The 64327-nt window shown below is 39.1% G+C and overlaps 1 protein-coding gene and 1 long non-coding RNA gene across 6 annotated transcripts; one reads left to right on the forward strand and one right to left on the reverse strand.

Moving 5' to 3' along the window:
* The first annotated feature begins 15393 nt into the window (after positions 1–15393).
* SPRY2 (sprouty RTK signaling antagonist 2) lies at positions 15394–22045 on the forward strand. 5 transcript variants are annotated; one of them, XM_083803453.1, is made up of 3 exons: positions 15744–16511; positions 18340–18526; positions 20270–22045. In XM_083803453.1, the coding sequence occupies exon 3, from the start codon at positions 20321–20323 to the stop codon at positions 21260–21262; it is 942 nt and encodes a 313-aa protein (XP_083659579.1). In that variant the 5' UTR covers positions 15744–16511; positions 18340–18526; positions 20270–20320; the 3' UTR covers positions 21263–22045. The 5 variants fall into 5 exon arrangements, with proteins under 5 accessions (XP_083659577.1, XP_083659579.1, XP_083659578.1 ...); XM_083803452.1 differs by having other exon boundaries at positions 18340–18520; XM_083803451.1 differs by lacking the exon at positions 18340–18526 and having other exon boundaries at positions 15394–16511.
* On the reverse strand, positions 20267–49059 carry LOC310883352. Its single transcript, XR_014573485.1, has 3 exons — positions 48313–49059; positions 34435–34472; positions 20267–22269 (listed from the first exon to the last, which is right to left on the reverse strand). It is a non-coding gene; the product is annotated as an uncharacterized lncRNA (long non-coding RNA).
* Positions 49060–64327: the final 15268 nt, after the last annotated feature.

The following is a 64327-nucleotide window of genomic DNA, read 5'->3' on the forward strand; positions in this document are numbered from 1 at the left end:
TGATGAGTTGCTGTAAGGTTTATTTAAAACCAAGGACCCAGGGAGGTGGAAGGTGGGGGCAAGAATATGAATTAAAAACCACTTAGTTGATACAGTCATATTGTTAAAGCTAGACAGGAATGGGGAGGTACACTTTTTCCTATCAGAAAATCTTTTGTGGTATTGTAGCTTTTCTGATCAAATTGCTGTTGAGGAATTCTCTCAGGTCTAAACAAAAAATACTCACATTTAAATGAGAGAAATAAACATAATTTACATCATCTCCAAAGAGGCCAACAGACTCCCGATTAGAACAGTATATAGGAAAGTCAAGCACAAATACCCACTTACTTAACTTGAACCATTATCATGAACAGTTATCTATCATATCCAAACTCAGAATACCAGCAGCCAAACTACAGTCTGTTCTGAGACTGCATAAGAGGGTTTACCAACAGAGCATTCTTACACAGTTTTTCCTTTTGCTTTTTGTATTCAGAACATGGCCCTCTAACAAGATTCCTTTAAAACTGTAATTATTAGAGGAAATCATGTGTTTTGGTCTTTTACCAAGGTTAAATTCAGAGACCCTTCTATTCCACTCACTTCAGGATTCCCCATGAGCCTGCCTCCTCCAAAACAAAAAGAAGCTCACGCTACAAGGCTTTGCTTTAGGTTACACATCTACCAGCTACAAGCTGAGCTGCAATTCCACTTTTCTTCATTTTACTATTCATTGCCTAACTACTTAACTTAAACCAGGGCTTTCACCCACATCCTCTTCCCTCAGCTTCCTCTTCTTAACTGATGTGTACTTCTTTCCTTCAGTCCTTCAAGGTCCTAACTCAACTCCTGAGAGAGGCCAAAGGGGAATCTGCCAAGGTAGTGCTAGGGCTTACTCAGCACTAGTTACTGGAGCAGCTTTTTAAGATTTCCAGCAGTATACAATTGCCTATGGAAAATATTCCACTTGGTATAAATAATGACATATTCTTTTAAGCATGAAATTGCATTTGTATCAGATACCTGATCATTTGTTTTTATTTATTCAGAAATAGTCTTTGGAGAGGGAGGTTATTTTTGTGTGTATTGTGTGTTTAATTTTAAAAGTCTTGTCCCACTGTGGAACAGGAAAAACATTTCCCATCCTGCTGTAGTTACTTGTCAGAAGCTGTCTAGGGAAACGTGCTCAGAAAAAAGAGAGAGAGAAGTGCATGGAGAGAGCTGAAGATTGTTAGGCCCTCCCAGATCTAGGGAGAGATAAGCCTCAGGGAAAAGCTAGATATGCATACATTTCTTTAATTGGTTTCAAATCTGTTTTCTTTGAAGTGCCTCTGTACTAAATAAAGATTCTGTTTTAAGAAGTCTGTTTGGTCATGGCATCCACCTCTGTCATTGATTTTGGAGTGAAGGGAATGCATGGCTTAGGAAAAAATCACACCTTCAAAATTAATCATAGTTTTCTGGGATTGTAGCCAGTGATGTTGTCTGAAGGTGGGAGTGTCACCTGATTTGTCCAAGAGTTAGGTGATCTGTATCATATGAAGATGCTGATATTTCAACCTTGGTCAAACTTAAGGCTGACTTCAGCTAGACCTATCTGCCTAAGATGTGCTTTCCACATCTGCGCTACTCTGAACCCCTGTAGCAGAACAAAGTAGTCCCTACTGGACTTCTTTCTGAACTGAAGCTGCTAAAGATCTGACCTTTGACAATCCAGCTTTCCTTTCAGGCACGTCCTCCTTTACAGGCAGCAAAGAGAAAAAAATGGATAAAGAAAGGGCAGAAGACAGGAACAATGAGCTGCAGTTCGTAGGTAACAAGTGTAAGGAAAAAAGGGAAAAAGTATGACAGTGTCTATCTGCTCTCTCTTCATCACTTCCCTCCAGCAAGGACAATGTGGGAGAGTCAGGATGCAGCTAATGTCTGCACCCCATGCACGGCCATCTCTGCCACTTCTGTTCCATTCCTCAGAGGGAGGCACTCCTGGATATATACATTATCAGTGACAATTTAGTCATTCAGCCCAAGGTTTTGCACTGTCTCTTAGCTAAAGCTGGAAAATCTATAGTGGAAGGAAGAGAAAGGAAAAAAGAAAAAAAAAAAAAACCTCATTCTACAAGACCTTCTTGTTCCCTCTCATCAGATCTTCCACTGCAAACAAAAGCATATCCAGATAAGAGAAGTATAAAATAAAATAATATGGTGCCATTATTTTTTCTTCAGCATCAAAAAGTGCTACATAACAAAATGAATTGAGAAATAATTCTTCAATTCAACAGTTATAAGTAGGTAGATATATTTCCAGAAATAAGAGACATTAAAAGTCAGGGTAGTTAAAAGAAATAAATTGCATTGTATAAATTACAGCTCATTAAGCAACTCACAGCCTAGTGCAAATGACCATTTACTAAAGGATAACATTACCATTTATTATTATTTGTTAAATGAGAAGCAAATAAAAGGTATTATTTAATACTTCTGAAATCATATAAATAAATAAGTTACTTTTACTAATAACCTAAGAGCCTCCAAAACACCTAGAATGAAGAGCAGAAGCCAGAACAGCAGCATTCAAACTAGATTTGGTTCTCAAGCAAAATAAATAAATAAAATAAAATTAGAAAGTAAGAATAAAATGCTATTGTTCTATTCACTGTGAGTGACACCTTGCATGTCTTTTCCCCTTTTGAGCATAGGTTGTGTTACGAGAAGCAGTACACTCAGGCTAGAGTTGTAAGGAGAAATGCAGGATCATGTAGCTTAGCCACACTTTCTTTCTCAACCCCTTCTGGAAAACAGAATGAGTTGACAAGTTTCTTAAGTGGCTTATTATATAGTTTATACTCCACCTTAAAAACAAACAAACAAACAAACAAACAAAACTGTTGCATTAAATGTATGAGTTTTTCATTTTAATGCTGAAAAAGTATAAATGTCTTATTGTATTAGTCCATCTTTGAGAGGAAGTCTTGGTGGCTAACTGCTGCTTTTGAGCCAGCAGAGGGAGTATAAAGCATTGTTTTTTTGTGGACTTCAAACCTGAAAGTGGATGTTTCTTTTCTCTTCTAATTTTCCATCCACTATTTTTTATTATTATTTTTTTAGAACATTATGATTGCACCTTCAGTGCTAAAAGCACCTTTCTATGTCTCATGAGTACAGCTGTAAATTAACACAGTCATATTGCTGTATGGTAAATAACTTTTAGTACCTGGAACACCAAGGCAGACACATGCAGGGAATTTCACTGAGACAAGACGTAAGATATCTCAGGGCATCGTGGCTAGACTGTATCCCCAAAACATACCTTCATATTATCCTTACTCAGTGGAATAACATACAATTATGAACAGCAGCCACTAGGAAAAAAAAAAAAAAAGTGCTGTTTTCCAAAGGGCATGTTTGTACACATACACGGATCCAACACACCTGTGCCCAAATGTCTACAAAAGGGGTGTGATCTGGATGTTGTGCGAATTAATTAGCTAATGAGCCTGATATTCCTGTCATTACCTAGGTAAAACTTCCATGTGTCTCAAGTCTAATAACTGCAAAACTTTTTGAAGACGAAGCATATGACATTTGTGCTACGTAACAGCTGACAACAGTAGGGACTGCTTTCCCCCAACTTCCAGCTTTTTCCTTGTATGAAAGAGACGAAAACTGGGTGTTAAGCTCTTCCACGCACTAAAAGGTCCATACAAAGGACTCCAGAAAACTTTAAGACAGAGTCAATAAAGGCCTTTTCTTTTCCTCATGATTCTCATTATCAGATTCTCACAGAATTGAATCCTACTTTACCATGCCTTCAAAGAGACTCTTGTTAAAGGGAATAGCAGCAATCAGCATTTTACAGGTTATATTCCTAAAAAAAGCACTCATTGCAAAATCTAGCAGACAGACATGTCCCTCACTTCCCTGATTCTCCGTAAAAGAGTCTGGAACCATAAAGCTTCCGGGATCAGATTTTCATACGCTGAGGCCTGTAGGTTGTAGAGGATCTTCTCATGCACAGTTACTGCAATTGAATATGTATAGCTGGCTTTTGTACATACAAATGGAGCCTGTACGCCTGTGCATAGCTCAAAGCAGAAATCTAAACAGCTATACCAAAAATACACATGGATCTCAGTTTTGATTTTATGATGTGAATGAAGTGAAGGGGAAACAAGTAGGTGATGGGAAAAAGATGAAATTCAGACCTCATCAAAGTCAAGGGTAGTTTTCCTATAGACTTCAAAAGAGTCAGAACTTCATCTGTTACATTTATGTGCTTCAGAACCTGAAGATATGTTCAGAAACATGTTTCACCCTCAATTCATTTGGCAGCCCAACTTCTTCCTGGTTGAATACTGGAAGCACTGACAAGAATCTCTAAGGAAAATTCTGCTGTGATCTAAATTAATAGTCCCCAATCTTTCTGACTGTCTGGGCAACATAGTTCCTTCTAAGAGCCAGTGAGAGCTTTATACTCCTGCCCTTACCACTTGTATAGCCCGAGGTAGAACATAAGTATAGGTCCACTGGACTGACATGCAAAGTAGCACAGTGTTTCCCAGAAACCATGAATATGTTATGCAGTTTGTTCCCAAGCAGCCCCTGGAAAAGGGGACGGCTGAGAGCAGGCTATGAGCTGGATAAATTGAACTTTCAGGCTGTGTTTGACCTATGCCTTGTAGAATATGTGTTTTTCCTGTAAGTTCTCACTGTTCATACAGATCTGACTAACGACTATTAACTCTCCTTCAAGAGTCTCTTACATCTTTCTTTTGGGAAGAGGGAATTTGCAATTTTGGGAAATGTGAGAAATGTTCCTTTTTCCTGTGCCCAAATTTAGTTTTGGTCTATGCAAGTACAACATCACTGATAATGCTGGAGTTCTGTACTGAGTAAATTCCTGGCCACCCTAAACTCAATGGCAAAATCTCTGTTGACTTTGACAGAGTCTAGGTTTCACAACACAATGTTAAAGGAGTACGGCTGCAAGACTGAGGCAAAGGCAAAGTAAAAGCAAGAATGCCTTCTCCACTGCAATTCAGAGATAAGACACTGTTCTCTGTGGCTTTAAAGCAATAAATAAATAAACACATAAATAAATAAAATGGACCCTCCTGTTGAGACAGCTACTAGTACTTGGGCCTTTCTTTTACCATCTTCTCATATAAAGACACCCATCCAGTTGCCCTTTCTGCACACTTGACTGTCCAGTTAAGCTTCTCTGTCAGCCTTGCTGTCACTACTCTTTCAGCACACTATGTCAACCCTCCTGACATCTTTCTGTCACTTTTCAGAAGGCAGGATTCACAGCCTTAGCTCACAGGCCTGTTTGTAAATCGAAAGACAAATATTTGTCATACTTGCTTCTTGTCCCCCATTAAAAATGAGCTTTGCTAAGAAGGAATAGCCTGTAAGGAAAGTACTGACGCTGGCTTTCTCTGCCAATGATGTTCACAAACTTTTTTTTTTTTCTCCTGCCTCTCCAAAAAGCTGAAAAGATTTAAGATTCAGCTCTTCTGTGGAATTAATATACATATTCTGTAACGGCTTTTCAAGTGCCTTCCTACATGTGGGTCAGTGAAGAGCAGAGTTTCTTTGTTGCTTGTTTTGTTTTGTTTCAGAGGTCTAATAGTGTCCAAGCAGACACTGCACTGCTGGGCAAAGGCAATAGCAAACTTGCTACCCATGCATTTTTGTTCCGCTCCCCAGCACAAAAGACACACCCAAAAACTCCCAGTTGGCAGAATTATAAAATTATTTTTAATTTTAACAGCAAAATGCTGCCATACGCACTGCATGAGCAGACCTTGGCTGGTATAATGTGACAAACAAGCATGTGCAATTGTTGATTACAGAAAACAAGTAAAACAGGTCATACAGTGAAATCTTGCCATCATGGATTCCCAATTTGTGAAGCTTTCGCAGAATATGGATAACCCCTGACTTCCATGTGGAGCTGGATTCCCAGAGGATGGAAGTTAGCAATGGTAAATCACCCCAGCTGAGTATCTCCTCCTCAGTGTAATATACTGTTTATTTATCCTGCTGCAAATGTGTTCTAGGAAATTGCCAAACAGGAAGGAGATCCTTGCCTGAAGTAATTCGCAACCTAAAGACTGGATCCTATGAAAGCATCTGTTCTGAGGTTTTGAACAGCTTTTACTCCCATAGGATTTCAAAAGGTATTCAGGAAGACCATGTCTTACAGCATGCTGTAAGGTTTGGCTAAAATTGCCTGCAAACTACTCTGAGGCACTTAGCAAGTCTGTGTTAACCTAGTCTTTAAAATATGGAAGAAATGTGCTGTGAATAGGTGAGCTGGAACTAGATGCACAAGGATATGTAATTCTATTAACAGCTGCATCCCTTATTGCAAATGTAGGATAGACAATGACAGTATTCCAAAAATAAAAAAGAGACACAAATCATCCTTCCCGTGGCCTGACCCATGAACACAGAGCTGCCAGAGTGGATGTGTTAGTGCAATGGAGTAAACTGTGCTGCATATAGATCACAGACTTAAACCTTCTGCCATACACCTCACTTCTCATGACAATTTATTTCACTTAAATACCTCCTGGTCATCCTTAGGCAAACAGAAAGGTTCTTTATATCTTCTTAATAGATGGTGTGGTGAAGAAATAAGAACATACACCCAGTGCTATGTTAATAAGGAAAATGTAATGCTGCTGGGGATCAACTAGCTCTTTTTCTCCTTAATTTATGTTTCATATAGCCCAGACTTCCAGGGAAGAGAAAAAATAAAAAAATAAAAAAAGTTTTCCTTACCTCTGTTTCTGGTTTTAGTGTCAGTCTTTTGAACAGTTACATTTCTGGCTGGTTTACAACATTTCAGTCATAGTGCATGGTCATTGCAGAATATTGCAAAGCATATTTAACCTCTGCCTTTTATTTCCTAAGCATACCATCAGTGCCATGCACTGAATATATAAGCAGAATTGGGCATTGCTAAATGACAACACTAAGTAGTCTAATTCTAATACGTATGGATTTTAGCTAGTTAGCATATGCTAGCTACCTTAAGTGATGGCAGGAAAGGAAAGCTCCAAGGCTGAAATCAGGTCCAGGCAGGTGGGTTCCCACAGGGGCTCAATACAAACATAAAATCTGACCCATGTGGATCCAACTGAAGGAACAGAGGGTATAGTTGCAAAGGCCTCCGGGTGAAAAAGAAAAAAAGGGGGTTGGGGGGTGGGGAGAAGCTCCATTTAAAAGTTAATGCATCCTATGTATCATTAAGCACACACTGCATATGATGATGTGTCATATGTGATGATATATCAACACTGCCTCTATCAGATAGGTAAAGGCAATGAGTGCTGCCTGTATAAAACACTGAGTATGGCACAGACGTCCAGATTTGCCTATGGCAAGACATTTCGGTAATTCTCAGGTGCAGGATTTTCGTCCCTAAATAAACAAATCGACTAAGCCCAAGACATCTTTTTGAATTCCAGGATACAGCATTCCTGTGAGAGATGAGGATTAGAGCAAACTTCTCCCTGCAATCTATGCAGATTGCACTCCTTGCTGTGCGGACAGCAAGAGATGAGTTATCACAGCCATCAGAGCAAATGCAGAAACCAGTGGGAATGAGAAGATAAAAAGTCAAAGCACAAAGATTGGCCAATACAGAAAGAAGTGTTGTAACTGCTAAATCACCCAAACTGCTTTGCCAAGCTTTGACATGCTTGGTTTCCTGTGCTTAAATAATTTTTAGGCTTAAAAAGAAAAAAAAAAAAAAAAAGGAGGGGTGTGGGGGGAGGAAAAACAACCAGCTGTTCCTTGTATAGTCCAGGAAACACGTCTGATTTATTGCTTTAAGGTTATTTTCGAAGGGGCTGCCTCTGGCAGCCAGAGTGCCGGAGAAGTCACTGAGGCCTGTCCACTTGAAGGGCTCAAACTGTTTCCTGAACAGCCCTTCTTCACTCGTCACCTCCGACAGCTCTTATTGACAACGTGTGACTGGGGCCTGGGAGTGTTTTAAAGCCGCGGGGGGCCGGGGCAGACAATGGGGCTGTCAATTACCTTTTCCCCCGCCGTGAAAAGGGGGCCGGGGGACAATGCGCCGCGGCGGCGGGGGGTTGTGCGGCTCGGGGCCGGCCACACCCCTACCCCCCTGGCCCCCCAAGCCCCCTACATCCCCCAGCCTCCCCGGCATTCAGAGGCGGCCCGCGGCGGTGCCTCGGCCCGGCTGAGAAGCGGACAAGGTGTAAGGAGCCCCCGCGGCGAGCTCCGAGGGGGCGGCGGCGGCTCCGCGCCCCGTCGGGGCCGCCCCCTCCCCGGCGGAGCGGGTCCGGGGGGGTGGGGGGATCGGCCGTGCTGCCCGTACCTATATTGTGCCCTAAAAACTTCCTGCGAGCCTCGACGGCTTGCTGGGAGGACTGCCCATCATACAGGCGCTTTGTCTGGCAGTCACTTCCATTTGAATTTGACTGACTGAGGAAGCCCGCGTTATTTGTAAAGAACAACAAGGCTTTTCATTCATAATTTCAGTAGGGGGACAGGGTGCTAATGACTGAGCTTGAATAACCAGGGAATGCGGTATTCAAGGCAGGAAGAAGCCCAACTGGCTGCCAAATGAGAGGAAGGGAGGGAAGGAGGGGGGGAGATGTAGGTGAAAGTGCCCGTGTGAAAAGGCAAACAATGAAATCGGGATCACACACATGTATACAAATACAAATCAGGCTCTCAAAAGGTGAGACAGGCAAAGACAGGAGCAGGAAGGGGAGCTGAGGAAATTCCAGTTTGGATTTCATTCACTTGCCTTCGGAATCCGCTTCTGCAATTCTAAAACCGAGAAGGTCTCTGCGAAAGGAAGCATTCTTCCTCCCGCCGCCCCCTTCACCACAGAGAAAATGCTTTAGCTTTCCTATTCCTTTTTGCTACCATTAAAAAAAAAAAAAATCGGTTTTGAAGTTGGGCTGAATGAAGATTTTGCCTTTGGTACTTAAGCTCTAGCTTCGACAAAACATGAAAGCACTAAAGCTAGCCCGGGCTGTGGCCCAACACGTACGATCGCTATATATTTTTTCACTCGTTGACTGTCTAAATACATCTATTCTCTGACTCTGTGAAGATTTTTTTCTCAAATGTCAAGCTGTACCTGATGCAAAACCCTTCGAACTCACTGATCTTTATTTCAATTGTCTTCAGTAGGATTTTGAAGAAGGCATTCACAGAAATTTCCTCGGCTATGACAGATTTTATAGAACCAAAAGTTGGGGCCCTGTGGAGAAAACAAATCTACAGAGCTAAGAGAGAAAATAAAAATTGAACAGCACGTACTTTGGAAAACATAATTGCTTTGACACATATAATCAGAAGTTGATATACTTTATGTTAATTTGAATTGTGTTGCAAGCAAGTAACAATAAGAAAACTTAGAATTCGTTATACAGCTTAAACACGTAACCTCAAGAACGAAGGAAGTTTTCCAGGGGGGTTATTTTGCAAGCTCATACTGTCAGATGCGGTAGATTTACTGTGCATGTTTGCACTGCCATTTTCTATGTTTCTTTTAGCTTCTCTTAATTAGGATGCCATCCTGGGAGCTGCTTTGGGCAGCTGGATCCCTTCCGCGACCTGGAGCACCAGACTTTCACTTGAGCTTCAGAAGGCGTCAGGGGCCTGCTTAGGAGAAACAGCTCAGAGATTTGGCTTCTCAGTTAACTTCTGCCTTTCCCTCTGTGGGGTTTTTGAAAGTAATAGGGCTGCTTAAAATACAGGAAAAGATGATTACAAAACCACAAATAAGATAGGAGTAACTACACCAGATGTAGAGACGGAAGTTCAGAGGAACTCTTTAATCAAGTAGTGGGAGTGGATGCTCCTGCAGAGATAACCTTGTTTAGATAATCAAACATTTTGTCCTCTTCCTTCTCTTAGTAAGATAAGTATAATTATCTAACTGTTCTGATTCTCTTTTAAGGTGTTTTGATTCTATTAGAGACAAATCTTGAAATTTTAATTGTGCAAAAGATCCTGGAGCCCCCAGGGAACACAACTCTATGGGTCTTCATGTGAAGCAGCATTTGCAGAGTGGACAGATTGGACTGGGATCTGGGACTCCTACGTCTCACTTTTCAGATAAGTTATTTCTTTCTTTTACTCCTTGTTTTTCTCATCTATAAAACAGACATAGTGACATCTCTTGTAAATTATATTGAGATCTGCATGGAAAATTGTGATAGAACACCCAGCATTTCAATTATAGTTCTTGATATTGCCATTAGAATCAGGAGAGTGAAGACAGTCCTATGCAGATCTGACATCAGGATATTGTGATTTTTTTTTTTTTGATGCAACAATACAAACTGTTTTTTATTATTTTCTGGTTTTCAGGCAGATAATGTGGAAATACCACTCTTGATTTCCTTTTGATGCAATATCATTCATCTCTTGCAAATGATTCTATACTGCGTATGTCACCTCCACTTACAGGATGTTCTTGTGTGCCACTGTGATGAACACAAACATTTCACAACTGAGGAAAACAAAAATATCAGGACATGGGAGACTGATGATACAATTTTTAACAATTGCTCAATTCACTTGTTTTGGTTTGCAGCAAACCTGTAAGTCTTACTTGTACATATTCCTTGGCTGGCTTGCAAATTATATACTACCAATTGCTAATCTCTGACAGTTACTTGTTTGAAATCCAGCCTCCAGTGAAGAAAGGTAGCTTACATTCTGGGAGCTGCGTAGCTGTCACAGCATGAAGACCCATGAGATCTACCTTGCCCTTCCAAGAAGAGCAGACGCCCTGCACTCTTCCAGCTACATTGCTTGAAGTACACAAGAAATTCATTTACCTTTTCACTACATTGCAGTTTAGAGCTAGTTTGTGTATCTCTACATCAGTGGTTTTCTAACTGTGATCTGTGGATTCTTACAGACTACTTCTAAATGGGAGGTCTTATAATTTATAATTTTCTTTAAAAAAAAAAAAAGTCTGCACTTCGCTTATGATATTTTTCCTCTTCCAAATCATAGAAAAAGACTGTAAGTTGCAGAGGTTTAAAAACAACTGCTGCAAATTGTACCATAGTAGAAATACAATGTCTTTTCATAAAATCTTACTCCCAAGTTTCCCTTAACTGCTAACATTGACCTCTTCCATTTCTTCTGAGTCACTTGAATCCCAGGTCAACACACAAATGTCTGCATCCTGCTGAAAATTATTTTGGGAATTTCCAAGCTAGCACACTTACTTATTAATATTTTAATAGGCAATTAGTTGTTTTTGCATAAAATTCTAGTATAGTCAAGCCCAGTGTTATCTAGCCTCTAATTTAAATGAAGCTAGAAAGTGCAGCATTTAAAATACTGACAGACGTGGCTTGTCTGTTCTGTCATTCTCATGATTTCAACCAAAGCAGTTGAAAATTTTAGCAGGAAAATCATAGGACAAACAAATACAAAATAAAAAGCATGCCATAAAACCAGTCTCCCAAATAAATTATACCTAGTCTTGCCCATGCCAAATTGTTCTACTTTGGAACATTTGGTCTCAAGGTCCTAAAGAAGGGAACTAATCACAAAATCAATTGTATAAACTGGAAAGTTTTATAAAGTTGAATTCCAAAAAAACAATGCTGATTTTATGAAGGATACAAATATAACCAAATGATATTGAATGGCACATCAAAGAACATACTAGCTTTATTAGAACTATTTATATGCAAAAACTCTGCATTATATTATAAATACTAAATGTACATATTCTTTAGTGCAATTTCAGAAGAATCAGGAAAGGGATTTGTTTATTTTTTTTTTAAAGTTTACATAAATAAGTTTAGTGTGTTCAACAAGAAAAATATTCTCCTGGCAACTGTCTTTCCATGTACCAGAGCAATTATTGGATGGGGTAAAGTTTCACAGTATCTGGCCTATATCACCTTTAAGGAAGCTGGCAATTATTAGCTATATCTGAATGACAGTAGCTTAATCCCAGAAGATCTGTCCATCACTAACAGCAGGAGACCAACTTTCAGTAGATGCAGACCATGCATATTCCAAACCCAAGTAGCATTTATTGTTTTTCACATGTAACAATGTTGTTCCTTGTCCCACCAGAATGAGTTCCTAGTAGCATGCTGAATGTATTGCCTTCACTAATTTTCCACTCTTAAGGAATTCTGGGATTTCTCCTGAGTAAATTACAATGAAAACCACAAAAGCAAAACTAATGGTATTGAATCACAGATATATATATATATATTTCTCCGTTAAAAAAAAATTCATCCGTTCACCGTAAATTGAGTTTGACTTCTTTGTTTCTCTGTACGCTACATCTAAGTGTCCTGGTCTGCCCTGAGAATCTCAGTGAACTATCAGTAAGTAAAAAGCTTCACAGCTAATCACAAACTCCTATAAAAAATCCTGTAACTCTCCTATGTGTATTCTCTGGCTTTTTTTTGTTTGTTTGTTTGTTTGTTTGTTTTAGAGTTACAAACATGAAAGGCAATCAATTAAAGGTTTAAGTTTCTAAAGAAATACAGGGCATTAGAAGCAGCATGTAGCCAACCTTAGTCCTTCTAGGATGTGCAGAATCAATATCCTTCTGTCGGTGCATTAACCAATGAGCTAATGCACAAAAAGTTCTGGCAGTCAGCAGATTCACTTTACATTCATTCCCTTGTTAGAATCAGTTCCTTATGAATGAACTTCCATTTCCTTTACAAAAAAAAAGGGGGAAAATACAAACTGTTGTTGGGTCCTGGGTCAGAAAATAAAATAAAATAAAATCTTATGAGACAATTTCAGAATGTTAATGAAAAATTTCAACTATTTCAGACAGATCTCACATCATAGACCTCCCTCTACCCGACCCTTCACCTGAAGTCACTGGAATTGCTCTTATTCTAACAAATCATAAACATATATATATATATATACAAACGTGTGTTTGTGTACACGTATATGTACAACAGCTACATTCCTCTGCTGAGAATGAATTCAAGACCTTCCTCTCCAAAAACAAAGTCTGCTTCGGCTAAAAGAAAAAAAAAAAAAAAGATCTTGCAGTGGTTAGAGCCAACCACTAGGGGAAACAGAGTCACATGCATTAAGCCAATGTCCATTACAAGAACTGTGAAATGTGAGTGATGTATGTAATCCTGTGAAAGCTGGTCCCAAAGAATCGTCAAATTAAAGGTCTGAGAATTCAGCTTTGAGATCGCAATATGAAATATATATATATATCTGTATGCTTAATTTTTCATACCTGTACATTGTTATTGATTATCTGTATGCAAGCTAAGTAGATAAGCTTGTGCACAGATCTTTGCAGGTTTGGTGTTTCTCTTTCAAACTAAACAGTGGTGGGATGCTGTATGTTTGTTTTTACTTTTTATTTTCTCTCTCTCTTTTGTTTTTTTTTTCTATGAGATTGATACTTCACCATTTTGCACACGTGACTGGCTCTACGAATACAAACAGCTTCACTGTTTTCATATCCATCATTAGGACTACTCACTATATTAAGTGTATACGCCTGTACTTGAGAACTGGCATTTAAATTGCTGATTGCACCACAGACTGCCCCATTTAAAAAAATGGTATTACGATTTTTTCAGTTTATATTTATGTACTCCATTTATATGCTGAGAAATAATCTAACAGACTCATACAAGGAGTCCTTTACATATTTTTGGCTTTACTATGTGGGAGGAAGTGATTTTTCTCTCTTTTCACAGCAAAGTGAAATTAACATTGTGCCTTCTGTCTGCCCAGTGTTTAGTGTTTTAACCTGTGCACATCCCTCACGGATGAACCCCATGGATTTCCTCGAGGAAACAAGAGTCTTGACCACGTGGTGCACCCCTGAGGATGTGCAGGTCCACCCGCAGTGAATCCACAGGCACGCTCTGCAGCGCAGCTCCAAGCAGGGAGCTTCCTCCTGACCTTCGCTTTGCAAACGACACCCCCCAACACCCCGTCCCCCAGCACCCCCAACTCTGAGGATCCTGCTGATCACGCACTGCAGAGCATTCAGGGCCCAGGGCGCCCACGGGGGGCTCTGCATGTCTGTCCTCCCCCTTCTTCCACACACCCCTGCACTCCCTCTGTCGGGGAGCCCTCCCTAAAAGCGATCCCTGAGCTCCTCAGGGCTCTGGCAGAGGGGCTCCATCCGCGGCTCTCCCGGGGTGAGAAGGGTGGGGATGTGACGGGGGCAACATCCGAGCCTGGGCAGCAGCCTTGTGCTGCTGGTGAAGTCCCCGTGGGAGAAATGTGGACCTCTGCAACCCGGTGCATCCTCCCGTCAAGTGACTAGGAAAAATAACATGTAGCTGCACAGTGTTACTGCGGACGAATGGGTATCGACCTAGAAAATTATGAAAACTTGAAGGCCGTCAGTGTATCACACTGCCTTTTTTTTTTCTTCTTCTTCTATTTTTATTAATAACGACCACCTCGTTCAAAAAGTGGTGACTAGCAGGTGTAGAAGAGGAAGTGCCTGCAAATTGCCTCCAGTATTTTAAAAAGGGCTGTTGGGGTTTTTTGCACCGAGAGTAGCTCATGTAAATAATGCAATGCATTACTGCTCTGCACGCCGTGTATATTTTAAGCAGGGCCACACGTGATACGGGCATATTAGCACTCTGTGAATGCCTACGTGGATACGCTGCTTTGCGCGCTTAAAGATACATGTAGGAGCAAGATGCCTGGGCCCAGCGACAGTGGCCCCGACAGTGATTGCAGCTCGCCCAAAGGGGACCGTGGCAGGGGACGCCCAGAAGACGAACAGTCACTTTTGGGTGCTGCTCCCACAGGCGAATGGGCATTAACTAAAACAACAGCAACCAAGCTGTTTCTTTCTTTCCTTTTTTTTTTTTTTTTTAAGCAAACTAAATAAGCAAAGTAAAAGGAAATAAAGTAAAACGAAATGAAATAAAGTTAAATAAATAAATAAATAATAGCATAAATAATAGAAAATAAATAAAATAAAAATAAATAAAATAAAATCCCCCCCACCCCCACCACACCCCGGCCGCCCGGGGCACGGAAAGCACCGCGGCTCGCTGTCAGCAGCCTGGCCCGGGCCCCCGCCGCACGCCCTGCGGGGGATTTGCTGCTTTCCCCCCCCCCGACAACCCCCGCCCTTGCGGAGCCCGGGGCCCCTCTCTGCACCCCGGCGTTTTCAGACCCGGCACAACGCCCCGGGGAATATGCAGCCCTTCTTCCTTCTCCCCAGCTTGGCCAGGGGCTGGTTGCTGAAAAGGAAGGGGTGGTGTTGGGGGGGAAAGCAGAAAGTTAAAGTTTTATTCCACGGGGGGGGGGGGGGGGAAGGGGAGTGGGGGAGGGGGAGCACCTGGGAACGGGTCTCCTTGCCCGGGAGAAGCCAGGTCCCCTGGGCCGCCCTGCAAAGCGAGCGCTGCCTGCCTCTGAATAAACACACGCGAGCACAAAAGCAGCCCCGAGCACCGTGCGAGCGTGCACGGAGCAGCCTCCGGTGGAGCCGGACGACGGCGGGACCCCAGGAGCGGGGCTGCGGGACGGAAATAGGGCTGGGGCGCTGGTGGCAGTGGTGCTGGTGGTAGCAGAGCTGGTGCTGGTGGCGGCGGCGCTGCCCTTTTGAATGCCTCCCGCAGCTCGGAGTGCTGGCAGTGCGCTGGGAGCGCCAGTGAATGTAGCCCCGCAGAGCCAATGAGCTGGGACCGGATGCGATATATCCTCTGGGACAACAACTGCTCTGTTCCTCCTCAGATCCACATGACGCCATTTACTGCTGCTTTTGCAGAGAGATCACCCTACCTCCTCCGGAAAGAAAAAGAGAGAGAGGGGGAGAGCGAGCGAGCAGAAAAACGCCGAGCCCCTACAGCTCAGATCTCAAATCTTCCTCCTCCTCCTTCTCCAAACACACAACAACAACCACCACCACAAATCCGCTGCGCTCCCAAAACACCCCCCCCCGATTGCAAACCACAGCGCTGCCTGCAACACACGCTCGCAGAGGGAGCGAGAAACCTAGAGGGAGAGAGGGGAGAGGAGCTTGCAACGAGCAGCCTCTGAGCAGAACGGCTACATTGCACAAGCTGCTTTTTTGGAGGAGCTCAGTGGAAGAAAGCTTTGGGATTTTATTTTAGATCCACTTTATTTTGTTTTCTTTGGCTTTCCCCTTCCTCTCGATCATTGGCAACAACAACAAAAAAGTGACTTGGTATTGGCGATTCGGCCTCCTGTTCATTGACGAAAAAAAGGGAAAGTGTGTGTGAGAGTGATTTCTTTTTAGGAGCAAAGAAAACCCACCCAGATCCGGAGAGGTGTTTTTATTATTATTATAGTATATACGCGCACACACGTATTTATAATCGATCTGGGGAGAGGGACCTAACTTTGCTCTGGACTTTTTACATGGTGATCATTCTTACTCTAATTTGCAAGTTGGACTAAAGCAGAGTTTGGAAAAGAATTTTTTTTGCTTTAGGGCTGGATTTATTTGCAAACCGCAGGAAGAAGAAAATACAAGAGAGAGAGGGGTTTGGTGCAGCGCCGCGATCACGGTGAGAGCCTTTTCCTTCTTTGCAAAACAAGCTTTTCAGTAACACCCCCCCCCCCCCCCCCCCGCCCCCCGGTTGCTCCAAGAAAACTCGTGGAAATGTTTGAGGCCGATCCCTTTTCCATTCGCACAGGTTCTCCCTCTCCCCCCTTCCCCTCTCCTTCCTTTCCCAGAGAGGAGCTGGAGGTGGGATTTCGGAGCGGTTTCTCTCGGGGGGGGAGCTCCGCTGGGGTTTTGCGGGCTGCGCCGTGTTTGCGCCCCGCCGGGGTGCCGCGGGGGGCGGAAAGCTGCGCGGGGGGCGCGGGGCTGCGCGGGGGGTGCAGGCAGTGGCAGCGGGGGCTGCGAGGGGAGGCGGGGGGCTGCGGCGCGATCTCCCTGCTGCGGGGAGCAGGGCACGGGCTGTCCTGAGCGCCCCAGCCCCGCCGGGCACGCGTGGGCTTCCGACGAGCCCCCGGGGGTGTGAAGGAAGGGCGCGGCGGGGGTGGCGAGGGCAGGAGCTGCTTGTGCTCCCCGGCCCGGGGGAGAACGAGCACCCCCGCCTTCCAGTGCGTGATTTACGCCCGTCTTGTCGTGGCGTCGGGAGATCCGTGCAATTCGGAAGTGAGTGCACGCCTGGGATAAATATGTGTGTGTGTGTACATGTATATTTCTCGTGTGATGAAATTAATTCGATCCAGAAGACGGGGAAACTTCTCCCCCCAGGTTCCACTGTGCAGAATGCATGTGTGGAGGGGTAGGAAAGCCTTAATTTTTTATTTTTTTTATTTTTTTTAACCGTTTGGCGGGTTTACTGTGCAGCAGCCCCCACACCAAAAAAAAAAAAAAACCTGCTGGTGTTTTCTGCAAGTTATTTGTGTGTCAGTTTGCCCCACCCCGATGGTAAAGTCCCTTTTGCCCTAATCCATAGTCCGATCACACACTCGGCCCTTAATGGGGGTTTCAAAGCACTTTGAAAGAAGAGGAGGTGGTTGGTGTGTGTGCGGTGGGGATGGGGGTGGGGGTGCCTTGCATAGGCTCCGGACACAAAACAGAAATTCATGGGCAGAGGACTTTTTCCCCTTAGGCTCGCCTTCCCCCAGCCAGCGAGACACGGGTTTTTTCCACAGCACGCAAGAAGCCCCTTGCGCATCGCAGTTCCCCAAACGTGCGAGCACGAAACCCGGCCCCCCGCTCGCTCTTTTGAAAATCCCAGCTAGGAAAAGTTAGCAATCATGGCACTTGAGCTCTGCGAGAGTGGACTTTGGCTTTTGGAAGTGGGGAATGGTGTTATCACCCACACGCACGCACAAAAAGGCCAGCGCTGCTTCCCTAGGCTTGGTGGATGGAAAGGCGAGAAGCGGTGGGTCAGAGGGACCCAGTGCTTTCCCCTACGAGTTTTCAGGCATACGTGTGTTTGCAAATAAACGTGCTGGAGCTTTACATCTTGACCTGTTAACGGATCTATCAAGGGGAGAGGAAGGCAGACCGCCCGGCTAGGACTGATGTTTAGCTGGAAATGCCTCCTGGGCAGGGGCGGGAGGGGGGAACTGAAGTTCAGACGACTCGCTGAGAATGGGTAAAAGCGAGAGCAGCTTTGTGGACCTGAAGGGATGCTTACGGCAAGGCGAGAGGGAGTAATTTGCCTTTTACCCAGCTGTCCTGGAGGTGTTGTCTCAAACCGTCTGCAGGGCGCCGGGCATTACCCGGTAGGGGAAGGCTTCTTTAGCATCTTTCGAGGGAGGGCACGGGGGGGAAGAGTTAAAAGGAAACGTGGGGTTGACTTTCCTGATAAGGCAGCTGCGGCCGCCCCCTCCCACCTCCCAGCCCAGGGGATGTCTCCTCTTTATCTCCAGGTTGTCTGCACTTGCGGGGCCGCTGCCTTGCCTGCAGCGCTGGCGGGCGGGGGGCTGCCGTTCCCCACCTGCTGCGGGGAGATGGAAGCAGCAAAGCGCCGGGGCTTCTCCTCCAGCTCCCACCTGGACGTCTGAGGAGGGCTCCGCCGCCGAGACCGGGGTCGTTTTAAGCGCCTGGCAAGTCAGGGTCAGCTCCGCTTTTGCGCTGGGTTGTCACTGCTGGAGAGGCAGGGGCTTCGCTGGCTAAAGTCTGGGCGGGGTGGAGGGCAGATAGGGTTACCGGTTGCTCTCAAGGATGGGGAACGTATTTTGCATTCTTTTTTATCTCGAGACAGTTTCAGATGAGGGAATGCCTACTTAGCCAGTTGGCTGAAGCATTTTATACTTGAAAGCTTTACTTTGAAGAAAACAGAAGCAGTGCTTCAAGACAACTTTGCAAGACTTTTTATTTTATTTTATTTTATTTGGGAGGGGGGCACCATGACACTGCCTGCAAAACCAGGATTTGGCAGTATTTAAAGCATTAGGTCACTCTTAAAACTTCAGATTTTTTTTTTGGAAAGAAAACGTACTTCAGGGCAGGACGCCAGGAGTTAAAAGGTTAAATGTTTTCTGCTGCTGTTAGAATAAAGACAGTGTCTTGAGATATTCATTGTTAAAGTGTTTGGCTATATTTTATTATACTGTGGTATAGTATTATTGTTGGTAACTGATGTGTACAGAGTAACACTATGGTGCTCTTTCTAGGTATAATTGAAGACATTGTGTGGTCCTTGTAAGAAGCTTGGTTCCTGCTTGGGTTTTAATTGTAAAATATTGTTCTGGATTTTTGTATAGGTAATTGGATTTGGGAACTGCTTTAAAATATGATAAAGGCAAAACAAATACTAACTGATTTAGAGGTCAGTGCTTGAAACTTGTGCATATTTTAATGTGGAAGTTAGTTATGTACAAGTTCACATATTCTGGGTCTTTTACTGGCTTTCCATTTAAATTCTCCAGTTTGCATTTCAACTTTGTAGTTAATGATCCTTTAAAGTAATAATTGCAATCAAGTAGTCTTCTTGGATGCTAGCTTTGTTTGATTATATCGTGCGTGCCTCTGCCCCACAAGCCACTCTTGGTAATATTTGCAATTGGAAATGTAGTCTATGGAATTTTTTACACGTTTTAAAAAAAATAAAACTGGTAGCATTGCTTTTGTAGTATTGAGCCTTAAAATAACAATCACAGTGGTATACATAAGTATGACACACACTAAAATATTGGAGAAAGATATTTATACTTCTGCTGTTGAAGTTTTTGGTAGCACTAACTCATTTAATGTCTAACCTCAAACATTTTATTGCTATTTAGTGTTTTTCTTGGGACCATTGGTATTAAACTAAAATTTCCTATTTACATCATGTAAAGTTTAATGTGTAAAGAGACTAGGCTACCAAAATATTATCCAGTTTTAAACAAAATTGGAGAATTATATGTCTGTCATCAGCAGGTCACATTACACTTGCTAAATACTTTCAGGCTCTTTTTTTTATTATTTAATGTAAAATAAGTTTTTTGGTAGTATGATGTGAAGAGTCACTTCAAGTGGCTGAAATTTAGCCACATTAGAACCTGCAGTCTAACCAGAAGATGGCCTGGGAAGTCTTTGTTATCAGGTGTAATGCCTAGACTTTCTAGACCCGTGAGTTGAAATACACGGACCTAGAACGGAATCTCCTTTAAGCTCTCCTCAGGAGTAGCCTAAACAGGCCAAGTGAGGCATTTCAGCTGACCTGTGCTACGCTCCGCACTAGATGTGACTCCTTTTTTAATGGCTGATGCATTGCTTGAATGTGTGCAGTGCTGTGGGATCCTGCAGGCTGGAAAGGCTGCTGGAGAGTATGAGATGTGTTGCAATTAGTGAATCCTCTCTTTGTTGCTCCAGGATTTCAGATGTGTTCTAAGCCTGCTGGGGTGAGCACGCTTCCGGGCACTGATGGAGACGAGAGCTCAGCACGGCAGTGGGTCGCAGGCCTTGCTACAGGCTCGGCGTGACAGTGGGAGACCACACGGGGAGCCCGACCTGAGGGATGTCCTGGCGCAGCAGGTTCACGTCTTGTCCTTGGACCAGATCAGAGCCATCCGAAGCACAAATGAGTACACAGAGGGACCGACAGTGGCTCCGCGGCATGGGGTCAAGTCCACTCCTCGCCTAGCAACCCAACCCAAAAATGAAAGGCCCCATGGCTTGTCTGAACATCGTCATTTTAGCCGGATTCAGCACGTGCAAACCCACGTTTCTCCTCGGGCACCTCTATCCCGCTCCATCAGCACAGTCAGCACAGGTTCACGGAGCAGTACGAGGACAAGTACGAGCAGTAATTCCTCTGAACAGAGACTTCTAGGATCATCTTCAGGGCCGGTGGCCGATGGGATAATCCGAATGCAGCCCAAGTCTGAGCTCAAGTCAAATGAGCTGAAGCTGCTGAGTAAAGAAGACTTGGGAACGCACATCTACAGGTGCGAGGACTGTGGGAAATGCAAGTGTAAGGAGTGCACTTATCCAAGGACCCTCCCATCATGTTGGATCTGTGACAAGCAGTGTCTTTGCTCAGCCCAGAACGTGGTTGATTATGGGACTTGTGTTTGCTGTGTGAAGGGCCTCTTCTATCACTGCTCTAATGATGATGAGGACAACTGCGCTGACAACCCCTGCTCTTGCAGTCAGTCGCGTTGCTGCACTAGATGGTCTGCCATGGGTGTGGTGTCCCTCTTTCTGCCTTGTTTGTGGTGTTACCTGCCAGCCAAGGGTTGCCTTAAATTGTGCCAGGGCTGTTACGACCGGGTAAACAGGCCTGGGTGCCGCTGTAAACACTCAAACACGGTTTGCTGCAAAGTTCCCAGTGTCCCCCCCAGGAACTTTGAAAAGCCAACATAGCATCACTAATCGGAAATAGTCAAGTAATAAGGATTATTTTAACATACATATGCAACCAACTAAGCAACTATGGTCTTGGCACTGTAGTAGAAGGGTTGGGGATACACTTTGCTGTTTGCAGTGACATGCTTTTCTCTGTGTGCCATCTTAACTGATATGCTTGCTAGAATCCAGCTAGTGGGATACAGGGGAAAAAAAAAAGGGATACAGTACATTGTGACCCACATATTTCATAAGCTAAAGCAACACAGACACTCCTAGGCAACTCTATTTTTTGTGAATAGTACTTGCAAAAATTTGTAAATTAGCAAATGACTCCCTTTTTTCATTGTTTTCTGCCAGAGATAATGTGCTATATTTTTGTATATACAATAATATTTTCAACTGTGAAAAAGTAAGTGGTGTCATAAGACATGGCACAGTCACAAAATATTATACTAATATGTTGTACATTCGGAAGAATGTGAATCAATCAGTATGTTTTTAGATTGTATTTTGTCTTACAGAAACCTATTGCAAGACTCTGATTTCCCTTTGGACTTCATGTATATTGTACAGTTACAGTAAAATTCAGCCTTTATTTTCTAATTTTTTCAACATATTGTTTAGTGTAAAGAATATTTATTTGAAGTTTTATTATTTTATAAAAAGAAATATTTATTTTAAGAGGCATCTTACAAATGTCACCCCTTTTTATGAGGATGTCATAGTTGCTGCAAATAAGGGGTGAACGATGCATATGTTCACTATAAAATAGAAAATATATTAACGTTTGAAATTAAACTGGGCTACTTGTCATTTTTTCCCCCCATTTATTGTTACGAGTTGGGAAAAACAGTACTTTAAATTGCAAACTTCAAAGTAATATAGTCACAGTGACTTTAATCTGATCATCTGGAAAAACAAAATAGAAGTGTACTCCAAGTGTATTTTTCTTTGTTTTCTTCTTCATCTGAAAATAATGCATGGTTTTCACTTCCTTTACACAAATGTCACATATGCGGTTCCTACATCAGAAAAGGAAAATGGAATAGGAAAATTCATTAATTCATTCCAGACTACGACTAATAGGCAATGAAAGCTTGAACTATTCTATAAGTGATAAGCTTTTGTGCTTCAGATAGGAAATAAGTAATCATCCACCAAAAAAAAAAAAATTGATATGGTCAGTACAAAAAGCTTGCAGGATTATTTCTTCAAAGCAGAAGAATATGCCACAGGGAATGATAGATCTGAACGTAGTCCAGCCTTATGTCAAACATTTGCTTCACTTGTAAGAAGAAAGTTGCTTGATTTGTCATTTGTGGCAGTTACCTTCCACTGAGGTCAAAATCCTTTTGCTGCCAAGTTTCCCACCGGAAGTCTAGAGAATGATTTACCTTTCTTTATTAACAGACTATCATTTCCTGTTCTGAGCATGTCTTTCAAAGTTTAGAGGTCTTAATGTTGAATTTTATTTATACATTTCTTAAGCTGACATTCAAGAAATAGTTGTGAGTATTTTTAAGCTGACATGCAGAAAAATCTCACAGCCTTTTCTGAACTCTCTCCAACAAAAACAAATTATAACTAATAAATTAAGAACTCACTAAAGGTTGAAAAACAGAGCATCAAGTAAATGTTACATTTTTGCCCCTGAATTTTAATCTGTGATCTGGTGTTTGAAGCAATTTACACTGCAGTATTCAAAAACCTGTGTGTTTGTGTGTATTGGTTATCAGTCATCAAGTGAAATTAAAAAGTGCAAGTCCTGACTAGTTTGCAAAACAAAAATAGCTGATACATAGGCCTTGCTCATTCTCTCCTTTTCTTTCCTCCTTACCTCTTTAGTGAAAAAAATAAATATATATATATATATATAAGCTGGTTTTCTTTCCTCTTGCATGAACTGTCTGGATAATTTGGTATACAGCGACAAACCGTATATATTTAGCCTTCTGAGTAGAATTTGCCAGGAAGAAGGTGGCTTACGTTACATGAGTAATTTGTCTATTCTTAAAGTGCATCATTATATTGTGTTGGGGTATACATGTGGGATTGTGTTTGGTTGCCGATAAACAGGGATTTTTAATTTATTTTTATTAACAGAAATTTTGTTCTGAAAATTTGAAGGGGTTGGTAACCTTCCTCTGTTCTAATTCCAGAATCAGGCGCTAATGCTTAAACGGTCCTTGGTTAGTCTTGCAACCATGCTGATTGAAAACAAGCCTGGGAATAATCAACTAGCCCATTCATTGGGGAAATCTTTGACCTTTAGGCTGTATTTTGGAAACCAACACAACACTGATTTTAGTACACAGTGAACACATTCTGTTCATTGTATTAATGAACTTGACAATACTGAAGATGAGCCCTAACTTTTCAGTGACTTATATTTCACTCAAGGAAGGCATCTCTAAGGAAAGCTGAGGGTGAAACTTCCAAACTGCAGCATGGCTGAGCAGTGTAGCAGTCAAGAGGGGTGCAACTCCAAGTCCTCTTAAAGAAATTATGATACTGCAATTGTTTTGTTTTGTATACTAACAAATATTTTAACTACTTAGGTTCAAAGGGAAAGGGAAAAACATCTTCCTGTTGATAGTGAAATTTGAAGCTGGTCTTGACATTGAACACTTGTTGTCACATTCCACTTGGTTCTTAGTGAGGATAACTAGTAGATTGCTCCTCAGTAGGTAAGCATGTTACCAGTGAATTAGGTGTATATACGACACTTGGGAATGAGGGTGTACACAGGAAGATGGCATTATGCAGCACATTGGCCTAACTAGTGTGCTGAGATTTAGGCTTCTGTTAGTATAAATTAACATGTGTGCAGTAGACTCTTAAAAGTTGGCTTGTGCATGTTAGTTAACAACTTAATATTACACTTAATTAGATAAGCTTTACTGTTCTAAATAAAACCAAAATCTTGCCTCAAATAGATTAGATTGTTTCAGTAAGAATTAAGAGGGCTTTTCAAGTGGATTGAGATAATGTTATTAAAGCATACCTGCTTTGTCCTTTGAGATAGGAAAGTCTAGGCCTATAAAAGGAAAATTTTCCGTACACAGGTTTTGAGGATAACAGCAAAAGCTGTGCCAGATATACACGCTATAGAACTTTGATTTTAAGAGATCTATTAAGACAGGAGAGAGGGGAAAACCCTTCTTGCTGCTCCATTTGTTGTGTTTTTGCTTTAGTGTTTTGATCTGTGAACCTTTTATAAATTCTGATGTCACTGTAATGTTTGCATAAAGTTAGAGACTTGCAGGATTGGACTGACAGTTGGCTACAGTAACAATGGAAACAAATAGCTTATAGCAAATTATTTTTCCGTATGGTGTGAGCTACAAATAAATACATCAAATTTGCTTGTACAGTAACTTAGGAATGTCTCTATTAATATCCTCAAGCAAATTTTTTATTTTGCTCTTTAATGGTTTGAGGCTTGATTATAATTTCTTTTTTGAGATAGTGATCATAGCAGTAAAAAAGAAAAGAAACTTTGATTCAAGTGGAAAATAAAAAGGTATAGTACTTTAGATGGAAATAAAATGTGTTCTTCAAGGATTTGAGATCATATTCAGGTGAGTATTTACATATTCAAGTGAGTTACCAAATCAGTCTTCAAAAGACAAAATTCTTCAAATGAACAGTTTAGTAGTTATGTGGTCAGGAAGATTAATTCCATAGCTCTTTTACACTTTCTTACCAAGCCATCAGCTTGTCTGAGTTGGAAGTGATTTGACAGTAGCAAGGTACTGATCACTTACTGCACCATGCATTATTTGCCTTTTTTTTTTTTTTTTAATGCACAACATGAACTGATATAATCTTCAATTTGGCAAAATACAAAATAATTAGTTTTTGGGATGAGTGAAATCTTAAGGCTTATTCTTAAATGATGGGGGAGAATAGAATGCATTTCTGCACTGCAGTAGAACATTCAATTATTTTTAGGAATTAACTGTTGAGGAAGAAGGATTTGAACAGTCTGTCTTGTCTCAGATGTTCCTAGATGTGTGCAGGTACAGTGAGTAATAATGATCTCATTTGCTGAGACTAATTTCTCAATCAGTCACTGGAGCACAGACCCAGAAAGAAATTGGCTGAATATGAGAGCACACTTGATTGAGTAATGTCTGTATGAATAGGAGTTGGATAGACTTCTTACTGAAAATGTCAGCAGTGTATTGGCTCATCTTAAATAAATTAATTGCAGGTTGGGGTCACAGGTAGACAAAACGGTGAAAAAACATATCAAATCCTTACTAATGAAAATACTCAATTTGCTTCCATTGTTTTTCATAGAAAAATAAGCAGTGATTTTTTTTTAATTATTATTATTTTTATTAGAAAACTGGAACTGTGCACAATCTGGTTTAAAACAAGAAATTTAGAAAAAAAAATATGTCTCATTGAAATTAAGACTCTTTGACATGAAAACTCTGGGCATATACATAGTAATTCTTCTTTCCAAAAACATTGGTTCAGTTTGAGGAGACCCTCTATGCATTAATTTTATTTCTCTCTTCATATTTCTTCGTTTTGGTCCTGGTCCCTGTCCCTTCTCTTGACCCTTCCTCGCCTTAATACATAAGGGTTTACTGCCACTTACTGGGACAAAAGGTGAAAGAGGAGGGTGCAACATGCTTTTCTCATTAGTATTTTGTTTCTGAAAGTTTAAGACAAGGTGAAAAAAAATGATTACCTCGCTGTAGCTATTCTGCATTTTAGAGAGATATAAAGTGTTTTTCCATTCATGTGACATTGAAATACACAGTTCCAGAAAACATCCTCTTTTCATTTCTTTAGTATGACTTTTATTGCTAGAGAATATTTTGTGTGTCTTTAAGTAGTTACCCTTTGTTTTAATTTAGTGTTGTTCTGCTTCAGATGTCAGAAACAGAGGTCTTACTACAATAAAAATATTTGGTATTTACTGTCATAGGCATTGTTGAGAAAGCCAATGCAATTACCTATGGGCACGGGTAGCATGGATTTCACTTGATGAGAGTTTGATAGTTTTCAGCCTTTGGAAAAGGCAGGAGACTGCACTACATACCCAAAGATTCTTTGCCTCTGCTACAGGATTTTTTTTTATTTTATTTTTTCACTTTGACTGAAATCCTGTGTGCTAATTAGAGAAGCTCATGGCTGAAGTGTTCAAACTTTTAGACTAAAGTGGTTCCCATTTCAGTAGTTGTCAATAATTACAAGATTTGACAATGCAACTTACTTATATAGGATTATTTATAGATGTTTGAATACTTTGGAACTGAAGTTATATTTTAAAACAATCTTACCAAGGCAGAAAATTTGTTTGAAAAATGTAAGAAACTGTATAATCACTGTAGCTCTGCTTTTCTGAAAGCCTACTGCAAAACTGCAAAACCACTCTGTGCAAAAATGTATCAGGCTGAATCACCTTGAACAAGGAAGAAGATGTGTTGTTTTTTTTTTTTTTTTTTTTAATTACCTTCCCTTTTTTATTCTGATTAGGACTAACTCCGAGGCAGTGTATATCAACTGATCATACATAAATTGTGTGGTTGTCAATATGATTGCTGTTAAAATAATATCCTGATGACCTTTTAGCATATCTCAAAAAACCCTGCAATTGAAAATTTCTAAATGACCATTCAATCTTAACATTGGTGTCTTCAGAAATAAAGTCAAACATTAGGGCTATAGCAATCTGCGTTTCAAAATTAGTTGTATTGTAAATTAAATGAACTCACTGGTTATATGTAAAACTACTACTTTGAGACAGACGTTTCTACTTGAGGTTTAAAAATCAAATTGGACCTTTGTCAGCTTCCAGTGTAGTACAGTTTTTATCAGTTACTGTTTTTTTTAAAGTATTGTTATTTCTTGTTGACATGTAAGACATGTAAAAGTTGGCATACAAAAACACTGTTGAATGCACAGAGCAAACTAAGTTATTCTTCCCTTTCATTTCTCTTGCATAAACTAATGCAAACAGGAGAAAAATTTGAAACTGTTGTTGTTTGCTTTGGGTCATTTTGTTTACGCATTTTGTTCAATTATTTTAGACAGAGTGACAATTTAATGGATTGTTGGGGTTATTATTATTATTATCTGATTTATTTGACACTAAGAAGTGAGTTAAGTAGAGCAGTTAAGGGATGAAGAATGCACTTTGGGTACTCACCTATCTGCAGTGAAGAAAAGTAAAGAAAAGCAGGAGGTTCAGTGATTTCCTGCAGAATTTACTGAATGCAGTGTTTGTTATACAAGTAAGTTTACTGTTTTCTACCTATGCTGCTCTGCAGATGGAGACAGAAAACTTTGGGAGATTAGGCAGTTGTTTATGGTGTATATGTTTTTATTCTTTATTAATTTTTTGTTGGAGAAGTATCGTTTTCATAGTGTGAAACCCATACATGAGAATCATAATAATAATAACATAATAAATAACATAATAATGCAGCTACTTCCAAAGGTTATGTACCTGCATACTGCCTAATATGGTTACCTACCTATGGCTGCCTACCGTGGCTCTTGGAGGAGGAGAGGGGTGTGTTTGTGCTTCCCTCAGACCCTTTTGTCTTAAGTGGAAGACTATAAAGTGCTCTGAAACATGTATGGGGGATAGGGGATTGGAATGTAATGGTATAAAAAGTGAAGTCCTTTACATTAGAATTGTGCCTAAACTTTTCTCTCCAGCACACATACAATCACAGTACAAAGTCTCAAAGTGGGAAACAGTATCCCTGACTACCTCTGTACTAGTAAATCAGACAGTAGGTGGAAATGTTCCTGGACAATGGATGGCGGTTGCCCACACTAGTGAAGCATCAAGACTTTCCCTGGTGTGAGTTAAGCATGTGTCAAAAAGTACTCTCCCCAGCACAGTTCCGGAGTCAAAATGTTCCAGGGTCATTCCCAAAAGTCAGCTTTCCGGCAGCTCCCCTCTTTTAGAGGTTAAGGGAGTTGCTTACTATAGATACTGTCCTTTCAGGGCCAGCTGGAACATGGTGCCCAGGAACGTTCTCGGGCTTGTCCGATTTATTTGCAGTCCAGGAGGAAGGAGATCCCTCCCACAGATCTTGTTTCAAGCGGACTCACAAAGACAGACCTCATGAATGAGGATGACACAATCTTACTCCCAAATAATAACTTAATTGCATAGAAGTAACTTTTTTTTTTTTTTTTTTTTTGGTGAAAGGAGTCACGCAGTTGGCAATGTATCTTGTTAGCATTTTACAAAGATTAGGCTATAGGGGTTCTTGTTCCAATGTGGAATAGTTGCCTAAAATTATGTAGGTAAACTCCATTTCAATTTTATATTGAAGCTGAATCTGTACTTTTATCTGTTTGATTTGGGCAATGTCATTTTTTCTTTTTACAAAGTTATTTTGTAAGTAGCTACTGACAGAAGTCATAAAAAAAAAAAAAAAAGAAAAAAGACTTTCTCGTGTATTTATCTTTCATTAACTTGTAAACTTTCATATGTCACAGCACTTATTTAATTTTTAAGAATAAATTAAGATAGTATATCTTACTTTTGGGTATTACATACATCTTAAAGCAAACAGTCCCCAAAACAGTTTCCTCCAAGGATAATCACTATAACCTCATCTTTCCACAAGATATGGAAAGCGTTCTTTTTCCTTTCAGCCCCATGCTCCCTTAGCCCCCAGGTTATAGAGTAGGTGGTTTATGGAACCTTGTAATTACTGAATGATTTTGCAGGCTTTCATAGAGAAAAAAGATGTGTAAAGTATTGTGCTTTAGCTTGGCAAACAAGAGAATGGATCAGATCCCATTAAAGTATTTTAAATTTATGCAAAATATTTCTATATGAATGCTGTCTGAGGGATGAGATGGAAGGAAAAAAAAATGTCACAGTTCACCCCCTTAAAATCTCTGCTACAGAAAAATGGGAAGGTCGTGTTATTTTATTTTATTTATTTTATTTTATTTTATTTTATTTTATTTTATTTTATTTTATTTTATTTTATTTTATTTTATTTTATTTTATTTTATTTTATTTTATTTTTAATTTGATAAACTAAACTAAGCAAACTATTATATGGAGGGACATCCTGTTCAATTTATTAAATGTGGCCAGGATGCTGTTTACATTTCACATAGTTTTTATCCAAAGACCTCACTTCAGCTGCAAGATTGGTGGGTGAAATGCCTGGCCTCACTGGAGGCAATGACAAAATTCCCCTTGACCTCCTTGAAACTTTGTATAGACAAGAGGTGAATTCCTGAATATGTACTGATTGAACATACACTTGAATGGGTATCCTGGGAAAATCCCAGCTGCCTAGGAGAATAAATAAAGTTTATAATTGCATGACACACACTTTTGAGTTAAGGAATAGCAACCTTACTTTAGGATTTTTAACCTTCATTTTGATCCTACTTAACTTACTCTATGACTAAGATAATTTATTCCTACAACTGCTGTAGCAGATATGCAGTTGCTTCCTTTAGGTGTTGATCTTTAAGATTTTGCTTAGGGAATCTATTCTGGGATTGATTCCATTAATGGTTCTGCAGATTCTTGTTAGGCATTTTACTGACAGACTTGTGCTGATACAAACTTGTGTGCAGACTCTTTTCCCTTTGTTTCAGCTTTTTTGTTGTTTGTTTATTATTGTTGTTTTGTTTTTGTATACTGAGGTTGCAACAGTTTGACTGAATTCACTTCAGCTCAGCTGTTGCAAAAAAAAGTCTAGGTAGACCATTAATTTTGGTTAGCTGACAGTTTGGTTAACTGGCATAGGCTCATTCATAGTAAGAGTATCTGCACAGTGTTTTGTGACAGTATTACTAAATCAGCTATAAGCAGTATCTGAAGTTAAATGAGTGAAAGCATGCTTAAAGTAAACTACAGTGAACTACTCTCAGACAGAGGTGTCTATGCATGCTAGCACTGCTTTGATCTAAGATGCCCATTAAGATGGGCAAAATATTTTCACAGTTACATTTCTATATTACACATTATATGTCCTGTATATATATGCACATTACAATTGTATCTGCTCTAGGGGAAATTACAAATGGAAGGAAAGATGCTACCTCCTATTACCATGCTCACTGCTACTAATACTCTTCTTTTAGAGTACTACCTTTTTCTATAGCATTCTCCTCTATTTTTCATATGAGACCATAAAAGGCACATCTTTCCCCCAACCCTGAGAGAGTACATCTACAGAGCAGAGTACATCCATTCTGCATTGTGTATCTTGAAGTCTCCCAAGCGTGATATGTTGGTCCAGTAAACAGAACAGCTTTTTTCTCTGAACTTTACTCTGTACTTTCAGCGAGAAATGAGTGATGAAGATGCTACTTTTCATATTGCTAATCATAATGCGGCAACTTTCAAAGGCCTTGTCAGTTCCCGAACACGCTGATGTAAATTTGCACGCAAATGCACAGAAAGGCAGGTTCACAGCCCCTTAGGACTTATGGACTGCTTTGGGAGAAAACATTGTCAGCAGGTGAGAGGTAAAAGGGTGGTTGCGTGCACAGATTTGATATGTTATATAAAGCAGGTATGTACATATCCTGATGATGCCAAATCTTTTAAATATGCCTTAAAAATATAGGGACTTTTTAAATGTTGAAAGATTTTTGAACATATGCAAAGAAGCAGGAGAGGCCAGTAGACCACTGTTTTCTTTTTTTGGATAGGCAAGACTGTTTTATCAGTCTCCTTTTATGGCTGCAATTGTGCTACAAATAAAATTATTGTGTTATAAGTAACTTATAACCTGGTTTTCAGGGGAAAAAAATAAAAAAAAATAATAAAAAAATTGTCTAGATGTTTGAAGGCTGTAGGAGCAATGGCTATGAGCAGCAGTGGCCAGGAAATAATGAATGTTGGTTTTAATGCTGAATTGCGTTTAATGAGGACTTAGTCACATTATAGTAGTACAGGAAGCGAGTAGACACAAAAAAATGTTCATTTCTAAATTTAGAGACCTAAACCTGAGTTGTCCACATTTGATTCAGGCATCTCATGTAGTTAGCATGAAAGGTATTCTCCTTCTCCTTCTCCTTCTCCTTCTCCTTCTCCTTCTCCTTCTCCTTCTCCTTCTCCTTCTCCTTCTCCTTCTTCTCCTTCTCCTTCTCCTTCTCCTTCTCCTTCTCCTTCTCCTTCTCCTTCTCCTTCTCCTTCTCCTTCTCCTCCTCCTTCTCCTTTCTTCTCCTTTTTCTCTCTTTTTTTTTTTTTTCCCTGTTGAAGGCCGTCTACAATTTTCATGGCAATGAAAAAACTATTATCTTTAGTACCTATTCCAGAGACTTAAAGTAAGGCTTACTGGGGCAATAAAACACTAGGGACCAAAAAGAAAATGTGGAAAAATTTTGAATCAAGTGAAAAATCAGATGAAATTTTTTTGCCATTTTGGTGTCTACTTCCTTGGTGGAGTGTTTTATTTATTCATTTATCTACTTATTTATTTATTTTATTTATTTATTTTTTTAATCCTTCTTTCCTAACCATCCTAGTCTCCTTCTGTTGTTAGGGTCTGCCAGTCTTGTGGGTATAAGATCACTCCTCTCTGAAAATATACTTCCATAGAAAATTAGGTAACAGCACTGCAGAAAGTGGTTGCTGCCATTGTGTTTTTTTTGTTTTCGTTGTTTTAATAATTTGACTGAAACCCAGATTCTCAAATTGGGTAGGTGAACCTGGCTCCATGAATGGTAGTGGCGGTCTGATGATTTATACAAGCAGAGCATATGACCTAGTAATTTACTACCAAAAAATGTTGTTACACAGCAGAATAAGAATCTAAAGATTTTATCAGCTTTTGCTTCTTAATGCATCTTTGTTGAACAATAGCTTTCACTATAACTCAAGACAGTTCAGATTCTTTACTTTTAATACTTTAAGAGCTATTATTTATTATGTTCAAGATGCTTGCACAAAAGGAATGTTTTCAGTTCAGTCACTTAACATTAGGATCCCAGAATCACTTGAGTATTCCCAGACATGTTGTGAAAATAAATAAATAAATAAATAAAACCCTTTCAAAAGGAAAGAAAACTGACCATTTCAGTTTACAAATTAAAAAGGAATAGTATTTTATATTTTTTGAAAAATACTTAAAGTATGATTTGTATGGCAAACATTTACGCTGAGCCTATTTATTATGTTATGAATAACATTTTTTCAAGAATGATTCATCAAACTTATTTTAGAGGCTGCCTTGAATTCTGGTCATTTCTGTAGATACTGCAATTCATAGTCATTAGTAAGCTAGTGGTTTGATCTAACCTCAGCTACCTGTCGCTGGCTGTGAATGGAAGAATTTATTTTTAGTGTGAAACCACAATATGAATATTTTCCACTCAGAAAGTATAAAAACCCCTTTAAGTAAAAATTTTACTCTTTTGCTGTGATGTGCTGTGGCTCTGATGTCAGACAAACTGGATTCTTCTTACAGAAGATCATTTTAAATGCTTGATTCTCTATTGAAGTTGACAAGAATTTCCTCCGCTTAACCCCTTCAGTGCCCCTAGGTGTTCAGCTCACGTCAAACAAAAGGGAGCTCCTCTGCCTTGTAGACAGACATGGTGGGATGTTGACAAATCCAAAATGAGAAATGAAATGGAAAAAACCTGCCTGTGAGCACTGAGGAAGGAGATTTGTGGGCAGGTCCATTCTGTAATACGTGACAGATACAGCAGCTCTCGAAAGCTGTGACTTTACAACTGCACAACCACTACAGTTGCTATGCCAGTATGGGAGCCAGTATTTTGACACTTGGTGATATTTCGTTGATTATTAAGCTGGGCTATTTGGGGGTAATTCTGCAGTTTTTGTATGATTCAGAGATGGAAATAGTCCATAATTACAGGGAAGTATCATCTGTGCTTAATAAGAGTCAGTGGATTAATAGTGGTAGAAAGCCATCTTTAGGCCTTGAGTATGTGGATCCTGCAGTTAATTACTAAGCATCAGAATATGAATCTCTTGCCTTACAAAACATCTTGCCTGGTCTCCTAGGTTAAATAAGATTACATGAATGAGTATTTAGGGATCTATGGAAGCTATTGTTCAATATAAAGTTGGAAGGACTACTTTACCCACTACTGAATGTAATGCAAAAGAATAAGAAGATGAGGCCTATATAATGTCCTATTATATGGCCTGTATACTATACATTGGCCTATATACAAGCTTCTTTTTTTTATGAGATTTTTTATTGTGTTACAGATAAGATGAAGAAACAATGTTCAGAATCCAGATGCCTTTATACTTATGTTTGTTTTATAATTTTGCAAACAAACCTCAGCTATAACGTGATTAAAAACAAGAAGATAATGTGGAGAAGAGGAACATAATATGGTTTAAAAACCAGAAGAGTTTCTACCTCATATACAAAAATCATTTCATTTTAAAGACAAGCACTGGCTCCCAAGCCTTGATTGAGAACCTGGTTTCCACAGAATATTAGCACTTCAGATTATTGATGAGCTTTTGTCACTGTTCACCACTGAGTTTTTACCATTTCAATCAGAGAGGCTACTGACTTTCCCCACTTTATGTTGTCACCACCTTTCCACAGCTTTAAAAATATTTTAAAATAATTTGTGGATTTCTTTGATGGAAGAAAATGAGTTCCTCCTTCATATCTATGATACCTCACAAGTTCATGTTTTGTCCCATTCTTAATAGGCTAAAAGAAAGAATTGGATGATTTTGTTCCACTAGCTCAAATAAATTAATTTATCTTAGGCGAGGAAGGATGTTGTCTTTTTGTCCCCACTAGTAAGGAAAAAAAAAAAAAGTATGTTTTCTGCCAACTGCTTGCTCACACATGACCATTAGCATAAGGTAAAATATTAATGTTGTCAAAGCTGCTGGAAATTCAGTGCATGGGGTTTGGTCATTTGTGCTACCAAGAAAATGTTTACCATCTCTACCAATATGTGTCAAAAGCTACAGTCACACTCTCAACACCGTGATTTTACCATCTGATAAGTAGAAGATGTTTGTTTTAAAAGCACAAGAAAACAAGTAGCACTCCCCGACCAATTTTCTTAAGAGATGATAATGCCTGAGCTTCTGGTTAACACCTCTGAGTATGTTCCGAACCATCTTACATTTTACATCTGTGCCTTAAAAAGCATAAAGCCTTGCTTATCAAAACATGTCTACTCCTCTTGAGTAACAACAAGAAGTATTCCCAGGTACTCACCACTTCATTGGCCATGAAGCATCGGTTTGATTTTTAGCCTAGAAGCAAGAAGGGACAGTGACAGCATTTCAGAAGCATGCCAATACTGGCTGCAGAGATGAAAAAGTAGCAGGAGCACACCTTACAGCACATCCTGGAAGATATGATAAGTAAACTTCCTTTTGGTGAGCAATGTAAAAATCTTGTCACAGGACTATAAATATTTTTGGTAAGTTACATTCTTGATTTTTATATGTTAGTGTGATGGTAAAAAAAGTTGTTGCTGCTTTCAGATCCTTGTTGCCTTGCACAGATGGAAATCTTGACCATGGTCCAATCCTGGACTCATCCACCTTCAGTGTATAGGGGCTGTAACGATAGTTATCTTAGGGCTTACACATTTATTAGGACTATAATAGACTAATATTCTGTATTTCTCTGATAGCTAATGACTGGATCTGCTAAGCCAAGAACCTGCTTATAGGTTTATTTAGAAACCTCTTAGGAAAATTTCAAAAAGTGGCAGCCAATCTGGGATGTGTTCATAATCAAGAGTTAGCTGAGAAAATGCAGAACACAATCTCCAGGGACAAACAGCCTTCACAAATAGGCTTTGTCCCATCAACATCTATAATGATAACCCCTTCAAGAGGCCAACCACAACATATTTCTGGGCTGGCTTAACCTCCTTTGTTTCTGCGAATTTGATGTTAAAACTAACAAACAAACAAACAAAAAAAAAAAACCATGGACTTTGTACATATCTGTGCAATATTTCCTTTATAGAGAATAGATCCCTGATCAGAAATGAAAATGAATAGGAGGGGTGTATTCTCTAATATCGCAGCACAATAGTGGTGGATGTGGGAGGGGCATGAGGGGAATAGACTGTCAACAAATGGCCATGTCTGTGTATTTTCCTTAAATAAGATCTCTGTTGTCACCATCAGAAACCATATCCTGAGCTATATGCTGTTAAGACTTTTTGGAGAAACAGTAATTTATGCCAAGTCTGGGCTGTGCTGGACCATCCTGGAGTAGGATGGGGGAAGGGAATCACCGTGACTGTCTGTGTGTCTCTCAACTACAGTTTATTACAGACTATCAATCCTCAGACAACTGTCTATCCTGTCCATCATCTCCATTAGAATTTTTCTGGAAAACTTGTGTAGAAGTAAAGAAAAACAACTCTTTGAGTTTTGCTAGATCTATGATTTTGTCCCAGTGTGAATGAACATAACTGATCAGGGCAAAGCTGAAAATTCTGCTAAATATGATGATAAAGTAATTCTCTACATTATTCTAAGAGAAGATTTTCTACTAAAATTCAAGTCAGCTTTTCAAACAGTTAAGTCAATAAGACACTGCAACCTGTTCCCCAGAATCCCAGCAATGTGAACACAGCTACGTAGCTATAGCTTATGGATGGTTCTGTAGAGTTAGCAGGTTGGTTAGGTGACTGTAAGCATTCATGCCCAGATCAGCCCTGAGACATCCAGAACAGATATGAACTCCAATACGTCAATAAGGAAAAGTAAAATACTTCTCTGCTACTTTGCTGAATGGAGAAAAACACATCCTCTTGGCCCAAGATGCTGGCCAACAGTTAACTGAATCCAGCCTACCTGCTTAGCAGGGTGATATTGTTGAAGTATAGAAGTAAAATATCAGACTACACAACAATACAGTCCTTGTGGTTTAAAGGTTATACTTCTACACATTAGCTTCCCTGGGCAGGAAAGTGGCAGTGTGATGTGAGACCAAGTTAATGTGCAGGCACTCTCCCCTCCCCTCCCCTCCCCTCCCCTCCCCTCCCCTCCCCTCCCCTCCCCTCCCCTCCCCTCCCCTCCCCTCCCCTCCCCTCCCCTCCCCTCCCCTCCCCTCCCCTCCCCTCCCCTCCCCTCCTCTCCTCTCCTCTCCCCTCCCCTCCCCTCCCCTCCCCTCCCCTCCCCTCCTCTCCTCTCCTCTCCTCTCCTCTCCTCTCCTCTCCTCTCCTCTCCTCTCCTCTCCTCTCCTCTCCTCTCCTCTCCTCTCCTTTCCTCTCCTCTCCTCTCCCTTCATTTTTTAAAGAAGTTATGACACAACAGAATCCTGGACAGATGAAAATCTTCTCACTTCAGATATTTACAGTTTACGCATCTATTTCTACATGGGCCACCCTTTGACTACTTTCATCTTTAGTGCATATAAGTGAATAATCTTAGAGTTACGTTACAGCTGTTACAGAGCTAAGAGTAAATGAGAGGTCTAGATTTTCTGTGACCTGTTATGATTCTAGTACTGCATTTTCACATTGCATATTTACTGGCAGCAACAAAGTTCGTGCCAGTTGCTGATTCACAGTGCATTCCTATCCTATGTAGAGAGGTAACTGCTGAATTACCCTGCATCTATGTTGCAAGTGAGGTGCTGTGGATGACATCCATGGCTCCAATGCTCTTGGCTCCACCAGGAGCAAAACTGCTTCAAGCACACCATCTGTGTATGTTAGAAGATTCCAAATGCAGATTGGAATTCTTTTAGATTCCAAGGCAAATTTGCATCAAAAAACTCCCATTCAGTGCAATAAATATCTAGTGTAGATGCACGTGTAGAGTGTAAGCTGTACCCTACATTTATTCATCTACATTCAGATAAACTGAATTGATTGGCACCATAGAATCATAGAACGGTTTGAGTTGGAAAGGATCTTTAGAGATCATCTAGTTCCAACCCCCTGCCATTGGCAGGGACACCTTCCACTTGATCAGGTTTCTCAAGGTCCTGACCTTGAACACTTCCAGGGATGGGACATCTGCAACGTCACTGGGAATATGTGTCTAGCTCAGATGGAGACATATATACTCGTAAGATTGATCAAAACGAATCTGACACTGTACTTATTTTTACAATAAGATTTTTTCTTCACATTCATATATGTAAAATGTTGCATTCAAACTACTTTTCACATTCTTAATCTGTACATTACTTGGATATGTAAGCACTGCTGGTTTTAGATCTTTTATCTATTTGATATAGCACATAACTTCATAACCAAATCCAAGCAATATTTTAAGATTGTGATTTTGTTCTTGAAAGCAGAAGTGAAAAGATTACTATTTCTAAATTCTGCATTAATTTTGAAATAATTAATTTAGGGCAAGCTTCTGTATTAAATGCAGATGTCTGCATGTGAAAGATCTAAGTTCCTGTGACAGTCAATGGGAGCTCTACTCAGTCATTCACACTTCAATGTTTCATGTCATTTGAGTTATCCAAGAGTACCAGTGATATTTGTATGAGTCTGGTATGACCATCAGGAATGGCAGGTGAAGTCCAGGTATGGCATTAGGTACATGTGCAAGTGAATAATCAAAGGCAACTGAATAATAAAAGAATCAACTGAGTCAGAAGGTTGTGTACCTTATAAATCATCCTAAAGCAAATGTCTAAGTTTGACTAGATGAATAGCACTCTAGACTTCATTGACTGGATTGACTAGATCTCCCTTGATTTAGCTTAGACACCTGCATTTATTGCTTCCTAAACTTAGATGTCTGATTCTGGAACAGATCCTACCCCTAGTAGCTAAATTACTACATCCTGTTCTTACTTGTTTAACTGCTACATAATCATTTTGAGTGACTATATGGCATACGAGTTGAGAAATAGAATGTAAATTCCCTAATTTAATGGATTAATTTTAATCTATTTTAATGGCATTGACCTTTTTTTTTTTAATGGGAACAAGTATGGTTTATGGTTCTGGTGGTTATGAAAGTTTTCCACTAGCTTTTGTTCACTGTTTTTAGTGTAATATGCTAAATATACATGAAAACTGCACATCCCACACCTTCTCACAGTTTTATCTCTGGGGATGAACAGTCCTGTTATTTTCGAAAATAATTCCCTGAGCACAGCTTTCATGGACACAGAACGTCAGTAGAAAGTTGTTTCATGGCTTGCAAAATACACTATCCAATAACAGTGTCAGTGAAACTTTTCCAGGCGTGTAGAAAAAGGCAGAACTGTACTGAATCAATAAAGGTCATTTAATGTAATCACTTAGAGTAAAAAGGACTACATATACTGCAACCAGTCCTTGCAGATATTTGTCTAAGCTGTACCTAAACAATCTCAGTGAAGGATTTCCTACTGAGTCCCTATACTGATATGTTAACCACAACATGCAGGAAGATGGTTATTGCCTCCTTTTACAGGCTTCTGATTCTTAAGTAATAATAACAACAATAACAAAAAGAATAATAATCTTTCAATCAGTTGCACATATGATTATTACATCTAGAACATCCTGTGGAAGTGCTTATGTCTCCATTGACTCTAATGGAACAACATGACTGTGTCTAACCACAAAAATATAAGACCAGCCACCTTTAGTCAGACAAATAGATTCATATGGCCCTGTATGCTACTCCTTACAGAAGTAGATGCACATAAAAACATTCCAGCCGGTACAGATACTTCCCTGGGAACACTCTCCCATAACTAAGCAATTTTCAACCCAGAAACTTCCTGTACCCAATCTAGTGTTTTAACAGCCTTTCTAGACCCATCTATTAATTTCTAAAGCCCACTTTCTTAAATGATTCTAAAACTATTGTCTACAATATCCCTCAGCAAGGAGTTCCGCAGTTGGACTATAAATCTAATGTTTAGCTGGCCAAAGAAGCTAAGATTAATTTCACCCTAAACACTTGCAAATGGATTGTTATAGATGTACTTTAATATATTTATGAGGATTGAAGGTACACTGATTGATCTATACTTTGATCTATAATTCCTTGATTGTGTTGCAGCACTTAACCTGTACCATGAACCTCTCAGCAGGGGTTATTAGCTCAGGTGCAGCACAAAGCAAATTCATCTAACTGGGTACATATGTTTCTAGGTTTTCTGCACCAAACTTCACTGTTTTCTGTAGACATTTATTATTCTTTTGCTCCTGTGTATGCTTTTGTCAAGTTGCAGAAAAGAAAATTAACTAGACTGGTTTTCTTGTCTTTGCAGTTCCAATTCCTGCAAGAATTTTCAAGAATGATGCAAGATACAAGAGTCTTAGCAGCAACATCTTTTTTGCTGTAAGGCAAATGTATGAATAACAACAGATTTTAGCTTTTAGAGTTTCCTCTCACGGGAAGGGAGACCTATTTCAATATTGGGGCACAGTACATTTAGACTTTTCATCTATGTGTTTGATGAAATGTTCAAGTCCCTCTGTATCTTATTCAATGTAATAACTTTTCACTTTGTGCTGTGCGGTACTGTTTGAAGCTTCCTGTAGTCTCCTACACTATATATGAGCTTTCCCTTTTCTTTTGTCAGTTATTATTATTAGTTTTAAAACAGCAGCCCCCCAAATCCAGAAAGACTGGAATTGCATCCTGCTCAGGATGGGACAGATAGGACAGCCATCAAAGATAATGCCAAGCATAAACCCAAGATGCATTTAGTGGCACTAAATGTATATAAGGCTAGATGCACTGTTAGAATTTGGCTGGGTAAAATGTGTTTATAACTCTTTTGCAAAGAAGCAAAAAGCCAGGAGGATAAACCAGTTTATCTAGTCTATTGATTTCTTGTTTCTCTGAATCCTGATACTTTGATTTTTTTGGCTTGAATCTTGATGCTGAAAAAAAAAAAAAAAAAAAAAAAGGTGAAACTGATGCTAAGGGCCATCTCCCTAGGGGTAATATATGGATCAGGTATGCAGATTGCTGGCAGAGGATTTTCTAAGGTAAGTCTGCAAAACATGCAGCTACAGGTCTCCCTTTAGGAAGGGTTTCAAACCCACCTCTCTCATTTTACATGTTAAATGTGGCCTAGAGGAACATCCACCCACACCAAATGGAAAAGCCAAATTTCCTTCTAGTTCCAAAAACATTACAGACATCTGCCAAATGACATTTCTAATTCTTCCCGTAAAAAATGGAAAGCTAAACAGAAGCATCACCCTTCCAATGAATCCATTCCAAACTTCCTGATTTATTCCAGATCCACTGCATTTTAGTGAGGCTCTTAAATAATACCCACTTTTGTTCTTATGGGGCTTACCTCAGAATGTATTTTATATGGGTGCTCCTTCAGAAGCTTTTAAAAATGGTCTAGAAATCATAAAGTTGCAAAGTTTTACTTCTGATACGTGTTCAGTTCCTATTGACTTCAGTGGGGGGTTTCAAGGTGGAATAGACCACAGAGTTGGAAACATTTATTTAGGCACGCTAAGGAAAATGAATAGTTCTGAATAAATGTTAATATTTCCACTAACTACAACAAAATCTTAGCACCTTAGGTTTTTATTATTATTATTATTTTTTAATACAAGACAGAACAAAGTACTAAAATATATTAAAAAAATTAATCAAAGGAATGGTCAAATAAAGAAAACCACAAAAACTTGTTATTGTGATTTCTTTTAAGACCTAATTAATCACAACATCTTGCAATGGATAAATCTTCTCTAAGATGTAAAGCTTTATTTATTTCATTTTTTTAATAGCTGTGTGATTGTTGAAAAGCACCCAAATTTGTATTACGATAAAGAAAATATGTCTTAAGATTTTATCCTTTACATTATAAGGATATTGAAAGTGTAGTTTTCAGCTGTCACTGTTGAGCCCCTATTAGTACTGGAAGATTTTTTGCAGCCTGACTACCTGGACAGGCCCAAGAAGACCCAGGATCCTCTGGCTATGCCCTGACCTGGTCAGACAGAGCCAGCTCCTGTCCGAAGTCAAGTAATTGCAAGCGGGTTGCTCAACCATGCTTTTTACCTCAAACGCAAGTGCCATGTGAATGTGTCTATATATGACTTGGATGAGAGCTGGCTCATGTCTGGCCATTCTGAAGAACAGACAGACAAGCTTGCATCTGCCTGTACCTGTCCCTGTAGACATACCCTAAAGCTGCTAAATAGCTGATTTTTTTTTTTTTTTTATGTCACAGTAAACAATGAATATGGAATGTCAAGTAATCATCGTGGAACTAAAAAATCCTCAACAAAGAGAACGGGCAAAACAATGCAAATAAAATGAGATTTTTTTCCTCCCACACCCATCAACTGTCATAAAAGTGCAATAGCTGGAATTGACGTAAACTCTTTTGAAAAGCTAATTTAGAAGTGCTCAGTCATCTTTTATTTTCTTCATTATTCTCCTATTTTAATATGTTTCTTCTGATTTTAAGAACAACTTGAACTTTGATACTTGTAAAATGTAAGCAAGAAATACTGGCTATTGGTACAGGAAGTACAAGACAGCCTGTGAAATTTTCCATTGTCTTTCATAAAATTAAAGGTCCTGGTAACTTTGGATAAGCTTCCATACTTTGAAGTCAGAAGTGTTGCATGAATGTGTCCTTTGGCAAAATTTTCCTAAAGTATATTTGTTATTAAATTCAGTAATGTTGCAAAGTAAAAGTGGCTACTATAGTCGCATGAGGAACCATTAATGTCTTCAGTAATGTATTAGCACTAATAAAAAAAAAAGTAAAAAAAAAACAGATAAAAAGAGAAAATAGATGTATAATTCTGAGGCTGACAAATGTCAGAATGACACTTGTTTGTTATTCTCTAGTCATATACAGAAAGGCTTTCTAATAGCATTCATTTATCTTTTTATCATAAATATTTGAGGGTTCATTACTTATTTTTATTTTTGCAGTTTAGTTCTTCCTTGTCAACATTTAAAAGACATCATTTCGAGATTCCACTGGTAACATTGCTGCTTAAGTACTGTTGCAATGCTGTGCCAAATACTGGAGACCCGCATGGATTCATCCTGCATGGCCTGCTTTGGCTTTGTACTTTTTATGAGTTAAAATGGAGATCCAATGAGCAAATTTGCTTTGAAAATACTGTTGTAGTAGTAAATGAGAGAAATATTTACAGAACTCTTCCAAAGGTTCTAGGTTTTCCAGAGGGATCTAATAACTTGAGAAGTAAGAGAAAATACAGATCAAAGCTTTTGCACCTAATTTGGGTCCCCATCCAAACTCCACATCCAAATGGATCAGAGGGCTTGTTTAAAGAACTGCTCCTCTTCTAGAACTATTCTATTTTACACTAACAGTGGGATACTGTATCCACAAATAATACATTTCAAATAAGGCTTTTAAAGCCCTTACTCTTACTGATTTGAGCAAAGGTTTATGCTACAAAATGGAACTTTTTGGAGCAGGGGACAAATACATGGCAGTCAAGTTCAGAGATGCAGGTGAATCTGAGAAGATGAGAATTAAATTCCCAAAGGCTTTTCCCAAATAACTTTAAACTTAACAGAACTCTAAACCTAAAATACCTTCTGTTTCAGTAAGAAACAGTAACTTGGCCCCAAAAATTGAATAGAACGTGAAGTATCTACAGAGCTTCAGGAGTCAACATAAATTTAGCAGATCTGATGTGCCACCTCAAACTTTTCTCCAGCTGCTTTGATGACATCATTGGTTTCACTATCTACAGTGGTACCATTGTCACATTAAACAATGACAGTTCAAAAACTATCCTCTCTGCATTCCAGACAGATATTCATAAACTGCAGAAGGAAAAAAATAATCTTCATGTGATCATAATTTTTTTTTCCTTGCACATAATTCCCTTTTGTCCTTCAGGTCTTAATTGCAATTCATTATTATTTTTGTGAAGAGCAGCCTCATGAAGGCAAAGAGTTAAAGACGTCACTTTAAATGACAAAAGCTGAACACTTTACCCCACTTTCAGTCTCTCATCTATTCATCCTTTTCATTGTGAACTTCGCTATTTCAGCTTTCTAAGCTCTTCAACTACCTGCCCCTAATTTGTATTCCTGGGAAGAGGCCTAGGCTGGTTATTTTGCATTTGTGTGCTAATGGTGATGAGTTTGCTTCTAAGAGGAGAACAGGGAGGGGAGGGCAGGAACCTCCAAAAGGGTTTAAGTGGGAGTGGGGGTGAAGGTGCAGGAAGGGTTGTTTGGGGGAGAGTCATGCTGAATTTTAACCCTGAATGCTTTCTTATACAATTTAGCACAAAGCCCTCCTGATTATATGGAAAATGACACCCTGTGAAAACTTGCCTGTTCATATACACCTTTTAAGCAAATAGGTTAGTCAAGTGCCTGAAAAGCCTGGGAGACAGTTGGGTCATCGTTTTATTAATGCATTAAAACACAACATACATTTTGCAAAGTTTTTCATGTTGTCCTGAAAATTAGGTAACATATTCAAAGTATGTATAGCATTCTGGAATATGTTTATTAAAGGAAACAGTCTGTACATGTAAATGATAGCAGTGCAACTCAGCTTTTCTTTGTTTGATAAACCATTCACTTTCACGGGGTTAATTTTGCCTGTGTACTTAGATGCTATGTGAGATAAAATACCTTTCATTAGATTAAATAGGCAGAGGCTTTTTGACTTATTGACTAGTATTTCAAAGCTGTGCATTTCTTATGCTAATCATTTTTATAACTAATTTAACAGACGTAAAAGAATGTCATTATGAATAATTAGAGATGTTAGCAATTTAGTTTCTAATTAACCAGGGATGTGGCAGACCATTACAGATGGGAATACTCATTAGCCATGAGAGGCATGGGGTTTTTATTGCTTATTATAGATTCTGCCTGTATTTAAAAATGGTTGGGTCGTTTGCACTTTTTAATACGGAGCACTTTCATTTCATGCTGCTGGGTATATCAGCTCGTTGTACTTTGTCGCATGGTAAACCAGACAACTGCACAAAGCACCTGATGCAACAAAACGTGTAGACAGTCATTTTCCATTTCATAAACTATTGCATAACAACAGTTCTCACCCTAACTCCACACCCAAAAAGTGAATTTGCAAAAGGGGCATTTTTCTTACACAGGTGTAGGTTGATTTTAATACAATTAAACATGTAAATATTAGATCTTCAAATCTGTGTCCACAACTCACTTTGTGAGCAAAAATGAAAAGCAGCTTACCTGCTAATGTCTCCCTACTGTCTGAGCTTATGCCATACCTTACAATATGTTACTACGGTATTATACTTCATTCATTTGCTCTTGTGTAGGCTTCCACAAGTATCTCCATGGCAGTCTCAGATATGAAAAGGGCTGCTGCTTTAGACTATTATCCCTTGAGTGAAGTTCTACACATCACTGCTGTTATCAGATTTTGCTTTCTTCGGCCACAATTTCCAAAATTTTTATTTCTTCTAAGTGTTCAAATTCTTGTTCAAATTCTATTTCAATAAGACCCAACCAAAATGTAACCATTTAAAGACAGATTTCCTTCCTTTCCATTTGAAAAGAAAGCATGTATATATTTGCAGTTTCTCAGATACTGAAAGACTAGAAATCTCTTTGAGTACAGTCATTTTTTTTTTTTTGAAAAGGGGCTGAATATTGATTAATCATAAGTGGTTTTGCAATATTAGTGTATAAGCAATACAGACAAGTCATTAAGCTCCCTGAGAAGGGCAGTCTGCCCCATTTATTAGCCTACAGAAAGCAAGAGAGTAGAAATTTCATGAGATATGTCAGCAAATAAACCTGAAGTAGAAGAGCTTCCCCTGAGTTCTGACATTGGGGTTATGCAGAAACATGCACCCTAATAATGTTAGTCTTCGTTTATAGAACAAAGTTATGCACAGTTTTTCAAAAGTCACCACGTTAAATAGTTGCAAACTGTTTAATCCAAATATGCGTAACAGACCTCCACCTGCCATTAAATGCAGTTTAACTAGATTAGTTTAAACCACCTCTTCAGTTAACCAAGTGCAACCTTTTCATGTAGGCAGAAACACAAGCGGTTTCAAGTCAGATAATTCACTATTTCTATGCAAAACTGTTTGTGATTCCTTTTATTTGGAAACAAGTGTGTCTTGTTCCAATTCTTGGGTTGGAGTCTGCACCAAAAACAAAACAAAAAAAAACAAAAAAACAGAAGGTGTAAATTAAAATGAACTCCTATTTCATTTCAAGTATTCACATAGGGAAGGAGTAAAGATGGAGATCCCTGACATGCTTATTAGTCTACTTATGTTTATTGTATTGCCAGTTAAACTTTGCCTAAAATACAATTCAACATACTTAGATTAGAAAATATTTTTTCTTTTCATAGCAGAGATTATAGCACTAACCACAGCTATGGAAAATCAGTGTTCAGTGCCTGCTCTACTATAGATATCATAACACAAATGACCTTGGGCAAGTCACTTAGCATATATTTGCACTGCAATCAGACAATCTAACCTTAAAGTTCAGCATTCCTGAACTTTTTAGCAGTATCAGCAGACCACTGTCAACCCCCACTGTTTTCAAAGGCTACTATGTCCCCCTATAAAAATTTTAATCAAAAGCACCATTGTGAGAACTTTGTTTGAAATAGTTCAGAAACCATTTACTATAAATTGGGGACAGCAGATGGGAATCACTGCAGTGGCATTGCTTCAATATGGGTTAAATGCTAAGTGTCCTGGGCAGATTTGTGCATCCTAAATGGCTTTGTCAACTCTTCCATGAGTGCCTTAGCTAGTCTGGCTACCACCAACTCTCACGTGCCTATTCTTTCTGCTGCCAAACTTCCCAACTGAAGTAGTTGGGAAAAGTATTTTTCTACCACACAGGTGTGATCTGAAAATAAACGTACAAAATGACTGTAAGGAATGTGATGTAATGGGCCTAATTAGAGTATTTACTATACAGTCTAAAATAGTATATTCCTGAGAACTCTATGGGAAGTTGTAGTGGATACTGCTTGAGGTATGAGCAAACTACTAAAATGAAAGTGCGAGGTTATATAAGTGTCAAAAATTATCTCAGTTCTGTTGATTTAACCAGCATCTGACTCATCTGACCTCTCTCTAGCCTGACTACAGTGGAGATTATAAAATAAAAAGAGGCACCAGACCATTTTCAAAGAACAGAAGGTGCTAAAAGGAAGGGGGCTGAGCTATTGATGTTTAACAACCACCTTCCCAGATGTCAGGATTCGTTTGGTTTTGCCTTCAGAGTTAATGTGACATACCTGAACATGAAAATTGAGGCTGGAAATCTCCTTATGATGATGCACACTTCTGGCTGAAGTGAGTAGGGAAGGTACATGTCATGTCCAGAGAATATCAAATAAGGAACAGTGTAAACAAAATTCTTACAAATATCAAATCTGGGACAATCAGAGTACAGACTGGAGGTGGTGACCTTCAGTGTAAATGAGTTTCTTTACCTTTCATTGCATTTTTTGTTTTTTCCTTTTTTCCACAGGACAAGTAATAACATAGTGCTTCCTTAGGGAAGTTTTGCCTGAATTTGGATAAAAATTAATTGGGATGCATACCACATCCTCTTAGGTTAGTACTTTTGCTAGAAGTAAACCAACTGCAAGGTATCATGAGCTTCCTGTACTAGTTAATACAACCAAGGCAAACCAAAGCAAACTGAACCAGGGCTGGGCCTCATGTTAAGTTAGTGGCTGTTACCTTCCTGTAGGGAATCAGAATGTAAACATTAATGGATACAACTACCTCAGCTGTATGTAGAAACTGTATGAATTTTCATTGATACTCAATTCTAAAAGATGAAAACCCAAACAGATGCCCTTCTTTGATTGTTAATTTTCCTCTACATGTTGCTTTTGAGACATCTTGGAGAAAGACAAAAATCTTTCAGCTACAGTAATCTAGCCTTCACTGTGCAATGACTGAAATAGATAGTGTTTTGTTGTTTACAGGTTATTGCTTAGTAGAAAGTTGTCTGAGCTAGTTTCCTAAGATTAGGTGATGACATTTGATTCTCACTTATTGTAAGCATGTAAGCAGTATGTATATATTAATAAAGATCTTCTGTGCCGAGATTTTTTTTTCCTGGGTTGTAAACTGTGTTCTGATGCATAAAAATGAATAATTTAGTTATAACTGTACCACCACAAGTTTATTGTAAACTAAAGCCACAATTGCAGTATTGGATGCCACAAAAAACTTGCTATAAAAATATCTAAATAGCTCTTTCTTCAGCTGCAATAACATACTATTTTACATTACCAGATGTTAAAACTCTATAGATTATCTGACAGCAAATACTATATCAAAGGAAGTTCAAAAGAAAAGTAAAAATGATTTTCATATTTTTAATCATGCCTGCAGATGGGTTAGGATAATCTGTCATAGTTCAGAAGTAGAAAAGAAAAGAAACAGCCTTGATTGAACTTGGCTCAGTGGTCTGTTTCAAATATGGTTCAGACACAATGGGAAAAACAAACAGGTCTTTGCTTGAGAAAACAGATGCAGCAGGCAAGTACAAAATCTTATTTTGCTCATTTCAAAGACAAGAAGCAAAAAAAATCTATCGTTCTAGGAGAGAGAAAGAGGGAGAGATCACTCCAAAGATCCCGTGTAAGCTTTTCTTTTCTGAGATACCTTCTGCACTTTCCCCTTCCTCTTCTCACACATGCTGAATCAACAAAACCCAGATGTTCCCAAGAATACATCCCTTGGTACAGCCACCTCTTATGCCATGCCTGTACAAGAGGAGATGCGTTGCTGCGTATGCACTGGAATCCCACAGGGACCAACTGTTACTCTGCACAGCAGTGTACAAATTATGCTGAAGAGGCAGCAGGGGAACTGAGTGCACTCTATTTTCACACACGGAAAATTGCATGCACTGAACCTTGTTCTGGGGTCCTAAAGATCTAGAAGCTCAGTGCTCACAAAAAGCATGACTTCTGGTTGGCAGCTCTGGGCATACGCATCCCAGGTCCTTGTCTTTTTGGCGACACAATGTTCCCTCTCCGTCTGGCACAGTGCTGAACTGGAAGGCAGGAGAGAGCTTGACACGAATAAAACCCACAATCTATTATCATTATCTTACCTTATTTATAGGGAACTTACAGGGAACAATGTTTCAGTTTTCACCCACTCAAGAACAGTCTTTGTCATCTGCTTACCTGCTTTTCATGGCTGTTTTCCCTGACTGACACCTATTTGATTTTCACTGTTGGCCTGTGATTCAAATGTGTGACTACTGGAATTGGAAGAAAGCGCCAGGCTTAGGTTTTGCACACAGCAACCCTTGTGTCACCTTCCCGAGTTTAGTTATGCCTGAATACCTTATAGCACCCTTCGGCCAGCCTGTATGGAAGGCTTTAAAACAGCGAATTCAGCAGCACTTAAAAAAAAAACAAAACAAAGCAAAAACAAAACCAACACACGCAACACAATGAACGGCAGGGTCTGGGGTGGGATGCTGAACCAAATCGGATTTGATTAAAAAATAAAAATAAAATAAATAAATAAAATAAAAAATAAGAAAATAAAGATTAAAAAACTAAAATTCAATCAAATAAATGGTTCTTTGCCATAAACAATAATGTGGATGTTTACTGTGCCTGGCCGCACACCCTCGAGCGACGTCTACGCCGCCCCCCTCCCCGTGCCGGATGGCTCCACAGCTCAGTGCCTTGGCTTAGGTGCAGTTGGAAATGCCCGAGAATGGCTCTTTGTTGATTTTCGCCTGTGCGAGAGCCTGGTGTTGCTGCGAAGCGAAGTGCTATTGAATTTGCTCACTCAGGCAGAACACTCGACAGGAAGGAAGGAAGCAGCCATTCTTTCTGGTCCTATTGTCTGACCACCAGGCTTAGGCAATCAAACAGCCCTGTGGCCCGGCAGTGGGCTCCCGCTCCTGCCGCTTCTGGTGGGCCTGGGGGAGGGGGGGGGGTGGCGGGGACGTGGGGGGTGCTTGCTGCCTTCTCATGGCTTTTAATTTATTTTCCCGACTGCATCTCTCCGTGGTTTGTGGCCTCAGGTAGCCGTTCCACAGGGCCTCAAATTTCTCCTGCGAAAAGGGTCTGGAGAGGAACGGGGGGACACTTGGAGCTGCTTGGGACTGCGGCCGGACCTGCACTGAGCAAAAGAAAAGTGCGGGAGCAATGCCGGAGGCACTTAAGAGTGCTTCAGCATGGGGAAGGGTTTCTGTTGTGGGCAGCGGGCACTTTTCAGAGCTGCATGCTATTTAACTGCACATTTATAATCTGGGGGTAATGAAGGGTAAGGTGGAGAAGGGTGTGAGACAGACAGAGGAAACCTCGTTTGCTTAATAAGGATGAAAACACAACCCACCTCAATTTGGTTTTATAATCTCATAGGAACTCAGCTAGCTCCCTTTCCACTCCACAGAACAGGAGAGACCCAAACGCAGAGCCGACAGGACTGGTGTTGAGAGGCAGGACTGTGTGAGTCCAGCCCGTTTGCAATGTAACAGGGTCAGGGTGAGCTTTCACCTTGAGGATTCATAGGGTCACAGAATCACAGAATGGTTTGGGTTGGAAGGAACCCTAAACACCACCTAGTTCCAAGCTCCCTGCCATGGGCGGGGACACCTCCCACCAGACCAGGTTGCTCAAAGCCCCATCCAGCCTGGCCTTGAACACTGTCAGGGATGGGGCATTCACATCTTCTCTGGGCAAATCATTCCAGTGCCTCACCACCCTCATGGTCAAGAATTTCTTGCTTATATCTAATCTAAATCTATCTTCTTTTAGTTTAAATCCATTACTCCTTGTCCTATCACCATTTGTGATGATAGGAGTGCAAAGAGGACAGTCGGTCTACGGGTGCCCAGACCAAAAATCTGTCTGCCTCTGCATTTTGGACCAGATGATCTTGGAGATCTTTTCCAACCTAAATGATTCTATGATTCTGTGATCTGACTTAAAATAGAATTAATTTCTAAACCATTTGGAAATGGTTTCTAGAAATATCTCCACACTTCTAAACAAAAATCACTTTGCAATCATACAATCCCTATGTGGGTGTTGCGGTATTGTCTCTCTTGTTCATACTAAGATTTGTCCTTGGGATACACCTGTTGTCTGCTATGGTGACTGGATTCTCTGTATCTGATAGCTGCAGGCTTTTTTGATTTTGAAGGGCTTTCCTCAGACACTAAGACATGGTGGCAGGTCAGGTTACAGATGTGTTGTGAAGCGATTCTTAATGTCGTGGCATAGCTTATGCATGGGCAAATCTGTGATATACGGTGAGATAACAGACTGGTGAATGCAGAGGTTTTGGAGTTCACACCATCCTGTTTCTGCAAGACCAGGGTTGGCTTCACAGCACCTTAAGCCACTCTAAATCCAGGCTCCTGTGCTCCCCATCCAGTCTTGTGTCCCCAAGTGCACGTTCTTCATCTGTTCTCTTAGTCAACATCATTGGTTTGAGTCTTGCTTGTCTGGAGCTGACAGAGATGAAAGCAGATGGCAATCCCTTAGCATGCTTACCCAGTAGTTGAGTCTGGTTTTGGCAGGAGGGGCAGGAGGAAGCAGAGCGGTGGAGCTAGTACAGACCAGGCTTGGTAGGGTGCACATTGCCCTTTGGCACCGCACCTTGCTGAGGTGCTTTGAGAGACACATTTGAACACAGAAAGAGTTGCTTATATGTGGAAACCTAGGGGGTGTAATTGCATTTTGTTAACAGAAAGACATGCATTGTTTGTGAGTTTTGGCCTTGGAATACATCCAGCTTCCCACCTTTGTCTTAATAAGACCTCTACTGAACCTGCTTGCACTTACCCTGGTGCAAATCTGAAGTAACTTGGATGATTTTATGGCGTAATTACAGATTCACCAGTGTAACAGGCAGAAATCAGCAAAAAATACTTTTTTTTTTTGTTTTTGATTTTTAACGGAAACAAGTGGAAATTAGTAGAACAGAGAGACATTTGAAGCCAAGCAGAACTCTTGGGTTTGGATTTTATTACAAACTTGGAACTCAGGCCAGTTTTGATGGGATTTGTAAATGTTTTCAACAAAGTGGGCCGAGTTTCAAGCAAGGCTGGGCTCAGTTGTGAGGGAATCTGGGCCAAGGTATGGTTTTGAGTGGAAAGCATATGAAACTCAGTGCATTTTCCTGATTTAGAGTCTTGCTTTGAAGTACTTGGTCCATTCAAACCTAAAACTCAAAGCAAAAAACCACATGGTGTGAGTGCACTGGAGCCAAAGCTGTAATAAAAAAATTCCCTTGAAACTCCGTGGTTCAAAGCTAGCGCAGTTCCAGATATTCCTTATAAGACTTTACCAAGGTTGTTATTTTGCATAGATGTTTTATTTCAAAAATTTCAAATAATCTGAAATCTTTACTAATTACCATTTTCTTGAAACATCACATTAACATCTTATTGTAAAGGCGGAGGTAGAAAGAATTTATGATCATTACATATCTTAATGCTGTGTCTGTGAATGTATAAGTAATTAATTTCATTTTTATATTATTCTCCTAAATAAGATACATCATTAGCGATCCATCTCTATGTCTATAGGCTGTTTTGCCATGCTCAGAACTATAGTGTCTGAGAGCCTTCCAACAGTGCATTAAGCAACATGAATAACATCTGTTGTGCTGTTTATTGTCTCATCCTTTCCCCTGAGATGCAGCATGTGCAATGGAGTGTCTTGAATTGATAGGGTTTGTGTGTGTGTGTGCATCGTGGTTTGTTTTATGATCAAGAAACCGTTTATTTGAAAATGTCTTAAAGGACAAATGAATGGAGGATATTACTGCTTACAAACTGGAGGGAAAATTCCCCATGAGATAGTACTGACATATTTATTTCTCCTATTTTTTTTTCTTTTGACAGATATTTTAACTTTACTGTAGTAGTCATATACACAAGCTCTATGCATATATTCACATAGCTAGACAGAACTGCTTTCAAGCTTTTTTGTTTGAACACATAGAAATGCAACTAGCTTTACTGCCCAGCATGACTTTGATAGCAGAAAGTGTGCTACAAGCTGACTTCTTTCCCCTTTACAGATGCATCAAAATTCCATATGAGCAGCTACCAGTGACTTGACTGGCTTTTCCATTTCTAGTTAACTACACTGAATCATAAAATCTGGGAAAGGATCTGAGAAGCCTGTTTCTCCATCTACTGCAACACTTCAGCAGTAAGGCTGAATTTGCATTACATGTGGAGAATCACATGTTGGTATGCGTCATTCATAGGCCTATGCAGATCTGCTAGATACTTCTGAGAGGGGCTGATAGTCCCCGTCTGCCTGCTTGTGGAACACCCAGAGAGCTAATGGGAGGTCTGCATGTGGCTTGCTAACAGAATCAGGCCCTGTGGCTAAAAGCAGTCAGAATATTTTGCAATATCAGCAATAATTCCACTACCATAGGTCTCCTCTCTTGCATGACTCTGTAATATTAATTACAGCTGCCTGAACTGTCATCCTGATAGTCCAGGGCCAAGAAGAAGTAAGGGCCAGGGTGCTCAGAATGGAGGTCAGTTCCCTCACTTCCACAGAATGAAAGCGACAGCCTCAAACATTACCTGGAAATGGGAACTGAATTGTGTTTCCAGTATGAAATAGAGAAAGAAAAAAAGACAGATGTGGTAATGCTGTGGTCAAAAGGACATAGAAGGAGAGCATCAGTGAGGGAGCAGCAGAGGAAGGAGATATTTGTTTGCAGAATAGTCACTGCTGGTCTTCCATACACATTGTGGCCTGCCATCACCAGTGGCCTTTCCCAGGAATAAATGCACGGGCACATACCCTGCTTTTCCTTTTCCTTAGAAGTTCAGAGTGAAAAAGCAAACATGCAGAAGCTATCCAAAGTTCTGTCTCCATCCATTCTTCCTCCTGGCAAGTTCTACTAGTCCCTTCCGCATGCAAATCAACATGAATTAGAGCAAGGGTTAGTTTTAAGGCCATTAGAGCAACACTGGAGAAAGCTACACTGGACAGCTGTCATAATGTAATGTCACAAATGGGAAAGTGACTTGCCGTTATTTCACTTGCCCATACACACACACTGGTGTGAGAGGTGAAGATCACTTCAAAACAAACACACAAACAAACAAACAAACAAAAAACAACGTTTATGGAACATGTGTGCTATGTGAAGCACCTTGCTGTACCAAAGCTCTGTATATCATAGAAGGAATGAGAAAGCATGTTCATGATTTCTCAGGTCAGGCCCAGACTAATTTAGACCAAAGCCAGACTAATCTAACTGGCACAGTCTGTATGCTGTTAGAGGATTACCAAAGGAAGCACATGCTTACTCCACTCCCTTTCCTTCACTTTACAGTTTGCTTAGGGCAAAACTTGGTCACAACAGGGGAGATGATCTGGCTGGTAAGATTTCTTCAGTCAGTGAAGTTCATGCTAATTCAGCATGTTTCAATTTGCTGAGCTTCACGGGTCTCCACATGGCTTTTAACAGAAGCTCCACATCCCAGATGCTGTGTTGTGTTGCTAGTTTCCCCAGCACAACTATCTACGCCTAGTTTGATAAAAAGCTCATTTCACTAGCTCCAAAGCTTTTTTCTGTTTGCTGTTTTGATGTGAAGATTTAGTGGGCATCTGAGTTTGTTGGTCTTCCGTGGTGTATCCCGCTTGCTCCCTCCCCCATATGGATTATAATGAGTTCGTTAGCTGTCATATCTAAAAGATTAAGCTTTTGTGCAAGTTTTTCAGGACAGACATGTGTAAAGGGGCCCTTTCAGCCAGAGAACAAGTGTTCCTTAATGGCCATACACATTTCTTTGGCATGCATCCATACATTGGCAGTATGATCAAACATATTCCATCAGACAGTAGAACAGAGATAGTTGTAGGTATAGAGACCTTAGGGACACAGAGGAAAATATGTCATCTGTGTTTTCTTTTAGGACCTCCCTCAAGACTGAAGGCCCATAGTAAATGTTAATCCTCATTTCTGTGGTGTCAGCTATGAGGACTGTCTGGAAAATTCCGTACAAAACAAAAGGACTGCCGAGCTGCCTTACTGACAAATTAACTTATCAGCTGGAGAAGTTTTGATTTACTATGAAATTCTCTGTTGGTAATTGAGAGTCTCCCATTTAAAATTAATGACCTAATAGCTGATGAATGATGAAGCAGGAAAAGAAGTATGCTGAAGACCAAACAAAAATCATCAGGTGAAAGGGGTGCTCTGTGATTTTGGAATGAAAACTAGTCATTAGGGCTGCTTTAAAACACACACACACACACACACACACACAAAATCAGAGCTTTGCTTTTCACTGGTGCTGGTGGTGGATGTTTTCTTGGAATAGAAAATGACTTCCCCCCCCTCAGGATCTGTGGTACTATAAAAACAGTCCTCTTCAGAACTAACTTCCAAATCTGCTAACATAATACTTCTCTGAAGAAGAATGAGAATGTTGGTTTTACAGTTAATTAAGGGTTTTGGGTCAGGAACTTGAAATATATCCATTAGGGTATGGTTTTCTGGTTAAGGAGTCATAAATATACAGTATACTTTAATAAATAGCTTGAACAAGACTTTTTAAAATATGATAGCTATTTTGTTGTGTTTAGCAACAGATACATGGATGTTGGAAGAAGAGGGACAGTTCACCTTGGCAATAACTGGGTGTGTCATTTCTTCAGAAAAGTGTCTTTTGTTGTTACCTGTGCATTCCTATTCTTTCTCTCTCAACTAATTTACGGATGGAAGGAGGCAGAGTAAAGGTGGAAGGGAGAAAATAGATTTATTTTTAGAGACCAATAAGGGTGATTATAAGACAAAATTGAAGAGAGTGCCTACTTTTTGAAGTCTTACAAGGCGTGAGAGAAGCACCATATTAGGTGGCCACATCCTGCTAGCTGGGGTAGGCACTTCAAGAAGAGGAGATGATTAGTGGGGCAAAACATAGGGAGAAAAAATAGAAAGAAGGGAAAGGAATTTGTGGAGAATATAGAAAAAATATAAAAAAATATAAAAAATATAAAAAATATAGAAAGAGACATATTCAGGTGCCAAAATCCCAAATCTTCCTTTATGTCTCTGCCTCCAAAGAAGTCTCTCCAGTGTTAGAGGGAATAGAGGTAATGGGGGAGGCCAGAGAAGCTGGCAGGTACTCTCAAACAGTGAACCATTTGTTTGTTAGCAGAATAATCTTTTTAGACAGATCATCATTTCCAGGAGTATTCTTATGCTAATTCACCAGACTTCAGGAAACCTTAAACTCTTTCCCTGCTGAATGGAACCATTCCTCCATCAAGAGTTAATTTTAAAAAGAGAGCAAACAGAAGGACTTGATGTTTGGCAAGCTTCAGCTTAGAATGTTCCCATATACACATACACATTTTGAAGAGAAGTATCTTAGTATTCATGATACTTGGTGATAGAGTAGCAAAAAGCTTTCAATTTGGCATGAAAAACAAATATCACAATTTATCTCAATTCTTCAGTCTTTCATGTTCTAAAGGTATTTTTTCTTTTCTTTCTTTCTTTCTTTCTTTCTTTCTTTCTTTCTTTCTTTCTTTCTTTCTTTCTTTCTTTCTTTCTTTCTTTCTTTCTTTCTTTCTTTTTCTTTCTTTCTTTCTTTCTTTCTTTCTTTCTTTTTCTTTCTTTCTTTCTTTCTTTCTTTTCCGAACACTTTTTTGTGAGTGTCTTTCATTTCAAGTTACCCTTATTCTGGGTCCTTTTTTCCTTCTCTTTGGTCAAAGCATTTCTGAATTTCTGCCAAGAAGTTACTATGTAAAGCCTGTTGTACTCAAGAGTTGGATTCCCATTCCTGGAATCATGACTAGCAACCCCAAAATAGAGTGCATTGTTGTGTCAGAAGGAAAACAAGAGAGGAAAGAAACCTTAGGAACAAACAGAGAAGGATGAAGCCAAGCGACAGTTACAGACTCTTCAGAGAGCTACTCTTCAATTAGACATTTAGATTGGCTACTGAAGAATCTAATCTAGATGGCAGGAAAAACTTTATTTGAAGTACAGTCAACTCTTATAAATTAATGTTATGCAAATCTACCTATTTTTGCTTCCTGCCTACTTGTGTCTAGGAACCAGCCTCTTTACAAACACTTGAAGGGCAGGACACCTTGGAATGTCCTGTTTCTGCTACAGAACAGATTTTTTTTTTTTTTTCTGAATACGAAGCAAAACTTTACCACAATTACATTGCAAATTCTTTCCCTGGGAAGAAAAGAAAAAAAAAAAAAAAGCATAATCTGTGCATAATCTGTGCAAGGGGGAATTAAATAGACAGTAAAAGGTTCTTTTGTTGTTGTTTTTTTTATATACTAGTGTAAGAAAGTGGGCTAGCAAAAAGGTCTGTATTTCAACAAAACTATATTGAGAATTACAAAAAGACTCCATGCTGATATGTACAGACCTTTCAGGAGACATTCTTAATTACAGTATTTTTAGAAAATGTCATTTAAAAGTAAATAAGTAAAAATAAATAAATAAGTTAAAATGATATTACTGATTCGTCATCCAAAACTCTGCACCATTATCTTGTCAGCTGAATATGCTATGAATTGTTTTTTGCTGATTTTCATCACACAAAAGCTTAAATTTCATAGTTATAGCAGCATTCGATCCTATAATAGTGATTTTTATTAATAGCAGAAAATTTGAAAGCACGCATGGCTTGACTGAAAAACAAACAAAAAAAAAACAACAGAGGAAACATTGAAACGTCTAACTATGCTTTATCTTCTTTGTAAAGAAATGGGAGGAGGGAGGTTGCTCAACACTATAAAGGTTTTACTAATGAATTTTGTTAAAAGATGTTCTCAGGAAGACTGAGTTTAAATCAGTTAAAACATATGAAAATATTTTTTAGGTGCCTAGGAAGATAAAAAATTTTCTGTAAGCTCTGAAACTTCATGGTGCTTGTGAGATTCTCCTGTTCCCACTCAGGCTTTTATAATGATAGCATGAGGGAATTCAATTTGTCCTACCCCAAAAGTATGAAATCCTTTCACTTGAATTAAGAGGACCCATAACAATGTGTGTTTTGTGACATATAGTGAATATGCCCGATTCTGTCCATGTAATAGCTTATGGTGAATTCATTGGTTCCCTATGACATACACAGAAATAAAATTTTACTTTTAGTTTAATAAAATATGGGCTATTTGTTAAGATGATCATGTTAAAAGAGACATAAGGCAGTACAAGACAAGACAAATATTTGGGCGTCTGTTTTCAGTGTGTGTCAACGCTATGATATTAAGCGTGAGAAACTGTAAAGATCTGAATACAGAAGTGAAAATCTACCCTTGGGAAGTTCAACCCCTTTAAAGTGTTTCAAATTGTGCATAGAAAAAGATAGTATGGTCCAAACTCACATGATCATTTGCAAATGTTGGCTTGCAGCATTTTAGAAAACATTTATATGTATATATATGTGCAATATAGAATATATATTAAAATCCAATCTTCAAAGATGTTGGAATTTCCAGGTTAGAAATACATGGTGACTTTAACCAGGACACCTGATTTGTTTCTCTGCTTTAGGTAGCTGATGAAGCAGTTCCATGAAGATTGACATTGTAAGGACATCGTCAACAGAAAGGAGTGGATAGATTTGAAAACTTAAAGAAGGTTTTAGATGCTGAGGTTTAGTTACTTAATTTGGGCACTTAATGCTGCAGCAGATAGGTTCTCAATCTGGACATCATATAGAAGTTTCTATATAGAAACTTTATCACTTACCTTTTGGAGTACACTGCCTACTCTAACAGACAGCTTAAACCCTCAGTTGCATGCTCACTTTAGATGAACTGGAACCTCTCCTGAAATCTGAAAGACAAGTTTTCAAAATGATGTCAGAAGGACTTGAAAAAAAAAAATCCTTTTATCAAGAAGCCAGAAACATTTTTATTTTATTTTATTTTATTTTATTTTATTTTATTTTATTTTATTTTATTTTATTTTATTTTATTTATTTTATTTATTTTATTTTATTTTATTTTATTTTATTTTATTTTATTTTATTTTATTTTATTTTATTTTATTTTTTTCCTCTAAGTGGTAAGACAAATAGGGGGGGGGGAAGTGTGTCAGGGGTGTAGAAGACTTAAATATAAATAAAGCTTATGGTCCTACAAAACTGAATCCAACTGTAATGCTGAAAACTTTACCAAGTAGACATTCACAAAGTATTCAAACAAAAAACTTCCTTATGTAGTTGCCTGGCCAAAACACAATATAAGACAGTACCAGTGAAATCAGATCTCAAGGCACACACTGTTTTATTTTTCTAATCCATGTTGATGCATATTCAAGACTAATGAATATAAAGTGCATGTGTCTCTAAATAAACTAGTGTGCTTGCATTTAAAAATGTGACTATGTCAGTTTCTGTAATTAGATCCCTTAGCATCTGTTATTGATCATTCCTGCACTTCTTTAGCTTACACTTGTGAATCAAGTAAAATGCAGAATATTAGCCTACGGAATAACAATGTTAAAGAAAATATCTATCCTCTCCTGAAGTACATGTCTGTTCATGGTTATCAATGTAATTTACTCTTGGCCCACAGTATAAAAGTCTCTCACATATGCAGAAAAACTATGCTTGGACACTTGGTGCCACACAATCACAAGGAGACAATGTTCAGGCAATTGGGACAGCTCATTAAAACTAGGCTTGGTGAGACAAGTTCACAGACAGACACTCCCTGTTTTAGCACAAACTTGGACTGCCATTTTTTTTCTTGGGAATTACAACATGCTATGAGAATGTGGAAATGAATATGACCCAATTCAGAGAGTGAGAATTTCTTCTCCCAAACAAATAATTTGCTTAAGTGCACATAAAGCCCAGGCATACTGTTTTACATTATGCCGTGCCTTAGTCTGTAAGCAGTACTCCGTTCACTTGTAGTAAGCCTAGGTATGGGTATGTTACTTTCAGGTGACCTGCTAGAAACACCTGGCAAAGACATTGTGTATATGCCTCTCCAAAGATGGGATCCAAAACAGGGCAGAGGTGGACAGTACAAGCTCTGACTCATTGCTGTTTTGAACATAGCTTTGACAGTGCTGTAACGAACAAAGTAGGCATATATTGAGTACCAGAGCCTGTATGTTTATTACTTTTAGGTAGGTTACACTAAAAATCATTCATTTTTTCCACAAATAGATTTAAAATCAGACTGGTTTGACACATGAAAACTGAACCCCATGAAATCTTGCTGTATGACAGAGTATCAAGAAGAAAGGAGAAAACATTAATAAAAAAGTCAGTTTGGACCTGTTCCTCCTAGATCTTCCACAAATTTATTTCTCCATAATCCTCATATTTTAAATGTACAGAATTAATAATAAGATGAAGAAGGGCTCATGAGATTTGATTTAGAATGTGGAAGTGGAATGAAAAACATTTCTCATAGCCCAAAGCAGCTGGGAGATTTGACTGAGAATTAATGGAGAAAGGAATAATCATAAGATTTTTCATGTGGTTACTGTTGCTAATGATAACAGACAGTGGTACTTATGTGTTCTGGATAATGTGTATGAGAATAGGTGATGAGAATTATAACAATGTCCAAGAAAATTGAAAAGGAAAAAAGTTTATATCTACTACAGATCAATAGTCAAAAGAGTGAATAGTATATCAGTGCTAACATAGGAAGCAAATTTCATTTAGCTTCCTCTAAGATAATTACACTGCACATCAAAAGCAATTCAATTATATTCATGTGTTACTTTGTGAATTGCATTAGCATCATTTGTGAACTCACAATCTTACAGTAGGGAAAAATCTTCCAAACTAAAGTGAATGCAAACCACCAAAGTTTTGCTTTCCCAGACCTGAAGTATGTGTTAGAGCCAGGCAGATATAGTTCTTGCAGACGTGTTTCTAATAATTTTAGAGGAATTTGAGGAGTTTTGTCAAGGATGCTGCTGTGAAGAACTACAGAGATATTCTAGCCCTTCCTATAGATGACAGAAAAAAAATAATCCCTTTCAAAAATGCTGAAAGCTCCAAATGCCCACTGCCCAGCTCCCCAAACCTGCCAGCTTTCCCATCAACCTCTACAGGACAGTTTTTATCAGCCTATTAGCCTATCAGCCTATTATTTGCAAGCCTCAAATCCCAGGCTTGCAAATATTGTTCTGTTGCTATGTCTCAGGCAACTCCCTGCTAGGTGTGGCAAGGTTTCTCCTTTGCTACCTAGACACATTCCGTGTCCAGAGAAGGACTGCAGCACTGTTAAGCAGCCAGTGGATATAGAGTGCATTGTAAATGCATTCTGTACTGTGGCCTTGTTGGTTTCAGTGGGGATACCTCCTTTGACGTTCTACTAGGGATGCCTATCCTTGTACTTCACAAGGCATATTGTACAGAGTCATGCATTAAAGAAAAGAGGCTGATAAATGTGTTGTCACTGCAAGAATATGGAAAGTCAAGTGGAAAGTATGAAAATATACAGTTGTTTGAATTCAATGTCAATGTCGGTAACATAGAGAATGCTTCTCTGATTCAGTTATTTGTATTTTACATTACTGCATTCAATAAATCTCTCTATTAATGAAAGCTGTAAAGCACTTCCAGATGGCCAGCCTTCTGAAAACAGGAATGGGCTGAACCTCACAGCCTTGCAGAGGAATTCAGGTTCATCTGGTGCACAAGAGACAGGGTCTTTTCCATAAACTCATCCTAGAGACATGCTGGAACAAACAAATACAATATGAAATGTAAGTATCAGCCCCTGGCTGTACAAATGGCCTGACATTTACATATAATTAAGGATGTGGTTTGGAAGGGCAAAGGTAATCAGGAACTGAATATTATTAAAAAAGTTAATCCTTTGCTAAAGTGATGTAAGCCATTTATGTAATCTCACTGACACCTCAGTAAAAACACATCTCAAAGTTGTTAAAGATCTTAAATCTTTGACCCTGAAAGTGTAAAGATCTTGAGGGTCATAGTGATTGGAGGAATGTTGTATACATTTCATATGAAAGAAAAAGCAAAGGATTTCATCTCCATTTAAATTTATCTAAGTTATGAAATATTCAGTTTAGGATGTAATAAGAAATTCACCGTATGACTATTTCTTTTCTTACTTTCTGGACAACTGTTTTTATTTTTTTTTTCTGAAGAGCTGATTATCCCAAAGAACTCAAAAGAACACAGACACAATATGAAGATCAAAAATAAACTATACTAAGAGACCCAGATGTATAAGTACCTAGACATTTTGAAGGGATGTGAGTCCTTTCACAATTTTCAGGATTAAGTAAACTTATGGGTCTTATTCAGAGCCATACAAATAATTGTCAAGCTTGGCAAGGTGGGAATCACTGAACTTAAGTGTTTATATCTGAGGCAGTCACCTAAGATTCCCTTTGTAGCCAATAGAATAAAGAGGTACAATAAGGATAAGAGTCATCTGACCTATTTTCAACATCTATTTTAGGATGAGATGATTCATACTTTAGAAGTGCTTATTTCATTTCATTGAACAGAAATGAGAGCACAGAGAGTGCACTTCGGATGTTAACTACATCTGCACTGTGATTTATGATGATTATTACTGATGTCTATATTTGGTCAAATGAATCCCAACAACACTGACTTTTGCTGTTTTTCAATTAAGCAGAATAAAAAGGTTCTTTTAGGGGTATTTTTTATGTCCTATCCAAAATCAGGTACCTGTTATGATTTATATACAGAATAGTTGGCTTGAAAGTTAATCTACTTGAAATGCTAGAAGAAACTCTGATGTCGTATTCTTCCATCAGGGAGACAGCATTTTCCTTCAATAGAGAGTTATGACTATCTGTGAATGTGTAATTGAAGTGTTTATAGAGGCAAAATAGTAGCATGGAATTTAGTTTGGATTATTTTTATGTTTTTATTTTTTAATAGGAGATTGCAGAGAAAGAAGCTCTTCTAGTTTCACTGACATTGATTTTGAAAAAGAAATTTGATGACTACAAGCAAATCTGTCTCTTACACTGGTATCACAGTAAGTAGAGGAAGTCCTACATTTGTGTGGTATATGAGTTACATTTAGAGATAAATCATAGTATATAAATGAAACAACAAGGTAGAAAGATCTAGCAAGTAGAATGGGAAACTTGTAGTTCTTTTACTTGTAGTTCTTTTCTCAAGAACTGCTGTTCTGAGAAGCAGATGGACTCTATACACTAGCAGCACTGTTATTTTGAGAGCATGTATATGTGCTGGTATGCATATGTATATTTATGAAAATAAAAATGAGCATATAATCTGCCATAAAAAGAAAATAATTTTTATATCCCACCTTGCTGGTAATTAGTTTGAAGTTCGGTAAACTATAAGCATTATTTATTTAATGTTTTGGCAGTAGGCATATTTTTATTATATTTATTTATTAAAAAAAAAACACTAAAGATACATATGTCAATTAATTTACTCTTAGTGTCCACTCCAATTCTCCAATTTCATCATTGGAAATTCTTGGAAAGCTTTCCATGCCCATACTTTCAGTTGCAGTATTCCAGATTTGCTTTCATGCATTGACATTTTTATCTTATATTCATATCATCTATAGCCGTCATGTATCAGTGAGAATATGAACCTTCCAAAGCTTTTTTGTTGTTGTTGTTGTTGATTAACAATATTATTGTTTGCAACTTTATATTGTTAGCAGCATAACATCCTAGAAATGCATGTCTGAAACATTCAAGTGTGACAGAGGTGCCAGGCCAGACACGTTAAGCTCCTTCATTCCCCCAGCAATACCCTCTAGTCTGCAGTGGCATCCAAGTATGCCCAAAAGCAAGCTTGTCTACAGCCTCATTGAAAGAAGGCAACTTTCATTTTCTCTAGGGACTCCATTGGATCTGGCAGGCATGCTATACCATCGGCAGGCTCTGAACTATCATCCCTCACACTCCCCCTGTTTTTTCAGCCTCTCTCTTCCCCTGCCCTGACCCCCTTGATATCATCACTGAGACCAAGAAGGAAAAAGCCCCCTTTCCTTTAGTTTTCTTTATAGAAAAGTTTCATTTTTAGTTTTCTTTTTCCTTTAGTTTTCTGCTCAGAGTTACTTCAGTGCCAGTGGCTGTATGTTGGGAAGGGGACGGTGGAATGATGTGCTTGTGGTAGTGGGTTGATGCCACCAAATTTCATTGTTGGCCTGGTGGTTTCAGCACAGCTTAAATCACAGTAAAACAGTCATTTTTTTAACTCTTGTAGATAATGTGGCAAATCAAATCTGGATCAGTAAACAGCCCTGATGATGCTGGCTTGCCTCCTTAAGATTCCTCCTTAAAACCCCACGTTCAGCAGCTAGCTTTCTGTCAATAAGCTCTGGGTTGGCACAAACCACTTCTCACACCTGTGATTGTATCAGAGGAAAAAAGACCAAAATAAATATTTACAGTGTACATGCAAGAAGAAAAGGGCTGTTTTCCCTTTTCTGTCATTGATTTCCTCTGTTCCTCAGTTACTAGTCATACTCTTATTTATTTATGATATTGTGTCTAACTTAGACGGCATTTAATGGGCAAAAGTCCCTGTTTCTTTGCCATTGTTGTTTGTGCTAGTCTTTCATAGGATGACAAAGAATAGGGGAATTAAAAACACAGAGAACACTTTAGATGAAAGCAATAGGAAACCCACAAAAATTGGCTGAAGAACTCAGAAGATAGCCAGTAATAGGACTTTTAAGCCCCTTTGAAAAATCTATTAGGTTTCACATTCACAGTCTCTTTAAAATTGCATGTCCTAACATTTGACTCATTAGACATGTCAAAAAAAACCCTAACCCACAAGGGTGTTTAGAAAAGATTTGATGAAAATTAGATTTGTTTTCTTCTACATACTGAAAAAGTAGTAACAGACTTTTATTGCTGTTAACAGGGTTTCAGGTTTTTCTCCTAAGTGATTGCAGAATTCTTGTTACTCATAAATAAATTAAAAAAAAAAAAAAGCAGAAGCAGAAGCAATGGTAAACAACATTACAAAATGAAAACTTCTCTTTTGTACATTTGGAAATGCACCAAATTTTTTTCAGTCCAGTTTGGCTTACCTCTGTTATATTGTACATGTTCTGGAAAACTAAAATTAAGAAATCAGGCAGAACTGGGTCCTTTCTTCATTTGGAGATCAATAAGATTTCTATTTATAGAAGGACTTTTACATCCCCAAATCCCCTAGATAACCAGAGTTCCTTACTGGCA

Source organism: Anser anser (genome assembly GCF_964211835.1).
Source record: "Anser anser genome assembly, chromosome: 1".
NCBI classification, from domain to species: Eukaryota; Metazoa; Chordata; class Aves; order Anseriformes; family Anatidae; genus Anser; species Anser anser.

Bases quoted from the DNA above. Each gene is read 5' to 3' on its own strand.
- SPRY2 (XM_083803451.1), top strand. From the start codon at position 20,321: ATGGAGACGAGAGCTCAGCACGGCAGTGGGTCGCAGGCCTTGCTACAG.